The 72,089-nt window shown below is 31.7% G+C and overlaps 7 protein-coding genes across 11 annotated transcripts in view; 2 read left to right on the top strand and 5 right to left on the bottom strand.

Moving 5' to 3' along the window:
- Positions 1–4,356, bottom strand: part of LOC130809053 (UDP-galactose/UDP-glucose transporter 3-like) — a 4,658-nt gene extending 302 nt beyond the window's left edge. Inside the window, exons 1-7 of the mRNA XM_057674666.1 lie at positions 4,089–4,356; positions 3,877–3,974; positions 3,638–3,771; positions 3,492–3,522; positions 2,112–2,215; positions 1,840–1,961; positions 1–306 (exon numbers count right to left, since the gene is read on the bottom strand). The exon at positions 1–306 is cut by the window's left edge and continues 302 nt beyond it. Coding sequence (XP_057530649.1) covers positions 1–306; positions 1,840–1,961; positions 2,112–2,215; positions 3,492–3,522; positions 3,638–3,771; positions 3,877–3,974; positions 4,089–4,192 — 899 coding nt within the window. The 5' untranslated portion in view covers positions 4,193–4,356. The remainder of the gene's footprint in view (positions 307–1,839; positions 1,962–2,111; positions 2,216–3,491; positions 3,523–3,637; positions 3,772–3,876; positions 3,975–4,088) is intronic.
- Positions 4,357–14,927: 10,571 nt separating this feature from the next.
- LOC130809051 (probable serine/threonine-protein kinase PBL3) lies at positions 14,928–20,852 on the top strand. Its single transcript, XM_057674658.1, has 6 exons — positions 14,928–15,510; positions 17,196–17,548; positions 17,634–17,769; positions 18,478–18,614; positions 18,699–18,822; positions 19,421–20,852. The coding sequence occupies exons 1-6, from the start codon at positions 15,450–15,452 to the stop codon at positions 19,870–19,872; spliced, it is 1,263 nt and encodes a 420-aa protein (XP_057530641.1). The 5' UTR covers positions 14,928–15,449; the 3' UTR covers positions 19,873–20,852.
- A 2,601-nt stretch (positions 20,853–23,453) lies between these two features.
- LOC130809049 (endochitinase A-like) lies at positions 23,454–25,890 on the bottom strand. The gene is made up of 2 exons (XM_057674657.1): positions 24,998–25,890; positions 23,454–24,004 (listed from the first exon to the last, which is right to left on the bottom strand). Exons 1-2 carry the CDS (start codon positions 25,422–25,424, stop codon positions 23,604–23,606), a joined length of 828 nt encoding a protein of 275 aa, XP_057530640.1. The 5' UTR covers positions 25,425–25,890; the 3' UTR covers positions 23,454–23,603.
- Positions 25,891–30,880: 4,990 nt separating this feature from the next.
- Positions 30,881–31,822, bottom strand: LOC130809048 (chitinase 4-like). Its single transcript, XM_057674656.1, has 2 exons — positions 31,390–31,822; positions 30,881–31,338 (listed from the first exon to the last, which is right to left on the bottom strand). Exons 1-2 carry the CDS (start codon positions 31,805–31,807, stop codon positions 30,896–30,898), a joined length of 861 nt encoding a protein of 286 aa, XP_057530639.1. The 5' UTR covers positions 31,808–31,822; the 3' UTR covers positions 30,881–30,895.
- A 16,585-nt stretch (positions 31,823–48,407) lies between these two features.
- LOC130809047 (ubiquitin-conjugating enzyme E2 2-like) lies at positions 48,408–53,398 on the top strand. 4 transcript variants are annotated; one of them, XM_057674655.1, is made up of 6 exons: positions 48,408–48,592; positions 49,426–49,550; positions 49,664–49,689; positions 50,510–50,599; positions 51,505–51,593; positions 53,014–53,398. In XM_057674655.1, the coding sequence occupies exons 2-6, from the start codon at positions 49,426–49,428 to the stop codon at positions 53,140–53,142; spliced, it is 459 nt and encodes a 152-aa protein (XP_057530638.1). In that variant the 5' UTR covers positions 48,408–48,592; the 3' UTR covers positions 53,143–53,398. The 4 variants fall into 4 exon arrangements, with proteins under 4 accessions (XP_057530638.1, XP_057530637.1, XP_057530636.1 ...); XM_057674654.1 differs by having other exon boundaries at positions 48,408–48,617; XM_057674653.1 differs by having other exon boundaries at positions 48,409–48,617; positions 49,417–49,550.
- A 496-nt stretch (positions 53,399–53,894) lies between these two features.
- LOC130809046 (probable LRR receptor-like serine/threonine-protein kinase At1g14390) lies at positions 53,895–58,785 on the bottom strand. The gene is made up of 6 exons (XM_057674651.1): positions 56,792–58,785; positions 56,140–56,273; positions 55,679–55,919; positions 55,391–55,584; positions 54,465–54,608; positions 53,895–54,346 (listed from the first exon to the last, which is right to left on the bottom strand). Exons 1-6 carry the CDS (start codon positions 58,053–58,055, stop codon positions 54,092–54,094), a joined length of 2,232 nt encoding a protein of 743 aa, XP_057530634.1. The 5' UTR covers positions 58,056–58,785; the 3' UTR covers positions 53,895–54,091.
- Positions 58,786–70,157: 11,372 nt separating this feature from the next.
- LOC130809045 (SNF1-related protein kinase regulatory subunit gamma-1-like) overlaps positions 70,158–72,089 on the bottom strand; it is a 5,243-nt gene continuing 3,311 nt past the window's right edge. For both annotated transcript variants that reach the window (XM_057674648.1, XM_057674650.1), the window contains exons 5-6: positions 71,165–71,337; positions 70,158–70,769 (exon numbers count right to left, since the gene is read on the bottom strand). In XM_057674648.1, coding sequence (XP_057530631.1) covers positions 70,487–70,769; positions 71,165–71,337 — 456 coding nt within the window. In that variant the 3' untranslated portion in view covers positions 70,158–70,486. The remainder of the gene's footprint in view (positions 70,770–71,164; positions 71,338–72,089) is intronic.

Here is a 72,089-nt window from a genome sequence, read left to right as displayed (position 1 = left end):
ATTGTTGACAGAGGATTGCCGCTCAGTAGAGAAGAGATAACAATGCTTACAAACTTGCGTGTGGTGGTGATAGTCGTGTTAGTAAGAGAACCAAATCGGCTGATTGTCAGAAAAATGAAATTTTGACCTACTGCACCACATAAGCAGTAGAAAAGAATATCCCATCCGGCCTCTGGGTGTTGCTGGCAGAATCGAATGGCCTCATAACCACTGGCTTGGGGCCAACCAAACATATACACCAAATTGTAAATGGTGCCCCAGAGATTCATTCCCAGCATTATATTCCATGCACTGGTTTTCGGGTACCTAAAAAAGTGTAGAACGGTATAAGTCCCCGACAATCAAATTTGCAAATCCATATTGAATATCATCACTCATCAGTCATCAGCCATGCCCTTATTTGTTGTCAGATTGGAAAGGACGGAATGCTACTAAAATGTAATGCAAGGCTGCATTCTCAGCACTTCATCAAAAACTTTTGCACATCATACGCCATCTCCACCAACGCCAACACCAGTCACCAAATAAATGGAAAAATACACACATGACGTGAGAATATACTACTCTGGAGACAGAAATATAGGCTTATGACTTCTGACTTATGAGTATATTATTTAGACAGCAAGATGTATCCTAATATCAAAATTTTGGTCAAACAATAATGGATTTATGTAATGATACCAGAAATGTAGGTTCACCAATAGTCCAGTACCATCATTACACTCTGCTAATTATTCTTTCTTAAATAGGGTCGTGTTTTGGTGTAATAGTTCAAGTGACAGTAGTTTAGTGTGGCTAAAACACTGCTATATAGGAAATGTCATTGTTAAATAAAATTTCAGTTTAATTTGTATTTATCGGTGCAAATATTTATTTTCAAAACGTTACGACCTGGAGCATTCCAAAATCAAAAGTATACATTTTTTCAACAAAATATATTTCAATAGCTACCATAATTTCTACTTTTATGGAACATTATTAATTTATACAGTAATTCGATAGCTAAATATCTGACAGCTACCCACAATTACATCAACCCATAGCTATATCTACTTAAACGGTTAACACCTAGCTATTTTGCGTGGAAGAGGCTCTAGAGTTGATCTTATCTCAGTTGAACTGCTCTTTGGTTCCTTTATACAGTTCTCACTTCTCAGCCCACTTCTAGTATATCAACTAATTTAGACAAAGTAAGAGTATCCAAAGCAAGAGGAAAAAATATTGAAAAAGTATGCAGTAGTGCACATGAAGAGTTTAGATGATCAAACTTTTCTCCTAAGAGGCAGGATCATCTAAACTAGTGTTTTTCCTAGGTTTTAGAGCTTGTGTATTGTTTGGTGACTTGTGGTTCTCTGTACTCATTAATATATTTTGGTAATTATTTAGCCCAAATGCAAAGCGGCTCCCGCCTAGTTCGGGATTGAAAGGTCGAAAATCACAATCTTACCCTTGTAATAACAAAGGTTAAAGACGTAATTCTAGATTTAACTCTTGCTTGTAAACATCATAATCACATGGATTGGTCAATGTAATTATTATCATGCAAGGCTACTTGACCAAGACACCAAGTTACCCGAATGATCTTATTTCCTAAAAATTACATCATTGAAGCCCTTTGACATAGAAGATGATAGTTACTGTTTTCCAGACGAGTTAACTACATACGAAGTTTGTAAAAGTTGAGATAATGCACTCCGACATCACCATAAAACAGATACGAGAACATCTTAACTGACAGCATATGCAAGATATTAATACCAATTCACTGTAAAGCATGCAGCATTCAAACTTGCATACAGATGCACTAGCATACTAAAGGGGAGAATATTGCAGAATTACCTTGCTGTAATTGAATCCTGTGTAGCATTGGTAAACCCGTCAAAAGCAAGGTTCAAGAAACAAAGCCCATATCCAAGAGGTGCATTAGGACTTGCCAGCTTATTAATGGTCTTTGCACTCGTCTATTGAGCAAAATTCCAGGTTAGAATTTATCAAATTTTAAAAATGTATCATAAAAATTAATAATATTTGCACAAACCCACCAAGAAGACCAAATTCAATAGAGAGAGATATGATATTGACAACAATTAGAAGTTTGGTGTAATTCTCACCTTAGAGAGTGCAAAAATCGACACACCTCCAGCAACAAGAAGTGTGCACAAATATTCCGAGAATGAGTATCTGATGCCATATACCAGAGTTCCCATAAGCATCACTGTAAATTTAAAAGTAGAAAACAATTAACATGTGATTTCAGAATCAACATTGCCAAATAAAAGATATTCATAAAAAAGTGCACAAGAATTGGGAAAGCTTGAAATCATCATTTCAATGATCAGGTTTCTAGGCCATGTTTAAAAACATCCTTCCACAACCCCTTCCCCTTCCCAGTTTGCACACAAGAGAGCGACCACAAGAGGACAAAAAGTAGGTATATGAAGAGTAGCTGCTGAGTATAAAACATCCAGCAATGCACGAAATAGTTACAGCCTACAGGCTGTAATCTCTTAATGAAATATCTTTAGATTAGCTAACACCACAAAGAGTAAGGATGATAGATTCCTTAACACCTTGTTTGGACAAAAGGAATTGGAGGAAGTGAAGGAGAGTGATTTGAAAGGAATTTAGTTTGCTTTGTTTGGATACCATTTTGGAGACGAGGGATTTGAAGGGATTAACTCCCTTCGTTTTGTAATATGCAAATCTATCCAAATGTAGAAAGACTTGGGGGTTGCTTAGATTGAAGAAAATATTTAAGGAGAGAAAAAAGTCAAATTAATATAACAAAGGTAATTAAAGATACAAATGAAGTTATTAAAATAATTGTGATAGAGGAAGAATGAGATAATTAAAAAAAGATGAATAAAAAAAGGTTGATTTCCCACATTTGGAGTTAAAGAATTTCACCACCCTCCCCTAGGGTAAATTTATACCCGAAAATTAAGGAACTAATTATTATTTTCTCCATTTTTCATTACTTTTTGATTAATTCTTCCACCTCTATTACAATCAAATTCTTTTAATCATCCATCCAACTAACTTTGTTTTGCTAGTTTGACTTTTATTTACCCCGTAGATATTTGCCCCCAATTCAAGCGACCCCTTACTAAGAAAATTTCCCTACCTTCCCTTCCTTCCATAGAAGAGGGGCAAGTGAAGAATAAGGTGTTGTCCTCTTAAATCTTATTCATTTTGAACAAAATTTGTACAAAATGCAAAGAAATTATCTCCTCTCATTCATTCCCCTCCCCTCACTTTTAATACCCAAATGACGGAAATATTATCCCTCCATTTTTCTCCTCTTCCTCTCCCTCTATTTCCTCCCATCCAAATATACCATAACTCTAAACAAAATTATGACACTATGTTCTCATCACATTCCACAAAGCTCATTCACACAACTTGTTTGATACCAAAATCTTTCTATCAAAGTAAACTAATTTTCACATTCCAAAATCAACTAAACGCAAGGAAGAAGTTGTGAATCAAACCTGGGATCATTTTCGACGATTTTGCAAGGACCTACAAGAATCAAGTCCATAAAACAAATAAAACTTAACCATCATTACACTTAGACAACACAAACAATAAATGAAAATGTAAAGATCGTTGCTTAAAGGAACAAATTAGCTCATACCTGAGCAGGGTAACTAATATACTTTAAAGCTTGAATCCCCATAGCTGGACCAATAGTATTAGTAATACCCGCACTCCAATAACTCCACCATGGAGCTCCTCCTCCCTTGTTTCCTCTCGACCAAACATTAATCACTGCCAATCGATTTCCATGACAATCGCAAACAAATTCACAATCAGAATATTGCTGCATTACCCAGTTAAAAATTATATCAAATCATTGTAGAATTGGTCGCTTACTGATCAAAGACCAAATCAAGCAGACAACATTTTGGGCTAAATTCAAAAAAGCTAGATGTTCAAATCTCTTCTTGTCTTCTCCAAATCTCTTCGTCGACCTACAACATTTCAATTTGAATGAAAATCGAAATTTAGCAAAAGACCCATTAAAATTAAATTAAAAATATGAATACCCACAACAAAAAACGACTGATTAATTAATTTTGGCTTACAGATTTTCTTGAAGAACACCTTGAGATATGTAAGCAACCCAAATACCGGCAACACAGAAGCTTAACAAAAGCACACGGCCAAGTCCCGACGCATGAGCTTCCATTTCCGGCGCTTCTTTTTTCTCCGGTGAATCAAGTGTCAAAATTTTTGCGACGATGAATGCGGATCAAATAAATTCGATTAAAATATGGAAAAATTTGCTTATATTTATTTACTCGTTTGAATTGTGAAGTGAAATTTGGTGTATTGATTGTGTGTGAATAAAGGGAGAAAAAAACAGAAATAGAAAAAAAAGACAAAAATGTGAATTTCATATATTTGTCCACGCTGACGTAAAAGTAATACGTGGCAAGTTATGATTGGCAGAGTGTAAAAAAGGATGTAATTCTATTGGTTAGTTGAACGTAGAGCGTAGGGAAGGAAGTTCAAGAAAGATATCGAAGTGTGTGGGTCATATGTATGGCCCACTCTTGAGGTGTGATTTAAGACATGGATTTTTTGGTGTGTTCTAAATTGTACTACATCCGTTTTCATTATTTAGAGCCCAAATTATATGATTAAATACTAATGAACCTTTTTATGGACTTTTGTAAGAACATAAACATTGGTAACCATTTTGATCATGAAATGATTTTTTTGAAATGAAAAAAATAATTAGTCCACAAAAAAAATTATTTTATGGATAAATGGTTATCTCAAATCACGTGAAAGAGAATAGTCTACGAGATTCTTAATCCACATAAAACACTTCTATGGTTTCTTAATCTGAAGCTAGTTGCGGTTTGTCTTGTTTGGCTTCGAACCTTGGGTTGCTTATGTTAGCTTTTTTTTGGCTACGTTTGCTTGGATGAGTAGGACGTTGAATATATTGAGTCAGCTTTGTTGGCAGTGAAAGAGATGTCAAAACGAGTAACGCTAAGTTATTAAAGACTTTCAAATATGGTTAAGGTGTGATATTCAGTGGCATTCTCTGAGAGTTTATCATGAATGCTTGGTGGCGGTTGATTTGAAAAACGGGTGGCAAGAGGTTTAGAGTCTTCCATATTGGCTTTGGTTAGTAGGTCATAGATATAGCAATTTTTACTTAGAAAGATACCCTTAAGATGAAAGTTAATTTCGACACTGACTAAGTAGGTAAAAAGATAGATAATGGTCTCATCGTTTTAGAAAATGAACAATGACGAATCAGAGATGGCATTTCAAAAGTCCATATCAAGAAGATGTTGTTTGAGTTCGTTATACCATGCTTTTGGAGCTTGCTTAAGAATGTGCATAGTTTTTTTAAGTTTACAAATATATGAGGGTTTATGAGGATCAACAAACCAGGCGGTCGTATAGTATACACATTCTCCGCTTGAATTTTCTTTGTAGAAAGACATTATTGATATCCAATTGGCGCAATGATCTTTTAGTTAGGGTGGAAAGATAGGAGCGTCGTGGGTGATACTGTGGGCAAGAACTGTAGAAATAGAGATATCAAGGAATGCTGTGGGTGCTAAAAAAGTGGCTTCAGGAGCAGTGGAGTTGATTGTAGATGGGGATACCGCACAACATGAATATCTTTATTGATTCGTCCTTAGAATAAATTACTTTTCAATAGATATTTCTTTTTATACAAAACAAATCATTAGAAATTATTATTAAAAGTTGATTATCTTTGCAAAATTGAAAAATAGAAATAATATTTTTGTTAAAGTAGAAGTTTGAGTTTAGAAATATACAATGTAAAAATATGAGTGAATTTAAGCTCGCACTTCTTTCTCCTTTTAGTATTGCTTATGATGGCCTGAGCAAATAATGCAATGCCATGTAAGAAAAATAGACCAAGCAACATAACACGTAGGACGGTTATGTTTAAACGGCGAGAAAAGTTGATTATTTCATTTCATACAAATGAACAAATATGGATTATGGAGTACTTTAACTGCAAGTGTGTGGCCGTTGTGCGACTTTAAGGTCAATTCAATCATTTCGTTGAAAACTTGGGTCCAATTTTCTTGTATTCTTTTTCAACAATTTATAAAAATAGAACTATACTTCCTACTCTAATTTCTCCTATTTAAATTACTTGTATTATTAAAAATATTGCACTATTTAATTATCATTTTTAATTCATAATTATTTTTTAATTTATAAATTAAAACATAATCAAGTGAAATCTTGTTTGATTCGTCTCAGTGCAAAGATTATTAATATCAAAATTTTATATATGTTTATTATATATAATTAGAAATAATAAAAATTAAATTCGTCTCAGTATAAAGATTATTAATTACAAGTATTTTGTAATTAGAGATAATATTTTTTCATTTCTATCCAATTGTTGTTTGTTTACTTGTTGGTTTGTTGCTCACTAATAGGAGCACTAATGTCTTGCAAATTCAGGCTAGAGGCTCAAACAAAAAAACACTTATTTTATGAAATATTTTCTCCCTTAATTGGCTTACTATAAAGGTTACAAGTCGTAAAATCGAATTTCAATAAGCACTCCTAGAACACTATATAAAAATAACTTGAATAAAATATCTTTAAAAAATATTTCGCCCAAGAATCTAAAAGTTGTGTTCTAAATAATAAATAATGTAACAGTTTCAAAGGAGTTAAATAATAATAGGCAGTGAAATAATCTTACTATAAGACTGTTTTATTTAAATAATCTCTTTATAAGATCGTTTTATTTAAGAATTTGTGTAAATATTATCATCCCCTCGTCCCATGAATTATCATCATAATGTATTATCATCATTTTAGATGGTGAATATATTATTTTATTAAATAATAAAATTATTGGAGAAAAAGTGGATAACATAAGTATCAAAAAATATTTAAATAAAGTTATTGGAAAAAATATAGGGAGCAAAATTATTAGAAAAATATCTAATTAAAATTACTGGAAAATATGTGAGAACTATAAGCGACATAAAAATGTTAAAATGAAGTTAATAAAAAATATATGCAAATCATAAGCTTTAATAAAATATTAAGATAAAAAAAATAAAGTTAATCATATCTAAAATTTATAATATAAATTTAAACATTACGATAATATATAACAAATAAATTGACCCAAATAGCATATATGTATGAACCGGACAAAGCTAGTTTATTCTTAGTTTCAGGCCGGTGTTAAAAAAGTCAAAATTTGTTCATGTTTGTTTGACATTTGTATTTGTAAAGTAGAGTTTAGTGCTTTATTTTTCGAGTCAAAAAAAATTTATATTGGACGATGATTAAGATTTAAGAGTCAATCGATGATAGTATCATCATGGATGGATTAAATGGTAATTACAGTGTTACTAGCTTACTAATCCTACATATAGAAATAAGATATATTACATCTATTCTAAATTACTTGCAACATTAAATATATTGCACTATTTACTTATTATCTTTAATTTATAATTAATTTTTAATTTATAAGTAAAATTATAGTCAAGTGAGATTTTTTTTGATTCGTTCTAATGCAAAGATTATTAATTTTAAAATTTTATAATTTTTTATTATACATAATTATAGATATTAAAGATTAACTTAAAGCATTGGACTACGTAAAAAAAATTATAAGTATTACTGATAAATTTTTTTTTTTATACTTTATACTTCAACTCACATTAAGAATCATAATTGATGGGTATATAATAAAAATAAATATATTCGCATATGTTGCATTTATTCGTTTATTTTATCTTTTTAATTGTATGTTATGTAATTGTGATATTAAATTAATAGTCAATAATATGGAGTATTATTATAATTAATATTAATAAATGCTACTCAAAAAATTAAAATTAATCAATGAAGTCTCATTCATTGCTTTGCATTGACGGATTCTTTAAAATTACGTGGTAGGACTTCCTAATGGCAGGGGCAAATAATATGCCATGTAAGTTGAATAAAATTTCAAAGGAACGACCGTAAGTCCGTAACACGTACTAAAGACGGTAGGAGTGATTTAAAAATTATTTTTAAGTGCCACAAAAGTTGATATTGACACAAATATAAAATTAACAGCATGTGTGTGGCCGTGGTACGATTATAAAGTCAATCTTCATATGATAAACTTATTCGCTTTAAATGTTTCATTTTATTTTGTATATTTAATATTTTTTGTTTTTATTTCTTTTTATTTATTTTTTTTATAGTTTTCAAAATAATTTTTAAATTTTAATATCTTTAAATACGCATTGTAAAAAATTATAAAAATATGTTGAATATTTAGAGTATATAGACCTAGATTTATATATACTATATACTTAGTATAGTAGTAGGACTAAATAAATATATTATAAGTCCAATTAAATGCCTCAAAGAATTTGATGAATCATTACTTTGATTTATAAGTTTTGTTTGATGAATCATTACTTTGATTCGTATGCTTTGCTTGGTGAAACATTACTTTGGTTCATAAGCTTTGCTTGGTGAAACATTACTTTGATTCATAAGCTTTGCTTGGTGAAACACTTTCGTTTCAAAATGAAGTATTGTTTGATGCATAGCTCTATAAATAGAGGTTGCATGCCCAGGCACATTTCATTCCAATTTCATATCATTTATGATTTCTCTCTTAAAGAATACTCTCATTCTTGTTCTTCCTTTCATGAGATAATATTGCGAAAGTAATTCACTCTCAATATCATTAAAGTTCATAATTAGACTACAACACTTGTATTTACTATTGCAATTTTCTTATGTTAAGATTTTGTTGTGTAGATTGTATCTCATTGTGAATTCATTTTATCATCCCAAGCACCTTTTGTGGGAGAAATATCACAATAGGAAAGTGCATGAACGCCTTCTACTCATATCAAGTTTCCGAGCGACTACTCTGATTGTCGCAACCTTATTTTCATGGTGTCCATTTGGTGATTTACAAAGCAATGAATTCCATTGCCAACCACACAAGGGAAATACAAATCGGTTTGTTTATTTGTATTTGCATTATATTTCCAATAACCTATTGTGATAATTTTTCAAAGATACCAAGCGTTAAGGATCTCGTTAAAATTTTCATCAAGTTGGACAATTATTTCGGCATGAAGTTCTGATGATGGCAAATGATATATTTATTTTCATGGGTATCTTTAGTAAGAAGAAGTATTTTGGAAAACAAGTAACTTTTTCTTGAGATTTAATAATCATAAATTATATTTGATATTTTGTGTTTAAATTTGTGAAAAAGTTTTTATATACATTTAAATCTTCTTTTGGATGATCATATACATGTGTTCAAATTTTATTTTGAAGTAAAGCATGTGGGTAATAGTATTTTACAAAGATATGATCTAGAGAAGTAGGTATATGTTATTTTGATGATAAAAATTTATGATGGAAATCATAAAGTGTTATTTTTCTTAATAATTAATTAAGAAAAGAGAATAGAAATCTATTCATGTGATCATCATGGTTAATAGGGCAATGAAATTTTGTAGTATGGAATAAAAGTACTACAATGATAGGATTTATATATTTATATATAAATTAAAATTGCCAAGTAAACATTAAGTATGTGTTTTATCGGATATTGATTGATTAAAATATGATTATGTTCTATACTTGGTGGAATTAATTCTTCATGAGGCATGTTTAAAGAAAGTGATTAATTTTGTTTTATCATGTTGATAATTGATGTATGTCGTGTAGCATCAAAACTAAAGGTATGATAATTTTGTTTAGCATACTTTTTGATTAATCTCAGTTTATTGATTTGTAATTGTTTTAATTTATAATTAATTATGAAATAAAGTATCAATTTTATTGATTTAACCATTTTTGTGGTTAGTTATGGTAGTTATTTGTAAATAACTACTAAAAAGTAAATAATAAACTTATTGATTTTTGTCAAGTATCTCATGATGAGACGAAATCAAAGTGACATATTTTTTTTTATTACCCAAGTCAAGTCAATCTAGTTATATTATAACGAAGATTAAGGGGTTTAAATCTAAATTTAATACGGTTGGTCCATTATTATAATAATTACATTTTAATTATTATGTATAATTCAACAATGTTGAAATTATAAGTAAGTGGTTGTTTTTATCATTACTTATGAAAATAGTTATGAAATAAATGTTATTCTATATAAGAGAATAAATTAATTTGCATAGATTTTGCAAATTATGTTTTATGATGATTAAAATTCCATAATATTTTTAAATTAAATTATTATTACTAATTTGTAATATAATCATTTTTAACTTTTTTTTTTTTTTGCATTTTGTTGTTTTCACAAAGTCTTTATTTTGTTCAAACTTTTTAAAATTGTTTTCAAACTACTTTCAACGTCAAAATCACCATTCACCACCACCAATCTTTACATCAAAATTCTTGAGCACTTTGGGGCTTCATTTTCTTCATTTATAGTGGTAAAAAATACGCATATCATCAATTTATTCTTGAAGTTACTTTTAACTTACATTTGTACTCACAAATTTTTTAGTAAAAAATAATTGAATTAATTTTGAGAATATTACCTATATAGGATGGATTATTTTGAGTTCAACAATACTTAAGTTTATTTCAAATGTGGATTATTAATATTAAATTTGTGCCAGGTCCCAAACCCAAAACCCACGTGCATTCAAAGCCCATGCATTTCTTATTTTTGGATTTGCATTTTATTTAATTATCTGTTAATTAATATGTATAATTAAGTATGATTATTCCTCTTCGGTTAATTCTATAATCAAAACATACATAAATTATTAAATATGTTAGTGTGTGAGGAGTAAATACGTTCTTTTAATGTCATCTATAAATTATAATTTTCTTTTGATTTCAACTATATAATTCAATATAAATTTTCATTATTTATTATTAAATATCAATATTTTTCTAAAAAACAAATATGTAAAATGACTCAATTGCCCATAGTTAAACATATCGTTTTCTCAAAGATCTTGCAAACTTTTATTATTAATCTAACTTGGCAGAATTTAATAGGAGTAGGCAGCAGTTTTCTATTTTGTACAATGTTCAAAAGATTACAACTTTACAATACAATAAACTAATTTTTCAACTATATAATAATCTTTTCGGGACCAACTAAACTCCGTCCAGTTAACATCAAACATTTTTATTTTTAATTATTCATCAAATACAACTGAAAACTCCTAGTTTATATTTTATTTTTAATTTGTAAATAAAAAAATTTATTTATTAATGTTAATGTTTAATTATATTCCTAAATTGCACAGATTTATTAAAAGATAGAAGTATGTATTGTATTACTCTTTTCGTTTCCTAATATTCTTCCCGTTTTTAAGGTATATATAGATGATAATATATATTCATGTGAGATCTCGTTGGATTGATTTTGATATAAACTTTTTTACCATATATTTTATTAGAAATATAATGCAAATACAAATAAACAAATCCGATTTGTATTTCCTTTGTGTGGATGGTAAAAGAACTCCCTTGCTTTGTAAATCACCAAATGATCACCATGAAGATAAGGTTGTGACAATCAGAATAGTCGCTCGGAGACTTGATATGAGTAGAAGGTGTTCATTGTATTTACTATTGCAATTTTCTTGTGCTAGGATTTTGTTGTGTAGATTGTATCTCATTGTGAATTTCATTTTATCATCCCAAGCACCTTTTGTGAGAAAAATATCATAACAGAAAAGTGCAAGTGTTGTCACTCAATATTATCTTATTAAAGGAAGAACAAGAATAAGAGTATTCTTTAAAAGAGAAAATCATAAATGATATAAAATTGGGATGAAAATCCCAGGAAATGCAACCTCTATTTATAGAGCTATGCCTAATAATACCTCAGTTTGAAACAAGTGTTTCACCAAGCAAAGCTTATGAATCAAAGAAATATTTCACCAAGCAAACCTTATCAAACCTTACAAATCAAGGAATGATTCACCAAACAAAATTTATGAAACAAAGTAATGATTCATCAAATTCTTTACGTTAATGTCCCTACGTACGCATTAAATTAACGCCTAGTATAAAACACTTTACAAGCGATTGAACTAGAATAATGTCCCTACGAATTGAATCAACTAGCCCATCCAACCACTTGAAGGTTATATACACACAAAACCAATAGCACATTGTCATTTACCTTGACACATTATATAAGGTCGTGTCCATATCTATTTATAAGTTTATCATAATCGGATATGCCAATCTTGACTACTTGAAGCGGCCAAAACTTCAAACTTATATAGGTAGGTTCTCACTACGTAAAACATATCCCCGTGATAAGATACCACCAAGAGCTCTTCAACCCTTGGCCTTGAGAACTTAAGCGACTACCTTGTCATCACAGTCTAAAGCAACTATGGGTCATTCATCCTTGTTGCTTTCAAAGACTTTAAAGGACTTTACCACATTGAATTTAAGACACAATGCTACTTGTGTCTGAATTGGGACTTTCACTTAAATTTACATAAACAGATCTCAATTAATGCTTGTTCAATTGACACCTTACTTATGGTTAATAAACCAATTAGAACATACATAATCAAAAATTATGACCCCTTTAACAATAAATCCTTACAGTAGGCTATGCCTATGAGCAATTTGTCCTGATCTTATCGTTATACACTTAATTATAACTTCTACCCAAAATCGTTGCGCAATCTTATGAATTTCCACCAATGTTATTGGCTTTGGCAACAAGATTATCTCAAACATGAGATTTTTTAATTAATTTGCTTCATTCACTGCTTAAGCAAGCACTATGAATTTTGCGAACATAGGGGAATTTGCTATGCACGTTCGTTTCTTGGAAGCCCATAAAATGGCACCTCCCCCATAAACAAACACCCAACCACTAGTTGAAGAATTTTTCTATTCATTAGTGATCCAACTAGCATCAAAATAACCATCCAAAACAGGAGGTTCACCACTATAAGTTATACCATAATGCATGGTACTCTTTTACTCGTCATAACATACATCAAATGTCCAACAACCTAATGATGGTTGTCCTTGCAACGGGTGCATATGTATCGAAGGGACCGATACCCTGCTTTTGTCTAAAGATTTGTGCCACTAAACGGGCCTTGAACTTATCAATAGTTCATCAATCTTCATTTTCTAGATTGCATTACTAGAACTCAATGAGTCACTTTTCGCATTTTAATAAATATGCAACACTAAAAGCAATTTTATTCTAGTATATTTGACCAAAAAACATATTCATCAAATTTCTTAGTGCGCATTTTTTCTTAAAAATAACTTTTTATCAAACATCTCAAACAAGAGATAATTTAATCTCTAACATTCAATCACAAATAGAAATGACAATTCTTTATGATTCAATTCAAAATTGAATTTCATACATATAATTATGTATAACTTGAGAAAATTTCTTACATTATTACAAACTAGTAATAATAAATAAATTAAACATTATGGAATTTATTTGCCATAATATACATTTTATGCTTAAGGCATAAAATATATTATCATACCACTTGATAATTCACATGTCTTAAAGGACACAATTTTATAAGTAGATACTTATAAATAGTAATTACTTTATAGTCATTAAAATAAATTAACTTGTCACATATAATTTATGAATAAATTATACACCATGTATTTACTTATAGCCATACTATCAAAAAAGTAATGACAAATATCACGTTGAAACTAAAGATGGGTAGTATACATTATCATAGTACTATCTAAATAAATAGAATTTTAAAAATTATCCACGGTAAAATAAATAAATACTGCATAGGTAAAACATGATTTGATATTGACGTTAAATATAAACTCCTCGATAAATTTTCTATAATTTAGTTTAGTTTAATTCGAACTTTAAAAGATCATCCACTAATTCGGACTGTCGGTGATTATTCATGGAGACTGTAGATTGGCCTCACGGACCAACACAAGTCTTTCCAGCGCACTTTGGCCTCACTCGTGCACGTCCGGAAAAACTTCCAAGAAGGTCACTCATCTTAAGATTGCTTTCCACCAAGCACGCTTAGCTGTGAAGTTCTTAGCAAATGGACTCCTATGAAAAAAAATACACCTTATTGATAAGAATAGTCTATCAATTCATTTTCAAGCTAAAACTGAGGTATTACAATTTAACAAAGATCTCTAAACAAACACATGTTGAACATGAGTATGTGGACTTGCCAGCCTAATTCACACAGGTCAAGGAAGGCATATTTTATACAACCTTATCACCAATTTGACTACCAACAGAACAGACCAAACACTTTGCAAAGTTACACGCCGTTTATTTTTGGGCTCTAGGAGTAAAAAATAAAAGGGTCTTTAAAAATTTAAAGCATAATAAATAATATGATATTCGTTTTGTTTTGTAATGTTGATATTTAACTATTTTATATAAAAATCCTAATAACTCATACTCTTACATAATTTTTTTATTAGTTTCATTTACTTTTGGGTTACTATTTATAATTTTTAATTAAGGATAATTAGAGATATTAAAGGTTAAAATATTGCCTCGCTAGATAAGAAAAAAATAAATGGGACTAATAAGTTGAATAAGAATATATATTAGTTAAAAAAAATTATACTTAAATTAATTTAATTTAATATTTCTTTAGCCCTTACAAAATCTGAAGCCCTGGACGATAGCTTACTTTGCCCTTACTAATTGACAGCCATGATAAGTCAGGATCAAAATAAGTATATAGTAAATCTTATAGGAGAGATTAACATGAAAAATATAAAAAAACCCATAAACGCAATAATACAAAAAACACTTATTTTTATATGTGACAGTTTCATATTTAGATTAATAATATAGACATGAGCTTCTTATTTTGAGCACAGTGTGAACAAGATACGTTCTCAAAATACTTCTAGTAGTTACACACACGGAATATCTTCACCTAATTACAAGTTAATTCCATTCCTGTCTAAAAAAATACTCAGTGTGAGCATTCATCAAAAACTGAACAAAAAACCAAACAATTTCTCAAAAGAGAGAGAAAGATTGTTTTTATTAAAATAACAAACAAAAAGAAGACTTTTATAATTTGTTTGTTTAGAATTAGATTGAGAGATTTAAGGTGCTTGGTGACTTCCAGGCACTCTCTAAAGACTTTCCTCTTTATCCTTTTGTTTCTCTTCCTTTTTTAAAATAACTACTAGTAATATCCCTATTAATCATGTGCTAATTGAAATTTGAAATTATTTTATTTATTTTCTTCTTTCTAGGAAATTTAAGAAATACCCATTTAAGATTTAAGAAAAGAGAGATTTAGGAGTAATTCCCTGTTTTGATTCCTGTTTCTTGTTTTATATATTCCTTTCACACTCAAATTTGGGAAATTTTTGATTATATTAGTTAATAGGTCTGTGATTCCTTCCATTTTGGGTGGTGGTAGTGGTGTTATTGGGTTGATACTATGGGCAATTGCTTGGGTTCTTCTGCACAAGTAGACACTTTCAATTCTAATCCTACTTCTGGTATGATCTTTATTTTGATTAGTTATGGCTTTTCTATTAATGGGTTTTTATGTAATTATGTTAAAGTTAGAATCTTTGATTGTTTTTAGTAATTTTTTGTGTGACATTAATTGTTTTATGAATTTTAATTGGCTTCTGTAGATGTGTTTTTACATGGGTGATTATGGAATGTCTGGAAAAAAATGTTTGATTGACATATTTTGGATTTTTTTTCTTGAAAAAAAAGTAATTTTTGGTGAAATGGTACTATATTAATTTTGGATTAAATTTAATTGGCCAGATTCAAGAAGATAGTTGTAGTTTTCTCATCTGATCTTCTTTCAATTTTAATTAATCTTCTTCATTTGAAAGTTCTCATAGAAATCTTATACTCTGAGATGGTATTCACTTTTTGTGAATTATGGATGATTGTTTCTGGTCTCGTTGACTATTTTGATTTCCTAGAGTTTCACGTATTTTGCACCCCAATAGTCTCTCCATTTCTGTTTTTTTTTCTCCATACAAATTGTTCAATTATACTTTTTTATTGATTCGGGGTAGTTTAGAGAATTTCTACCAGCACTCGTGAAAGAAAATTAAACCTTAGTGTATGTGGTGAGAATCGAATTCTGTCACAAAGGTAGAAGGGAAAGCCGTCAACGAACTCAAGATTCTCAATTGTTCAATTTTCCTTAAAAGAACTTCAAGTATAATATGATACCATATATAATGTTGGAGATAATAATGCTTGAAAATTTAGAAGTTTCACAATAGAAGTCAAAACTATATGAACAAGAATTAGAGGGAGTAGTTGTTTGATGCTTTAAAGCATGTTTTCTATATCCAATTTGGACTAAAATCATTTGGTCAAAAGTATTTCTAATTGAATATTAAAGTTTTGTTGGTGTTTCCACTGATTCACTGAATTGGGGCATCAATTCCTTTTGAATAATTTATGAGGTTATCGCGACACACTACTGACTCTGTTGGATTATCTTTTAGGTTTCCCCTCAAAGAGAATGTATGTTATAGCCTTGTCTTTTGTATTGGTTTGATTATGTGGAGGATGATCAGCGTTTTCATTGTTGTTGAACAATTCGTCAATAAGTTGCTTCAATACTTTAAGTTGGCTTTTCAGCTTATTAAACACCATTTACCAAGTCAGTATACTATTTTGTTGTTTGACCACATTAGTACAATAAAGGCATATGAAAAAGATTAGCCAGTTGCTGGTAGCCGTTTAAGCAAACGAAGTTAGTGATGATTGAAGGTGTAACTTCATAGTTACTGAATTCTGTTTTAAGGTTTGGCTACCAATCTGCATAAACTTTATAAGGTGTAGTATATGTGATCCAGATTTTGGACTTAAGAGAAATTCTTGTTTTAAGTCGGTGATAACATAACACCGATGCCTACTTAACTTGATAACTTTCAATGTTAGTATTGTATGTCTGTATCAATGTAACATAATTCGCTTGCTAATTCAGTTTTTGAATTCGCGATTCGCGATTCGGAAAGAGATTAGCGAAAAACGTGACACTAGTCTGTATCAATAAGTATTGTTAGAGTAAAAAAAGCTAATTTCTTAAGTATGTATCAAATGTGCGCAAATTATCTTTGATCTCTTAATTCATCATTATGGTTCAAACTACCTTAAACATATTTTTGCTTACCTGCATAAAAGCTTAAAATTTCTTCGTTATCAGCTTCAGGAGTATCAAAAGTTGCCAGCGTTGGAAAGATAGGCCACTCCTCAAATTTGTCTAATCCAACTGTCTCAAGCTCAAGCGTCAAAAGTAGCAATCTTAGTCTTCCTACTCCAAGATCTGAAGATGAAATTTTGTCATCTTCTGGTTTGAAGGCCTTTTCCTTTAATGATCTTAGGACTGCCACCAGAAACTTTCGTCCTGATAGTCTTATCGGAGAAGGTGGCTTTGGTTATGTTTACAAGGGGTGGATTGACGAGAATACACTTTCTCCGTCAAGACCCGGATCCGGAATGGTTGTTGCCGTTAAGAGACTTAAACCTGAAGGTTTTCAGGGCCACAAGGAGTGGCTGGTAAGTGCTCCCCGGCCTTCTCTATGTGTTCACTTTTTATTGAGATTCGGCCTTAGCCTGTTTACTAATAGTCGAATTGTTGCAGACAGAAGTAAACTATCTCGGCCAACTACATCATCCCAACTTAGTGAAGCTTATTGGATACTGTCTTGAAGGTGAAAATCGACTTTTAGTATACGAGTTCATGCCCAAGGGAAGCCTTGAGAATCATTTATTCAGACGTAAGTAGCTTACATGAATTTTTTAAATTATTTTGTTTATTTAGTGATAAATTGAACAGCCTTGAAAATGAACTTGTATATGTTGGTATTGCAATCCCCTTAAAATTGACTTGGTTGCATACTTTGTTCTATATTATTTCGGCAGTTTAGAGTATTCATCTCGCATTTATTTTTGAGTTTATACATGTGTGTTGAATTTGAATGCATTTGTGGCATTAAAATCTAGCAAACGCTGTAAATCTTTCAGATTTTTTTTTTCATTTAAGATCAACAATCTACCTGATTTTTTTGTTCTGTATCTTATTTGACGTTACCGTTGGAGGTTGGTTGGGCTATATTTTGGTCCTGCGATTTTGGTATAGTTTTTTTTTTTTTTTTTTTTTTTTTTTTTATCATGTTGCCATTTATTTTGAAAACCGGGGGACTTAAAAAGAGGGCGAGGAAAGTGCTGGAGTGAAAAACAATATAAAGGATTTACACTTGATTTTTGTGATGGTAAAAAGTGAAATGAATGAAGAATAAGAATTCACGTGGACGACAACTGGAAATGATGCATTGGTTCACGTAGCCGAGCCCAATATTTTAGGATTAAGCCTTTAGCATTATTATTGTTGTGTTTGTTCTGGATCAATTATGTTACCATCTAATTTGCGTATCTGTTTTGCTGCGTTTGATTTTTCATTATTTTACAAAAATAATTTCTTGCAGGGGGGCCGCAACCTGTCTCCTGGGCAACAAGGATTAAAGTTGCAATTGGTGCAGCCAAAGGACTCTCTTTCCTGCATGACGCTGAATCACAAGTCATCTATCGTGATTTCAAGGCTTCCAATATCTTGCTAGATGCAGTACGTTTGGAGTTCAGCTTCTAGACATAGTGTTGTCTCCTTCGATGCCTTGCAGTTTCCTGATACCTCTTCTCATGCTTGCAGGAGTTTAATTCCAAGCTATCCGATTTTGGTTTGGCAAAGGCAGGGCCCACAGGCGATCGTACTCATGTGTCAACTCAGGTCATGGGCACTCAGGGCTATGCAGCACCAGAGTATGTAGCTACAGGTACAGCAATTGCCTATATGATCACATTGTCATTTCTTTATTGTCTATATGTCAAATTTTTTAAGTTATCCGGACTACGTCTTTGCGACTTTGGACAACTTGCCCCTTGTGAGCTCTTTGTTAACGATCAATTTTAATTTAAATTTTGGTGTTTGATGATTGTGAAATGGCCAAATGGGGATCTATTTTGAGATTACTACTTCTAGCTGTTAAATGTCTCGTAAGGACAAAAATAGTACTCCCTCGTGTCCGAAAGTTTGTCATTATTTCATTAAAGGAGACATAAACTTGAACATGTTTTTACATGGATATATATGAGTTGAAATATATCCATGTGGGGTATTGTTGGTTTCATCTTAATGTATAGAGTTTTAAAATAACTTTTTTTAATTTTCTATAAAACGTATTTATAAATATTGAGGCTTGAATATGTGCTTTGAAAACTGTGCAAAAAGTAAATGGAACAATTTTTTATAAACTGAGCTAGTAGATTAGCGTATTAAAGTAGGGAAAGATGGGATACAAAAGAATGTTGGTGTTGGGTTGTACAATTTATATATATTTAGCTCGATACTAATTAATCAACAATTTTTGCCAGGTCGCCTTTCAGCTAAGAGTGATGTCTATAGTTACGGGGTTGTATTACTAGAACTATTAACTGGACGACGTGCACTTGACAAATCAAGAGTTATCGTAGAGCAGAGCCTGGTAGACTGGGCAAAACCATATTTGGGAGACCGAAGAAAGGTATTCAGAATAATGGATACCAAACTGGAAGGCCAATATCCCCAAAAAGCCGCATTCACAGTTGCTACACTTGCTTTACAGTGTCTTAATCCCGAACCGAGATCAAGGCCTAAAATGTCCGAGGTATTGGAGGAACTCGAGAAGCTGCAAGACCATAAAAACTCTAATAAAAGCTCCCATGGAGGCTTAAAGAGCGTATCGAGCCCCATGAGATCTCCAATAAGAAACCACCATATACCAATGCATTTGACTCCCTCGGCATCCCCATTGTCATCTCACAGGCAATCTCCTCGTGTTCGTTGACTACAGAGAGCCTTTTTCAATGTTTGTCGATGTATCCTCAGCTTGTGAAATCTATTGCTTAATGTATATAATGGTAGTGCATCCCCAGTCGAAAATGGCCCTGTGGCTTCAACCTTAGCTAGGCAAGAAGTATAATTACCGTGCCCTGTCCGTTTTTCTCTGAAATCGATCTCGAGAAGTGAAGTGAATGTAGAAGTATTGTGTTATTAATATAAATAATTTTTAGGGTGTGAAGATCAAGTTTTTGGGATGTGGTGATTATTTTTGTTGCTTGTATCTGTAAAATATGCCCTTTTTAGAGCTTACAATGCTCTTAGAATGCATCTGTTGTATCATTAATTAATCATCTCTTAGGTGTATTATTTTATTTGTGAACAAGTTTATGCATTGTTTTCATTTTACACATGCATTACAGAAAAACTTTAAATTAGAAGTAATTGTATAAATATTCGATTAAGGATGGCGCACATATTGTGAATGATGAATGCTCTATATCAGGATGAGAATCCATGCGGGCGTAGTCGGATTTTATATCGTTCCAAATGATCTTCCTTCTTGTACTGCAGGATGGTCCTGCAATTGATCTTACATGCAAGCCAATTAGCCAAAAACGTGAGACCAAAAACTTTAAACTTGGGGAAAACTTGAGGTTTCATTGTTGCATTCTTGGTGTTCTTTGAAAATCAATACTGCAACGTCGTAATGCTGTTGTCTATGCATGCTCATTGCATTATTCATGCACTTGGACTAGATTTTTCATGGTTCTCTTACCCTTAAATATTATCATATGTGCCAAAGAGTTCCCCCAAACGCTTCAGTAGGAACAAGAAGTTCGTCCTAATGAAGACATGATGTTTCAAAGTCGTGTTCCTAATATCTTATGAGTTGCAATTCTGCAGTTATTCTCTTTACCCTTGTCGCATTTTTACATATAGCTGAGCTTAATTCTGCATGGTTTTCTTACCCTTGAACATTATCAAATGAGCCCAGGAGTTCCCCCAAACACTTCAGTAGGAATACAAAGTTTTTCCTAATGAAGTGCTCGGAGGAACTCTTAGGAACATTTGATGTATTTAGGTAAGTAACTAATAATGCATTAAACTACATCCTTGATCATCATAATTCACACAATCAAATGAGTTCGGGAGTTCCCCCAAACGCTTCAGTAAGACAAAAAATTTCGTTCTTAATGAAGTGCTCGGAGGAACTCTAGGAAACATCTGATACTTCCAGTTACTAAAATTACTAGCTAATGCTTGCTGATAAAGGGATATATGTTGGTATTGCTATATATAGCAAGCAAATTCAGGTACTGAGTATTGGTGTGTATGTAAAGTTTAATGCATAGAACCTAGACGTGTTTGTGGGCTAGGTTAGACATACTCATTCTTAGAGTAACATACTTCCTCCGTTTCAAATTAGTCGCAATATTGACAAAACTGGCACTATTCATTTATCACTCTTAATTTGTGATTAGTTTTTAATCTATAGGTTAAAATATAGTCAAGTGACATCTTATTTGATTCGTCTCATTCCAAAGATTATTAATATCAAATTTTTATAATTTTTTATTATTCATAATTAGAGATATTAAGGATTAAATTAGTGTATTAAACTGCGTAAAAAAGCAAATATTACAGCTAAATTGAAACTGAAAAAGTATAACATATCTACTCTATTAGGTGGTGAACATACCATATTCTATGACTTATATGTCTTTTTCATTTTTATTACTTATAATTTAAATGTAAAGTTCTCTCAAAGGTTGAAGTTTTTTCATTTTCTTTCACATGGTCTTTATAACACATGCTTCAAAAATTGCTTTTTTCTGTCTGACTATACTCTTCTATCGTTTTAGTCTCTACTCTTCTATCGTTTTAGTCTCTTTGGTGAAATTTGCTACATTTTCTTACCTAACTATGACTTTATACGCTATATTAAAATTTAGTCCACGCATATAATAAGTTTTTATCTCATTCACGCGTCTTATATATTTCTTTTTTTCTTATTAAAATCAAACAATAAAATTAATAAAGTCACTAAGACTATTATATTTTAAGAATTTCAAATATTTGTTTTATTTCAGCATAAAGATTACTCTCTTTATTGCTCTCAATTTGTATTATTTTTATTTTGAGTTATTCTATGATTTTGATACTAGTAAGTTTCAACTTTTAAGCATTCTATTCATACATAAATTCTTGAGCAATATGATCCTCATGATCTGAGAATCTTAGTTGTGCTTATAGCTTTGAAGTCTGAACCTGGCTGCAACTATGCACTAAATTAAGTGTATGCCTTTACTTTTACAGTTTTATGTACCATTACATTTTTCCAACTCTTTTTTGTATGAATCACAGTGTTGGCCTTAGGAATGGGAGGGCTCGCCGGCTTGGTGAGAATCGAACCTATAATCTTATTTGAATAAATGGTACTTACTCCTTAATCGGCAAATTTCGATTATGTTTTTATGTGTTTGTTTGCTCATTTTCTACTTCAAAGCTATGAAATCTTGCTCTGTAATTGTGGATGTTTATAAACAAAATGTTGTGAAATTTGTAGCAATTTATTTAGGCCACAAGGCACTGGCTTTCATAAGATTTGAGTACATTATATATTATCATCCGACGCTTCATGTCTTTCAAAAGTACTTATTTTGCCCACTTTAAAACATTTTGAGCTCTTATGCTAGTTGAAGGCTGGGCCTTCTGTTCTCATTTGTTCTCCATTAGAAGATAAAAATTAACTACATTCACTACTCTCTCAAATGTAGAAAATTTTGTTAGAATTTAGAAAACACGCGTAAACAATCCAAAGGAGGTTTACTATTAAAATAAATTGATTATAATAGATGTTATTCATCAAGTTTATTAATTTAAGGCCTTTAACCAGTAGCAAGATTACATGCCCTGTCATAAAGGTTTAATAACAAAATAAGCTCTGATACCATGTTAAAATTTAGAAACTGTGTTTGAACAATCCAAATAAGGATGAGAAGAGATAACCCACATTCTACCCAAATAAGGTTCACAATTAAAATCAAATTGGTAGTAATAGAAGTTACTCCTGAAGATTATAAAGTGACATATCCTCTTCTCTTTCTTTAATGACAAACAACTCATATATAAATAATAATGAACACTTTAACGAAATATCATTTAATATAGTACAGTGTTGATTTTTGAATTGCGATTTTCCAACCATAAAATAGTCTATTTAGATATTCATAGCTCATATCACACTATATCCATCGTATCGAGCCGTATAGCTGGCGCGGTTCATATGCGTTTGAAGTTGTAGCCATAGTTGTTCTTGCTAAATTTGCTCAAGCACTCCTAGCAAACACTAATAGCCCATTTGGTAGTAGTTATTTTAATAGAAAATTTTCTTAACAAGTTAATTTTTTTCACAAAATTTATCCCAATGCATTATCATTTTTTTCGCAAAATTGATTTTAATGTGTTATCATACGAAAATGTGGTATTAGATAAAAAAGTTATAAACAAACAAACTTTTTTATGATCAAAGTTTCATTACCATGACAATAACATGATACATTTCATGAAAATTTACACTACAAAGGTCAACAACGAAGCCGTAATATTATTTAAATTATTATTATATTATACAGCTTAATAAATAGTAATACTAGGAGTATTACTTATTTAGTTTTCAAAGACTGAAAACTCGAATATAGCTAGCAAGACATTTGATTGAGTAATGAGTAGCATCTAGCAATAAAGATTAGGGCCGGGAGAAACACCAAATTGGCTACAATACTGCTGATAATATCTCACACGAGCATTAACAGCAGGGGAATTACCACCATTACATTCGATTCCATTTACAGCCCGAATGGTGGCCCCGAATCCTTGGCCCGAGACAATGAGATTGTGGCAATTGTTCATCCAAAACCAGAAGGCTGTCTTAAAGGATAAAACAGGATCGTTTGCAACTCTTTCTGGTGAATTTATACCATCGAAATTAAGACTTTTACCAGCTGCTCCGTAGTTATAGTTCCATGTTAGTTGAATTGGTCCTCGTCCGTAGTATTGCTTATTCGGGTTGCATGGCCATTGTGCGCTTGCTTCACAATATGTTGATTTTGCAATCTCTTCTATGTAGCAAAAATCTACAAGTAATTTCTATTCATTAGTTTGTTGTATATAGTTTTCTTTGAAAATTTACATACAAAAATAATGTCAAATTAAGCTAGATTTATTGTGAATATCAGCATATTAATGAGGAAAAACGAAATACACACACTTCATAAGCCAAGGAGATCTATACCATCTCAAAACCATATAACAATGGGAGGAAGGTCTCCAATACCTTATAAAGTGTGCACACCATCTTTTGATTTGTCGGTGTGGGATTAATAATCCCAACAAATAATATTCAAATTCGTAATTCGATTTGCATATGCAATAATATTAGCGGTCTGTTCGGTTGTTGTTCAATGCATGGTAATAATTAGGATGAGTTAATCTGTTAATTTTTATTAAATGCTCCCGCCCATTCACTTCATATGTTTACATTGATAAGGAGCAAACAAAATCTTAAATTCACTATATTTCAAATTATAGATTAAGTGATTGGTGAATAGTACACGCAAAATCACAGATGGAATATATAAAATGAATACGAATATTATGTCATTCTAATGGTAGTATTGTTTTCTTAAACAATTTTTTAAAATTTTCAATAGTTTAATGCCACATTATTAAATTGTAATGAAAAATTTTAAGCTAAGTAAGTTAAAAAGGATTAGAATAGAACAAGCATAATTATAAACTTTGTCAAACATTTTTCTAATGATAATATATTTTGATCAGTCTAATAAGGGTAAGGGCGGCCTGTGCCCCAAGCCCATCCAAATATATTAGAAAAACATGCTTTAATAGTTAGGGGCCCATATATTAATGTATATTTAATAGTTATTAAGGACCTATGATTAATAATTTGCCCAAGCCTCTCAAATCTCAAAGTCATCCCAAATATAACTAAGTACTACATTTTCATAAACCATTTAAAACCAACAATCAAACATCATAAATGTCTACTTGTGACCGATTTTTGAACAAAAATTAGAATTGCAAATGTATGATTGAACGACAGCACTTACGTCCAGTTTCATGAGTGACATGGGCAAAAAAAGCAGCAACTTCACGCTTGGTAACATCAGAAGAGCCTCCCTTACCAAACTGAGGATAGGAATTCAAGGCATTCAAGAAAGCAGACCTTGTGTAGAAGTTGGTACCCGCACAGCCAGATCCTCCTTGATTTTTAATCCCATTAAAGAAGGCATCAGTCACTAAACTTGGGACTGAAACTGTAGTAGTGCCGCCCCCAGTAGGGGTGGGTGTAGATGAATAACAAGGTCCTTGTTTGCATCCTTCACCGCAGTAGGCAGCTGTGTTTCCGCAGTACCCGAATTTGCTACAGCAAAAACCAGCAGCACACCCACAATTTTGGCCCGTTACTAAGGTGCTTGAAAGACAAGCAACCATTATGAGCACCACTGAAACTTGTAGTTGTAGGGTTGAAGGCATTTTAGGATGAGGAGTTGTTTGGAAGTGGGGATTATGCGGAAACAAGACTGCTAAAAGGCGGATTTATATAGAGAATTTTGGGTTAATTCAGTGGTTGAGAGATTTTCTTTTATTTTTGTGTGATAATAGGGGTTGTCGGTTGCATTTTCGCTATGTAGGACAATAATTTTTGTCCTCCGATTCTTAGCTAGTTGTAGAAGTATTCATTAGAATTACCGAGTCAGGTGTTTCAGATCGGTTCAAGAGTGGGTCTTGTGTCGATGTTTATATGATTGTAAATTTATTTTTATGTCGGATTAAATCGGGTCAGTTATAAGATGAAGTGAATATCAGATCGTTGAAATACTCATAGCTAGTTGTCTAGTTGCCTTCTAATTGTGAAAGTGTTGGTGGATCGTCCGATCCAGCAAATCTACTAGAAGATCTAAGATTTCCCTACGATCTCTCAAAACATGGAGTTGTAATCATATGCTTGTAGGTTTCGATTTTTGTTTATTTTGATGCAAAACTAAAAATTTTTATTAGTAATTTTTGACACTTTTCTCATTAAATAAAAACTAAACAATTTTTTTTTTCAATATCGATTCAAACCAAATTTTTATTGAATATAATCAAAACAACTGAATTATGCTTCGAAAAGTCAATTAAAATCGTAAAAGAAAAAAATTAAAAGTTCAATCATTATCAAGAGAAAATCAAATGCAAGTCACTTAATAATAACATTAGAGTAACGAAATGTTGTTGTTATTGACACATGTTCTTATTCATAACCATTCAAAATTCAGTTCCGTCGTTTTTTTTGGTTTTTCTACTGAAAATCAAATGCGAACAAAAATCCAATATACTTTCAATCTAAAATAAACTGAGTTAGAATAAAGCCAAACTTAATTATTAATTTGATTTGATTTGATTTGATTTTTGATTATCTTCAAATAACTAATTAATTGATACATACACCCCTAATTAGTGATTTTGATCTATTTGACAACGTCTAGCTTGTACTACATCCGTTCTAAAATACTTGTTACATAAGTATTATTGATAATATTTGTTATTCAAACTTATTTTATACATTGCGATTGATGTGTAAGAAAAAAATATAGTCAAGTGAATTCTTGTAAAATCGTTTACTCGCGTTATTAGTCACGTATTGTCACAACATTAAATTTTTATGATTGAACTCAAGATATAAATAATCAAAATTAACATATTGAATTGCATAATAAAATAAAATGTAGCTAATATAATAAAACAATAACATTTAGTGATTAGGAAATTTCAATTTAATGAATGTTAATTGGAACTGTGAAATTTCTAACATATTTTCATTCCAACTGTGTTTATTTTATTTTAAATTTAAGCCCAATTTATACCATATTAGCACAATTTATTTTTTAAGTTATCTAGTTCTTTATTGAGGTCGTTTAATTGTGAGACGACTTCAGTTGAGTCACCCAAACTATTTAAAAAATTTGCGTCCTATACAAGTATGAACAAATTTTATTGTTTTTTTAATGTTTTTTATATTAATGGACCTTGTGTATGGACTCGTCTCAAAAAAGACGATCTCATAAAAAAATTGTTTTTAATTAATTATTTTTTGGTACAATCTAGAAGATACAACAAATTCCTTGGGCATTCGTCATCTCTAATTCCTTAGTAGCGTCACACACTTATTTTGATTTTGCTATATTTTACTTCCTTTATTTTACAATTTGATTATGTTTTTTTTCTTAGTTTTTATATTTATATTTATATTTATATGTATACATTATACATTTAGAAAAAACTAGCAAAATTTCACATAAATATATATATAAACTTCTTTATATCCATAAAAAAGTCATGTTAAAGCATTCTTAATTCATGTACGGAATATAATTCTAAACATAACCAACAATATGAGATAAATGGACCAGGACTATATTTATATTTTTTATACTGGTTTCACATTTTCTGATCTTTTTATGATTCACATTCATTCATTCCAGAGGTGTTTATTTGGATTATCATTCAAGTCAATTTAGCTTCAGGTGATACGAATTGGTTCAAAATCGAGTCTTGTATTTATATTAGTTTTTACATGGTTTTAATTCATTTTGAAGTCGAATTAAAATCGGATTTAATTATAAGGTCGAATAAATACCAGATCGTTAAATTTAATTTGTATAGTTTTATTTCATTCTATCAATCACATTCACATGTTTTTTCCCACAACTTTTTTATCTTGTTAATTCTTCCACTAGAAATTAAGAAAATAATATAATTCTTTTAATTATAGCAAAATCAAAAAAAATAAGATTTCATTTTTAGCATGCGTTAAAATGGAAATTTATATAAAACAAAAATATCTTTAACTCTACTTCATAGTTTACACAGAGAAAATCTTAGTAAATAACGGTTATTTGTGAGGTTAATAAATAACCTTTGTGTGGTAGGATGTGATAGGGTGAAAATTTTGTTATTTTAATTTATCTTTTTTGATTTTTTTATTTTAATATTATTCTTTTTGTCTTTTTGTAGTGATTTATAAATAATAGTTATTGATTGAAAATTTTTGGTTAATTCATATAGCATTTATTGCCGATTGGATTAAATGTAATTGGTTAGCAGACATTAATTTGACATTAAGTGGCTTCAACGTAATTGGTTCACTGTTTGAAATTTCTTCACTCGTAGCCCATTACGTTATCTTAATTGGTTCACTGTTTGAAATTTCTTCACTCGTAGCCCATTACGTTATCTTACCTGTAGTCTAGTACGTCATATTTTCACGAGAACAAATACATACTCTGTAGTCCTATGTATATCATTAACATTACTAAGTAATACTCTCTACGTTTCTTTTTGTTTATCCACTTTATTTTTTTTTATGTATTTTAATGTAAATTTTGAGTCTCAATATTTCACAGTACGCATAACAAAAAATTATAAAAATTATATATTAAAATTCTTTGCATCAAGATGAATCTAACAAAATTACACATGAATATATTTTGTCTTGAATATATATTTTAAAACTCAAATTTAAATTTCTCCCTTATAAAGTGAAAAAACTTAAAGTGGACAAACAAAAAAAAAGGGAGAAAGTAGTACAATTTGACTAAAAATGCTTATAAAAAAGCATCATAAAAACCTGCCCTATTAATTTTTAATATTGACCCAACCTATTAAAAATTTAACCCTTTTAAAAAATTAACGAGACTTTTAGTGAGGCAGCAACTTATTAAGCATCTCTAATCAATATTAAAACCTTATTAGAACACATACACACATACACATACACATACACATACACACTAAACCTTTAAGAATGGATATGGGTCATGTCTAGATAGACACAGATCTAAACCCTATTTTTATTATCAGACCCATATCAAGACTCAAGTCTATGATCGGGTCTAAAACTTATATTTTCTGAAAAATATAAAATTTTTTATTATGCAATTTTAGTTCATTTGTATAAAACTAATTAATTATATTTAATTAATAAGAATTTTCTAATAACTTAAATTAATTGAGAGACTTATAAATATTAGAAAAAATTAAAAAAACCTTATATGATATTTTTGTTTTTAAAAGACTACTACTTGACGAAATCCATCAATTGACCGTAAAATGAGACGTTGACTTTACATGTGAGCACTGAGCACGTGACTTCGTTAAATATAGCTCTCTCCATTGTCTTTCTTATTTCCCCTTCAATTTCCTAATTTCCCCCTATACACTGCATATATACACTGCTAGGCAGTGGACATTTCATTTCATTCATTTGTTTCTTTTTCTTTTCTTTCTTTTTATTGTAGTTTCATTAATCACTTCACTTATACCATTGTGGGAGAGATTCTAAATGGAACTTAACATAAGTAATTATAATAGAACAAGGAAGATATCAATATACAAGTAACCAAAATGTAATTAGAAAATGGTAAATAAAAGAAAAGATTATTTAGAATCAGATTAGAGAAAAAAATGGATATATTCCCTTAAGAGTCAAGATATAGAAGGTCAAGATTATTTTCTTTTCTTTTTCATTCAAAAATCAATAGGGAATGTTGCTGGCCTTTCGAACTGAAACTCCGATGGTAACGATTGGCGGGGAGTAGAATAGACCGGGCGACGCAGCACGAGGCTGATGTTGCTGGCCAGAAAATCTGCTGTTGTTCGCCATAAAACCAGGGAAGATGAAGGACTAATGTTCTTTCGAAAAAAAATCAAGGAATGAAAATGATTGCAGTTGGGCTTCGAAATTAAGAGGGATTGACGGGGATAAGAGCTTGAACAATTAAAAGAGGTGAGGGAGCTTGTTTTCGTTTTTCAGACCAAATATAGGGTTTTGGGGAAAGAGAATTGAAGGAGAAGATGAATAGTGGTATGCGAGGCAACATTGATTTTAAAAGAAAGAAATAAAAGAAAACATATTAAAGATAATTAAAGAAATTGTTGTTTTAATTACCCTAAGGTCCAAAATAATTCTATTCTTAATATTTACATTAAATTTCCCAATTTTAAAAATATAAATTCCTCAAACTAAAAATGAAATTGTTACTTTAGTGAGTTTAATCTATGTCACATGTCTCTCACATGCAAGTCAACACCCCACTTGACGGTCAACTGACGGTTTTCGTCAAGTGTTAGCATTTTGAAAACAAAAATATCATATATAAGGTAATTTTTTGCAAAAAAAAATTAGATTAGGTTGTTTTTTGCAAAAAAGTGCTATAAATTAGACATTTTTTTTGTAATTTTCTCGAAATATTATATGAAGTTTTCCTACATTTAAGTTCTTGCAAGGAAATATTAATTAGTTATTTCGATTTTAAAGTACAAATAAAACAATTATATTTCAAATTACATTCGCCGACAAAGTTCCAAATTAAACAAAAAATATACATAAAACTCGAACCTAGACCCTAAGATCATGGATCCAAACCCTTAAATTAGAATTGGATCGGGTCTACCATTAGGTTCTAAGATTCATGTCCATCTTTACTTCAATACTCCAAATTATATAATGCCATATTTGACAACGATGATTTTATTTGAAAATTTGAAATTGGCTTAAATTTATTGTTTTGACAAATCAAAAATTTTTAAATTTGAATTTGGATAAAATTCCACCATTATACTACTACTACTTAAAATTGACAATTTGAAAATGACTATCTAAACCTTGTCATTCTTAAATTCTTTATTATGATTTCATAATTGAAATCGATAATTTAAATTGAAATACTTATTTCCAAACATTACATAATAGAATTATACATAACATATTTTAAAGTTTGAATTAGTTTAAGTTGACCGTTGAAGCCATCAGATAATTTATAAAGGCCTTATAAAGGCCTCAGATATTATAGATACTCTATCAAAGTGCACAACAACTTTAAGTACACAATTTATTTTCCATTCAAACAACCTACGGTTACAGGTTATCATTATGGGTTATGACTTAATGACTTATGACCCTTTCATAGACTGATAATAAGTAGAATAGCAAGCCATTTGATTGACTTGCAATAAAGATTAGGGCCGGGAGAAACACCAAATTGGCTACAATACTGCTGATAATATCTCACACGAGCATTAACAGCAGGGGAATTACCACCATTACATTCGATTCCATTTACAGCCCGAATGGTGGCCCCGAATCCTTGGCCCGAGACAATGAGATTGTGGCAATTGTTCATCCAAAACCAGAAGGCTGTCTTAAAGGATAAAACAGGATCGTTTGCAACTCTTTCTGGTGAATTTATACCATCGAAATTAAGACTTTTACCAGCTGCTCCGTAGTTATAGTTCCATGTTAGTTGAATTGGTCCTCGTCCGTAGTATTGCTTATTCGGGTTGCATGGCCATTGTGCGCTTGCTTCACAATATGTTGATTTTGCAATCTCTTCTATGTAGCAAAAATCTACAAGTAATTTCTATTCATTAGTTTGTTGTATATGTGATTAAGACATACGTCCAGTTTCATGAGTAACATGAGCAAAGAAAGCAGCAACTTCACGCTTAGTAACGTCAGAGGATCCACCCGTACCAAAATTAGAATAAGCATTGAGGGCACTCAAGAAAGCCGACCTTGTGTAGAATTTTGTACCTGCACATCCCGAACCTCCTTGGCTTTTAATATCATTAATAAAAGCATCAGTCACCAAACTTGGGACTGAAACAGTACTACCGCTCCCACTTGGGGATGGTGTAGACGAATAACAATGCCCTTGTTGGCATCCTGCCCCGCAGTAGAGTGCTGTGGTTCCGCAATATCCATATTGGCTACAGCAATAACCAGCACCACACCCACAATTTTGAGCCATTACTAGGGTGCTTGATATACAAGCAACCATTATGACCAACAATGAAATTGGTTTAAGTTGAGACATGTTAGAATCAAGAGTAGTTTTTTTGGAAGTACTAATTGATTGTAGGAAACAAGACATGTAAAAATTGGGTTTATATAGAAATTTTGTTTAAGAGGTAGGTAGATGTTTTACGGGGAGTTTAGTGTTCGTTCCTAGTTGCCTACTACGCAGGAATATAGTATGTTACAACTTATAAGTGGATCGTCCACCATTATCCACTAGAATATCTAAGGTGTACTACTTTTAAAAAACATGCATGGACTTAGCTCGTATATAATTGTAATTAATGACATGGTCTTATATAGAATATAATGGGTGTACGGATCAATAGACATAAACACGGGTTATGCCATATTGGTCGTAAGCGATGTTGCCCTATGCTTGATCTTGGACGAGTTTTGTGTCATATTGTATTCTCCCATAGACCCATGGCATGGAATGATAATATGTTGATCCAACGTGTCGTGGTGATCATTGAGTTATTCTTTATTTAATTTAGTAACTTTGAAAATAATTAATTAATTTTAAATAACTTTGGTATTTCAGATAATCGATTGAATTTGCATGACGAACTTATAAAATTTAAATTAGTATTTTTATTTGGTGTGACAATATCGAAAATTACAAGATACAAAGAAATTTATTTTATTTTGGCACTTTAAAAGCTTATTATAGCACTTTCACTAGGTATTTTTATGTAAAGTAGAAATTTATTGTTTATTTAGTTGTATAATCTAAAATACTACTCCTTTGACTATTTTTTATTTTATAGAATACTAACATATCGTTGCTATGTGTCTCTTGAATTTGTTCCCTTTGACAAATTTTTGTGACAGTTTTTCTTATTATCAATTGAGGTAAATTTTAAGAGACAGAGAAAATAATAATATATCTTAGATGTGAATTAAATATGAAAAATATATTTTTTATACACTAAACTAAACGATTGTGATTATAGCTATTTAGAGACCAATTTATATAATACAACAATTCAAACAAATAAGCACAAGGGCTTTAGAATTTTTGAGACCACCATAAACCCATCATAACTATACTAAGCCAGTCAAATATAGAAGCTATCAAGCTATTATATAGTCTCATTGGACATTCATTATTTACAATTGCTCAATGGCATCACACTCTCTTATCTTTGTTTCTTATTAATTGAAATTTTAACTTATCTTCTCATTCATAAAAGTATTGTGTTAATTAAACATAGCAATCAAACTCTATTTATAAGTTGTAACATGGGCTATAGCCTAATTCTTTATAGGGATAATAAAATAATATGTCGCTTTTATTCCTCTAATTTTAAGAGGTCTCGATTAAATATAAATTTAATAAGCTTTCATATTTAATATATATAAAAAATAAAGGTTATTTATTTTTTTAAAATATTTTTTTAAAAAATTAGACAAATAACTGAAAATATAAATTTATAAATTTAATCTTTAATAATCTGATATGCATATTACATACAATATAAGTAGGATATTCAAAATGACTTCCCTCGATTAAGACATTATGGTCTACCAATATCACAATCTTCATAAATTAATTCTACAATTCCTGGATGCCATGGCTCATGGGTTGGGGGCCGGGGGGGGGGGGGGGGGGTGGTGGGGGACCGCTGGACCTGAGTTAAGTGATCGTAAGAAGTTCTTAACAAAGAGCTATGTCTCTATCTCAATGCAACATATCTTTTATACAGTTCTTCCATTGAAAACTTATTTATATAATAATTTTAGACACAAAAAAAAAAAGGGAGGGAAAGGAAAGAGAGGAGAAATGGGAGGGAAATAGCTCTTATTTGTATAGGAGAGAATAGAAGGGAAAAAAAGAAAGATGAGAGTTAAACTTTTAAATCTTTTCAACTTTAGAGAGATTAGAATCTTAACAAAAGTATCCATTAAATTTTTTCAATTTCCTCGTCTCCAAATCTCTTCCCTCTTATTTTACTATTTAAATAAGAGATTTTTTCTCCCTCTGAGTTCCTCCTTTTCCTTTTCCTAATTTTCTATCTATAAAGTATACAGCCAAAAGTATTCTTGTCTTAAATTACTGATGTCTTCTTAGTTTACCTTTTAGTGTCCTTAACCTCTTACTTTTATCGTTTTCTTTCTATTAGTTTTTTGTTTTCTTTTGTAGTGGTTATACTTTTATTTAGTGTCCTTAAATAAATATCTATGAACAATCCAAATTGATTGTTCATCCTAATGGGTTCTTAAGTAATGGGCCTTAATATACTTGTTTTTTATTCCACATTTTTACATTTTAAAGGTAGTTAAGTCTATAAATCAACTAAAAGTCTAATATGGGTTCAAATAAATTACAAATAGATCTAAAATAACTGTAAAATAAAATATAAGCTAAATTATGGATCGGATCTTGGGTGAATTTTGGTCGAAACCGAGTCTATAACTACTCTACAATAAAGTTGGATCTGAAAATCTAAGACTCAAATTCAAATCCATTAATATTAAGTTAGGACTAAAAATGCAAGCCGTCACCAAAGCATAATTTCTTCCTTAATATACATACTACTCTTGATCATTCAAATAAAAAAAAAAATTATCAAGCAGTAATTAAAAACTAAAGCCATAATACCATACTAATTGATTATATAAGCTTTTGATTAATTGCTTGTTAAATCATACACTTATCTATGTGACACCCCCAATAAGCCATTCCTCTTAAAACCAGATATTGCTGCTTACATTTGATCATTGTTTGCCATATACCCACCAAATGATCAAATGTAAGCAGCAATATGAAACACCAAAATAAAATCCATCAGAGCATAACCAGTTAATGATGGGCGAAATACCCACCAAAATTTTCATCTAATGATCATCCATTATCATTCCTGATATTTTATGTGTCCTACACAAGATGACTTGGCAAAAGAAAAGAAACGGACCCTTATATATTATAATTATCATTATAAATATAGGCTCATCATATACTTCTTAATTGATAAAAGAATTAACCTGATAAAAAATGCATGCTCAGTTGAGGACTTGAGGTATTGGTCTAGAGTAAAGTTAAATTTTTACAAACATTGTTTTACGTCATACATGACAACATTGCTGAGTTGAGATATTCAATTCATTTCTAATTATGAATCCTAGATAAATATTTGCATAGTGCCATAATATGTAACCATGATTTATTTTTATTTTACTATTTGGTGAGCATTTTGCTCACTATTGGCATAGCTCTCATATTATATACAAATATAAAGGACAATTTTAATTTAAGAGATTTACCTAACCTTTTGGCACAAATTACAGCCGTTGGATAAGAAATTTCCAACCTTCCCAACTCATTTAAAACTTGATGAACTACAGAAACAATCATTTGTGGCGAGCAAGAGATCATCTGCATCCCAAGGTTCACAGTATGGAGAGTAATTCATACAGAGATGAGCCTCAGGATGCAGATTATCCATTTCTAGCCATACTTTTATTTCTTTGAAGAAGAACTACAGAAGAGCAAAGCATATGTATAATCATCAGTACTAGTAGAGCTGTATTAATGATTTTTGGTAGTACTCAACAAACCAGATATGTTGTTGGTTTATTAGTATAAGTGACTATATCTATATATACTAGTCTAATTTGTACTGACCGAAATGCAAAATTACTTTCACTAAACATTCTATTACCCCATCGATTGTAATTGGCTCCCACTTTGGCATAATTTGGGGTTGAATACACGCAACTTTTATTTAAGTTATTTGTGAATAATTCTTGGTAACAAAAATCATTAGCAACTTCACGTAAATAAAAAGTGTATATTATTGAGTTGTTTTGATTTACAACTTAAACTTTTGGTTGAGTTGGTTCTTTGACATGATATCAGAATCCAACGTGACAAGAGCTCATGGGTTCGAATCTCAACCACCCCTCATTTAAAGTGGAATATAGAGCGTCAGGTATGAAGATGGTCTGTGTTGCATCCACACTTTAACCCAAAAGGCTCTCGTGTGAGGGGGCGTGTCAGAGTATATAACATATCCTTGGGCTTCAACCATAAACTTAAGCTTTTGGTTTAGTTGATTTCTTGACAGTAATAGATTATACAATATACATCTATAGTTATCAGTTTAAATTTTTAGTTGAGTTAAAAACATTATAAATAATTTGAACCCTTGATAATAAGGCATAATTGTAAACTTAGTTTGAAATGCTGATGAGAGTGAAAAAGTAAGACGCACAAAGTGTAGATGCTAAAGAGCTGAGTTTCTGATCAGTCTTTCAGAAGACAAGGATATTCTAGAGCATTTCTAGTGGGATACTAATTTAGAAAAACTCGAACAGGAAGTTTACATGTAATGAGATACTAACAGCATCATCTTTAAGCTTTACCAATCAATTGTGAGGAATCTAATCATTTGTACTATATTGTTTATCTTCTCTTTGAAGGACACTCGAATTTTTCAATCAGACAATGACTGTAATTCATGTTCAAAAGACTGTAACACTTGTGTTCTTTATAGGATTACATGGCTCTTTTCCTGATCACTAACAACATTTCGTTACCTCAATGCCAGTAATTAAATAACCTTGTTTAGGTGGGATTTGAAGACGGATATAGACAATCTTAATCTAATATTCTTGCAACAAGAAAGTGATTGTTTGATTGATCGATGATCGGCAACATACTGCAAATATCTACAACTTTACGTAAATAATATGCATATGATGTATTGATATATCTTTACCTACAACAATCACCACCGTCAAATATTCAATTTCCTTCTGATGATGTATATTTTTTCTGTTTTCTAATAAAAAATTGCATAAGTTGTACATCAAATTTTGTATGACACAGTTTCATCATAAGATGAGTCCATATAATTAGCCTATTCTGTAATTTATAACTTTATATTATACGTGATCACTTTAAGATTATAAGTAATCACTCTAAAACTATAAAAAGTAATCACCTTAAAATTCGTTAACATCACTTAAATCCAACATAAATATATACTAAATAAGTTGGTTAGCGTATTATGTTCTACGCAACCAAAATTCTTAAACTATTAAGCGCGTTTTATATATATATATTTTTTTTTTCGTTTTGAACTTTTGACCCACCCAATAATACCCCTAATAATAAACCTAAAACCCTCGTCCCAGAATAGCAGTCCCAAACCCTGCTGTCGCCTGTCTACCTGTGTCGCCAGTAGATGATGTGTAGGCACCATTGCTGCACTGCCGTCTGCCGCACCAACCACCAGATGCACTGCCGTCCGCTGCACCAGCCACCGGCGATCTTCTACTCTTCTCTTCAATCTCTATCATTAATTGAAATATTCCTCTTCTTCTTTAAGGTTATTTTTTCTTTTTTCGGTTGCAATTTATTGTCATTTGATCTTGATGTAGAAATTAATCATATTAATTTGTAGTAATTCATTTTTAAGGTTGGAATGATGTATTATTTTATGGTGCTAATTACTCGATTAGGGTTGTAAATTTTGGGATGAACCGGGTAAATTTGTTGGCATGTATTAGGTTTTCAAATGTGAATTTGATGTTGAAATCAGGATTATTGAAATTAGGATTATTAATATTGACATTATTTGATGGTTATAAGTAATCATTTGAGAATCAGCGTCAGTTATAACTTACAACTTTTACGTATGCAAACACTACATTTCACTTTTTAATATCCTATCAAGTCCTTTTCCTCGAGCTTCAAGCCTTCAAATAAGGATTTTCACTGCATGAACACTATCCTGATATCCTTTATGATCGTTAAAACTTTCTGTTCTACAGAAGTAATACTCCCACCAATTTAGAGTAAATGCTCCATTTTTTTTTTGTCGACCAATACTATTCATCGATCATTCTTACTCTACATTTTGTTCTTATTAAAACTTAATCAACTGAGATCTTAGTTGATCGTTCTAACCTAAATTTGATAATATTAATTTTTTTTTTATCATTTTTAGTCATGCCCAATTAGAAATACTTATAAATAAATAATACGTGCACGTGAGCACAAAAGCACAAAAGCTATGATGTACTCCTATTTAATCAATGACAACTACAATAATATCAAAGTCTTAATTCCAACCTATAAATTATAAATTCGGCTATATGCCTATATGAGACAAAACAAATTAGAGTGAGAGATGAACTACCCACAACAATCAAGGCAAGTGAATATGAAAAGTAAATGAGGGGTGTTGACTGTTGAGTGTAAGAATTCATTGATGGAATAGATTTAGTATGTATAATGATATCTTGTATATAACATTCTTTGGAACTATAATCATAACCTTAAGCTTCGGTTGAGGTGGTAATATGACTAATATCATTAGCTAATGTCAGGAAAGACTACGTACTCAAATCCCATCGATATCTCATTTTAAGTGGAATATTTACCATTAAGTATTGTGTGGAGAGCTTATGATGTATGCACACTTATAGTTCGAGGGGCTCTCATACGAGAGGGTGCGATGAGTATTAAGTATGTAACATATATATCTAGAAACTACAACTATCAATTTAAGCGTTTCAAAATTCAATATAAGAAGTATCTGCTGTTTTGCTGACAAGTGACAACTTGTTATCTGAATGAAATTCAGTCCTGAATGAATATATATAGTTGTATTGTGTAATTGTGTTCGTTGTGATTGATGGCATATTTTAACACAGAAGACCGAATTTCAAAGATTTGCACATTTTACTAGATTTTGGAATTTTTCACTCATTTTCAACCGGTCTTAGGGCCTGTTTGACAAATGGTTATTGACTGGAGATATTGGTTAGAGCTGTTGGTTGACTTGATTAGATAGGAATATTGACTCATCATCATCATACCAATATTGAGTGATAAGCATAAACTAGTTGTTTAAGTCAACTGTTATTGAAACTACCTAAAACCTTGCCTAATTAGGAGTCATGGAATGACATTAAGGTAACACTATAATGTTGATTTTACTTGTTAGGTAGTAAGAATTGAAGACCTTAAATCCATTGATCAAATGCACACCAAAACATTCAGACCAATGGTGGAATATTTAGGATTAGGAAATAAGTAGGAATTTGGTGTGTGATAAGTGAAACAATTTTTAAAGCTTTAAAAATTTGCATACTCCCTTCCCCCTATTGAGTATGCCTCAGTTTGACTCCCATTTACTTTCCCGTGTGAGATATGGTGCAAACTCAATAGGAAGGTGTCATGAAGGGGGTTTTGGGTTAAGTAATTAATTAAGGGTATTATAGTAATTACCAGTTAATTGTTAGCTTGAGGAGCAAGCTACTTGAGGGAGGGGTTTTTAGTATAAATAAAGATAGAGGGAAAGGGGAGATGGTATCCTGAAATCAGTATACACTTTGTATTGGGTTTTACACTCATTTAGGAGATGGCAAGCTTCTCGAATTGCTTGTAACTATTGTTTATAATTTTCCTTTAATTTCATTCAAATCTTTCCATATACATTTACATTTTTATATAATTCATTACATTTATATACATTTCTCTACTGTCATTAGTAAAATCAATCTTTTGGCTAAGTCAATCCATGACAGAAGGAGTAAAAGGAGGTTGTAATTATATTAGGCTTAAAGATGCTGCTTGATATTTTATCAAATTGTGTATCCACATTTCAAGAAATCAATAAAACGAAAAGGGAACTTCAATCCAAATTCCAATTTTTAGATAGCTGTTATGATTTACTCTTTATCTAATTTATTAATGGAGCAGTCTTATTCATATCAGGTGTAAGTGCACATCCAGGACAAAGATAAATTCTACCTGGAAACAAACAGTACATGTTCTTAGCTATCACAAGAAGGATATAGTTAAGAGTCCCTAAAGAAATGGCCAAAGGAATTATAGAGGCCATCATATTGCATGTATTCTCAATAGAATATAAATTCACAAGAAAAATAATGCTTATTTGTGTCTAAGTTTTTAGCTGACAGAAAGACAACATTCTAGAGAATATGTAAAAACACAGAATCTGGAATCTGGAATAGTTGCAGTTTCATTCTTGAACCTAGTCAGTAATATGGCTTTAATGCAAGCTAGTTAAAAAAGACTAAGGCCTTTATTCCATCCTGCAGCATATTCTGCCTTTTAGTTTAAGGGTCCCTTTAGTTTTGGCTCTAGGTGCCAGACAAAGGATCTAGTAACTGGTGTGTGCCTGTGTACATTAAGACGCTCAACTGAGCGCTCACCTTAAGAACCTAGGCTTATTAATTAACGCACCCAACCCCATGCCCCCCCGCCAACCCCTAAAGTCGCTTGTCATAGACGCGTCTAGGTATGCTTTTTAAAAAAAAGACGTGAGGCGGGACTGCGGGAGCTGCCTCTTTAAAATGAACACATTACTGTGATAATTGATGATGTTGTCATGTTGACAACTTCGATGTATGGTAAAACAGTAGAACAAAAACACTAGTATCAGAATGTTTGTAGAGACAATAGGACCTAGAATCCTAGATGATCTATCCCTCTTTTGACAATCTTAAACAAATCTTCTATGAAAGATACACCTACACTAAGACAACATCTAGGTTACTATGAAATTATAAAAGAAAGCCAAAGAAAAAATATTCAGCATTCTAACTTGAATATTCATATAGCCGATCTCTTGGGATTGAGGCTTTGACATAGATGTTGTTGATGCTAGCTTGAATGAAAATGTGTGTGTGTGTCTACTTTATAAACAATTATATGAAGTTTTTCTGCATAACAAAATGGATATGCATCACTCTTCAAGGTCTTTTGATTGATTCCCTACAATGTCATTGTGTCAAGCACCACCTGGAGTTCCCCCAAACACTTCAGCAGACAAAAGCCCCCTATCAAAGGCTTAAGAGTATGTCCATTGAAGTGTTCAAGGGAACTCTAGAGAGCACCTGACCGTTTTGCTTGCCAACAATAAGAGCTCTCAACTCTAAATTTATAAGGTCGATTTTTTGGATTATTCTTGGACTGTACTGATATGATGACTCATTAAATCATTTGCATTTCTTATTTACATGAAGCTCCGGATGATATTTTCTACTAAGGGTTAATCGGAACCAATCTCTTTGCTACCATAACATAACAAGGGTCATGTTACGTACATCCGACCCTTCAAACCCTCTTGCATAGGTGGTAGCCACTTAAAGACATCAGGGTAATGGAATGTTGTATTTTTGGATATATATTCTTGTTCTTTGAGTGATGAAACTAGACAAAGTTCATTTTCAGAACGTGAACCTAACCAGGAATCAAGTTTTGGTGAAGGCTGGATGTGCAAGTGAAAAATATAATGCTAATGGTGTACCTTAACCACCTTTTGTGTCTCCATTCACTCTCCTACTTTGCTTTGAATGGATACCTGATCCCTTCTTGAATATATGCAATTTCTACTGTAAGTCAAAACTACTAGTAATTCTGTTATATGAATATCCTATGAGGATAAAGGTGGGATTTTCACATAAACCCTGATTTCTTAACCCAATTCATAGCCAAAGAAGAAGAAAAAAAGAAATAAAACAAAAGGAAAAAGACCCTATAAGAGGAATATGTATAATTTGAGCCTTTTTATTAGTCAGATTCTGTGGAAATCCAACTTTTATTTCCAACTATAAATATATGAGAGAAGCATTTATTTTGGGAAATAGAACTGAAGTCATCTATTTCATCAAGTGCCCCCTAGAACTCCCTCAAATGCTTCAATAGAACATCATTCAAACTCAAATAAGAAGAGATATTTGTGTCTTACTGAAGTGTTTGGGGGAACTCAGGCATCACTGATATGATCCATCTTGCTGCTTTTGCTCATTGATATATGTCATTTCTTTTATGTGAAGTTGCAGATGATGTTTGCTATTAAGAACCAATCGAAAACAATCTCTTTGTCATCTGGGTAAGGTTGCGTACATCCAGGCTTCAAATCTCACCTAGGTGAGAGCGACTTTATGGCATTGAGATAACAGAATGTTGTTGTCGATTTAGCTCATTGATCACGTAATCATTTTCTTTGCCAGTTTTTTCTTTGAAACTCATTAAGCATTGTTAATTGTCAATAACTTCTTCTCCTTGGTTACAAAAAAAGTTTTGCATGGCAAAGTTAAAGGGAATCTGTAATGTCCCACTAGGATAGATTTCTGCATATGCATGAACAAATAGCTTGCCTCTGCATGAATTTATGTAGCTGTGATAACATGTTATCAAAAAGAACACTGAGTTAAACATTTCATTATCCCAATGTAATTAATTGATTTTCATCTAGGCTTACATCTAAACAGGAATTGCGATGCACTAACTTTATTCTTATAATAACAAAGAATGTTTCAATGACCAGCAACCCTTAATAACTAAAGAAATTTATTACGTTTTTCTAGCCTTTCGGCAAGCATCAGTTTTTTCATGTAGTGAACTGTCGACTTGCATTTCATGTTTGATACCACTAGTAGTTCTTCCCCGGTTTGGAGGAGAATGTTCCTCATCTTTGTTTCTCGGTTATATTGTAATTGTTTATAGGGGAAACGAAAATGAAAACTGAAATGCAAAATGTTAAATGAGTTAGAAATATAATTGGGTCCTTTTTCTTGAAAAGTTATCTAGAATATCTAACCCTTTTCCCATCTGTATTTCCGAAAAAAGAAAAGTAATAAAAAAAGGAGAAAAGCATAATATGAATGAGCAGATCCTTTCTAGGTCGGAGCTCTTGGATATCCAACCCTTTTTGACATCAATAAATTAAGAGCTCCGTCGAACTCATTTAGTCTCAAGAATCGTATATTTGATAGAAGAAGAAGATTCCATTACACATTTCAATATACTAACGTCATTAAGTAGCGTCCATCTAGGCTTCACCTAGACTGGGTTGAGGGAGATGGATGTATACAATTATACCCTTATAACTACAAAGAGTTTGTTTTCGACTAACCTTAAGCTCAAGAAACTTTTGTTGCATATTTCTAGTCTTTTGGAAAGCAGGATAATTGTGCTGGAAAACATAGACAATGAAGTTCCCATTTCATTACCGTAGGAACTATAATTACCACATAAAGGAATCAAAAGCTCATCCCTTGAGTTTCATTAGGTTTCATTTCCAGAAAAAGAAGAGCAGGTTGCTGGTACACAACTTTACTAATAATATACACAATACCAACCTTATGTTTGAAATCCAAAACTCTTAGGTATATTAATCATGCCTCCAAGTTGAATAAAAAATTAATGCATGCCTCCAAGTTGAAGTTGATTTGCCAAAAAATTAAGTTGATTAGGTAATGTACCTAATCTAAAGAATTAGGCATTTAGAGGAATTTAAGGATGATTGAGGTGGCTGTATGATGGTAGGCCGAAAACCATGAAATTTAAGCAAAATAACACCAAGAACCCCAGGATATACCCCAAACAGTGCCTCTATCGCCCAGTTAAGTATCAAAATTAATACTCCTTATATCCTATTCTGACAAGTAGAATGCAGCACAACACAAAAGACAGTAACATCTGCCAAATCCTGAGCTAACAAGCTCTATATGTAGCTAACAGATTTAACATCAGTATGATCAAGAAGCTTAAAGTAAATCCAACGAGTTCCATCCAAAAACTTGTGAGAAGTAGAAACATTAATACAAGGCATGGGAAAGGCTCTTAAATTTATTCCTTTCATTGTTATCTTCGCCATTGCAAGTGGTAAACCTAACGCTTCTGTGCCCCCTCCCTATTAGGATAATGGTTTATCCCAAATTGATGAATTAAAGATGATGTGCACACTTTATAAGTCATTGGAGCCCTCCTCCCATTATCATATAGTTTTGGGATGATATCTCCTTGGCTTATAGAGTGTTTGCACCGTGTGTTTCCCCGATGATATGTTACATTCATAATAAGTCCAGCCTAATTTAATACTCTCCACCAAAAAGCATCAGTGTTTTGTTTGTTGTTTCTTCCCTAGATAATCTATTTTTAGCACATACTTAAAGAGACCGTGTATCTAGCTAACTAACTATAAAAAATTAAATGTACATAGTTCAGTCCAATGGACATAATTTCATTATGAGACTATCTCATTTAAGAATTTATGCTAACCATTTACCGACTAACAATTGATAGTGTTTTGTGAATCTTACTAGCAGGCATAGCAGACTCTGAAGAAAATCTATATCAGTGTAGAAGCCCATACGACTGCATAATGTTAGGCTGCCCTTGTGTGAAGGGAATATGTCAATGTCGCCGAGCCAGTGTGGCGGGAGCAGCTTATTCTAAGGCGTCTCTGCAGAAAAATGAGAAGGTCGTCGGACATCAATGTAATGGAGACTGAAAATGCATGGATACCAAAGTTGGAACACAAGCCCATCTGCCATGATCACGCAAGAGATTAGAAATGTCATATGCAAATAAAAACGACTATAGATCAAGGTATCATGTCAAGGTCTTTAAATAATCCTTATGTATAAGACAAGATTACCAATTATGGTTAGTGATAAAAAAAACTCTATGCTTAGAGAAATTTAAAACTTAGAAGCATAATTTATTCTCAGTTTACAATTGACTAAAAGGGCTTGTGAAATAATTTACATTACGTTTATGTGAAGTTACACATGATATTTGTTATCTAGAATTAATCAGACAATTTGTTTGGTTTGAAAAGTATCATTATTGTTCTCGTTTCAGAATGTACAATGAAAAACGTAGATACTCAACACTACTTCTTTGATATTGGCGTCACATGTCATTCCACATGGTTGTTTCTCTCTTATAAAAAATATGGCAAGAAAAGTCTCTATCGTGGAAGAATGTCTTCTTTTAAATCATGCCCTACTCCGGTAAATACCACACCTAGACTAAGTATACTCTGTTCTTCTCCATTTGAAGATCCTATTCTCTATTGTAACTTTGTTGGTGTCTTGCATTACTTATTATATTTTTACTAATTAAACTAGACATCTCCTATGCTTTTCAATAACTATTCGTTGATGCACAACTGTATGACTTCCCTCATATGCACACTCTTCGTCGCAGTGTAAAATATATTCATGGAACACTTTTATCAGGGTCTATATCTTTATACTTCATCTACCGCCACTCTTATTTTATACACTTGATGTTGATTGGGTCGGCGCCCAGATATACATTGTCCTACTTTTGGGTACTATATGCCTTCTTGAGTTAATCCTCAAAACGATAAACTACTTTGTCTTGTTGTTAATGTAGACTTTGACATCGCAGTCGTCTATCCAAGCTCCATTGTCCTATTCATAAGGCTACTTTGGTGTATTGTGATATATTAGTGGCATTCTTGTTCAATATAAAAGAACCAAACACATTGAGATTGATATTTATTTTATTCGTGAAAAAGTTGCTCATAGTCATGTTTATGTATTTTATGTTTATGTATTTAAATGTCTTCTGCTTATTTTGTTCCTAAATTTTAGGGAAATCTCAACGTTCGTAAACATCTCATTTCCACTAGTAGTGTATTAGAATAATAATATCTCAATGATACTATCTATTCTTGCATACATTGTAAATATTTTATTCTAGAAATATTTATTATTATGTAGTAATATTTAGTTTCCTAAAGTAATCATTGTACACTTTATATGTATTTGAATGTAATACAAAGAAACATTCAAGACATATTATCTTGTAATTGATTTAAGAAATAGGAAAAATTGTCTAGAATAATCTAATCTTTTTATTTTTCTACAATAATCCCAACTTTTAATTAAACATGAATAATTTCAATTGTAAGGTCACTTACTCAAAAACATTATCTCCCAAACGGTGACATGTTTTTACTAGTTAATTGCTATTAAAAAAAAGGAAAAAAAGAAAAAAAATCAAAATTTTAAAAATTAAAAGTTAAAATCAAAGGATAAACCTATTTGATTTCTATTTTAAATTTTTAAATTTTTTTCAATTTTTTATTATTAAATTTTGCATTTATTTATTTATTTATTTATTTTGCAAAATGATTTGTTATATAGGTAAGAGGTTATCTTGGTCTATTCTTAGCAAGCAACCTTTATAGTTGGATTATTATAGAAAAATCAGTAAAAGATTAGATTATTCTGGACAATTTTTTCCTAATAAATATTAGCAAAAATATTATTCATATCTTTCTCTATTGTCCTATGTATTTTTTAGCATTTTTATCAGTTACTTCTAATTGTAATTTATTCTGAATTCATAGACTATAAGTTAAAAAGTTAAAACAGTTAAGTGGAATCTAGTTAGATTATTTTTAATGTAACTTTATGAATATCAATTTTTTAAATTTTAACCAAATACTTCTAATATAATTAGACATATTTAGAATTAAAATAATATATTACTTTATCCATTCCTTTTTGTTTATCCACTTTATCTTTTGTACGCATTTTTTAGCAAATTTTAAGCTTTAATATTTTTAAGTACGCATCATAAAATAATATAAAATTTATATATTAAAAAATTTTACATCAAGATAAATTTAACAAGATTTTACGTGAATATATTTTATATTTTAATACATACTTTAAAAATTTAATTTAAATTTCTCTATCTTTAAAATAGCAAAATAGCAAAATAGCAAATATGTAAATTTAAATAGACATTTAATTAAAAATATTCGATAAAATTCGTGGGTTAGAGGTGCAGACGATTGAAAATAGTTGATTTGATAGCATAAAAGATTTTGCGTGAATTGTAAGCAGGAACTAAATTGAATGAATGTGGACATATATAAATTAAATATACCGTACGTACGTGGGTCATATATGGCAGTACTTCAGTAGCCAGTGAAAATAGATACCAGTATCAAAATACCCCGTATAGAAGTATAGAACTACGTAATTGACTAATTTCATATCTGCACAATAATTACCTCGTTTCAAATTAGTCGCAATATTTACTTTTTCACTCAATTTAATATATTAATTTAATTTTTAATATCTTAACATATATTAAATAAATAATTATAAAAATTTAATATTAATAAAAAATAGAAAAAATTATAAAAAACCACCTAATCTATATGTCTATTTGCAAAAAACTACCTTATGTATTTTTTTTTCAAAAAAACTACCTAATATAATATTTGTCGAAACAAGTACTTATTCGCCTATTTTCCGATACGTAAACGAAAAAAGATATTTAACGTCATTTTTACCAATTATAACGATTTTATTAAAAAAAGGACGTCGCGATTATCTTTATGGGATAACTCTTTTGAAAATCCGGTCGAAATAAGTACTTATGCGCCTATTTCCCGACACATAAACTGAAAAAGAAATTTAATGTCATTTTTACCCATCATAACGATGATTTTTCAAAAAACCGATGTCGCAATTACCCTTATGAGATAACTATTTCGAAAATCCGGTGGGAACACCCTTATGGGTAATCACGAATATGCTGCTTCGAAAAATTAAATAGGAGAATAAGTACTTGTTTCGACCAGATTTTCGAAAGAGTTATCCTATAAAAATAATCGCAACGTCCGATTTTTGAAAAATTTGTCATTATGATGGGTAAAAATGACATTAAATATCTTTTTCGATTTACGTATCGAAAAATAGACAAATAAGTATTTGTTTCAGTCGAATTTTCGAAAGAGTTACCCTATAAGGGTAATTACGACGTCCGTTTTTTAGAAAAAATCGTTATGATGGGTAAAAATAACATTAAATATCTTTTAATTTTATTTTGTTAAATTATGTGTTTTAATTTTAATTATTTAAAAAATGAGAACCAATGAGATATTGCCACATAAACAACTCAACCTCTCAAATTGGTCAAACCCTCAAACTTAACGGTCAACTAAAATTTTCCGTTAAGTGGTAATCATTTGGAGAGAATTGTATTCGATTAGATAGTTTTTTGCAAAAAAAAATAAAAATATATAAGGCAGTTTTTTGCAAATAGAGTTATAAATTATATAGTTTTATATAATTTTTCCTAAAAATAAGATGCCATTTGACTATATTTTAACTTATAGATTAATAACAAATTACAAATTAACTCTATGTTGCAAGTGATTAGAAAAAGATGAAGTAATTACAATTAAGATGAGAATTGAGTTAGATAATGATACAAAAACGTGTATAATAGAATAAATAGTTGAAATAGAGATAAAATTTGTGAATAAAACTATAAAAGAGAGCTGATCACTACCAAAACATACATAAAATCAGTTAAACAAATTAAATAAAAAAGTACTTCATCCCTTCTAATACTTACACTTATTATCTGCTTTGATTGTTCCATAATCATCTTTAGCAAAAAGCAAGCAACACAATAGTTCTATATTTTGTCCTTACTTTATTGTCGGATGTTTTGACAAATTAACTTATTAAGCAATTTTAGCTTATTTTGATATAAATAGAGGGTTGGGTGGTCAAACCAGCTTATTAATATGAATAAATTAGTTTTGAACAAACTATTCAAATGAACCACTAGTCAAATGAACCACTATAATCAGTTATCAACGACTAACTATTTGCCAAACACTCTTTATTTTTTGCCTATCTTTCATAAAATAGACATAAATACATTAAAAGTGAATTTTCTTAACTATCATACCATCATCTAAAGGTGCAATTAATTCAAGACCAAGGAATTATTTAGTAAAATTAAAATGAAAAAAGCTAAGTGGATAGGTAATAGATGTTTGTTTGGCTGGAATTTGAAAAAGAATGTATTCACATCGCATAAAGAGAGAACAATGGATACCGCTGACTTCAATTTCTCTCTCCGAATCTAATCGATCAAATTTACTTCCAACTCCGCCTTCTCTCCACTTCTTTCTCCATCTTCCTCACTCCTGATTCAACAATTTCTCCGTCATCTGCAGATTCTGAGGTTTTTCTCCGCGTTTTCTTCCTAGGTTTAGTGAATTTTCTTGATTTTATCATTTGTTTTTTCTTTCTGTAATTTACTGATAATATTGTTGATTATCTATATTTATGTCGATTTTAATGATCTCTTCTTGTTTCCTGCTAGTTTTTACGTAACTTTTTCCATCTATACCTAGCAGTGTATTCTCTGTTTGATTTTAAGGTTTTATTTTTCTTATACATTTTGAGGTTTCTTGGTGAACTTTCATTCTTTTCTCGCGGTGTTTTCTTTCTAGGTATATCAAATTTCGTCAATTTTGATGTTTGTTTTTGGTTGTCTTGCTTGTAATTCACTGATCTTTTGGTTGATTATCTATATCTTTGTCGGTTTTAATTTGACTTGTTTCGTGCTAGTTCTTAGCTAGTGATGTGTTTTGTGTTGTGTATTGAATTAAGCGTTATGTAGATCTTTTTCTCTCTAGTGTGATTTTAGTTTAGGTAATTATCGTCACAAACAAGATTTTTTGGCATGAATATTGTGACTCTGAGTCATCTAATGGTGACCTAAAGCTGGAAACATTGTCATTAATTGTTATTTTTTAGTTTGTGTTGAGGCTTTAGTTTGATTTGATTGGAACTGTTACTCAAAAGAAGGAGCCAGATTTCAATCAATGCTAAATGTCACCGTTATCTATTAGATTCCTTATAATTGAATTCTTGAATTATGTAATGTTCTCGTCTTTCTTAGTTATAAGTTATAACTTATAACAAAAGAGTTGATTTTTTTTCTCATGGAAGTGTCTTTACACATTTTGTTGTGCTTAGCTCGTTTTTATTAATTTATTTTAGGAAACACAGATGTCCACTCCAGCAAGAAAGAGGTTGATGAGAGATTTCAAACGCCTTTCACAAGACCCTCCTGCTGGGATCAGTGGTGCTCCTCAAGATAGTAACATTATGCTCTGGAATGCTGTTATCTTTGGGTAGGCGGTTAATTTTTAAGATTTGATTACGTGGTTTAACTTTCTAAAATTTTGATGATACATCCATTCTTATTACTTATGTGCCTAATTGTATTCTTTTGGTCTGAATGCAGTCCGGATGACACCCCTTGGGATGGAGGTAATCAGAAACTCCTGAGCTAATTCAATCAAGTTGGATTATTTATGGCCTAGTTTGGTTATAATTCTTTGTTTTTTGGTTGGATTTTTCCCTTGGCCTGTGGTGTATACATTGATTTTGATATTACAGATGTTTTCTTTCATTTGCTTATATTATCTGTTTTGACATGTATTCGGTTATGTCAGAACTATGTTCATACTCCTCTTTTATAATATTAAAACACATCATAAAATCTCTTATTCCCACTCATTGTTTCTTTAATCATTTTTTGATGTGGCCATTGGATATACCCTAATTATCGCTTTCAGTTTTCTGTCATTGTGCACCGCAAACCACCATGATTAATTTACAGTCTGATGTTGATCTGTTGATGTGTAACAAAGCTGCATTTGGTGCAGTCCTAAAAGAAATCCTTTTTCATGAAAATGATTGTGTGGAAAATCTATGTTCAAGACCGTCCTAAATAAATCTTATCTTGTGAAAATGATCTTCCACGTATGAGCTTGCTTCTCACGCTTAGTTCATGAAGTTTTGATATAGACCCTGTACAGTACCAGTCTCCTGAATTTGACTTGCTGAAGGAGCATAGTCTTCCCTGTTTTCTTGCTGAATTCTACATGATGGTGTTCCTTTTTATTACTGGTTATATATGATGCCATTTTCCAATAATAATAGTTTGCCCTAGTTTTAGAGCATTGCACAAGTGTTCTTTTGAGGGGAGCTTTGCTAATCTACCATATGGGTTCTTGGTTGGCCATTCACGCAATTGTATTCTACTATGCTTTTGACTTATTTCTGTTATTTATTTTGAGTTTGTCAGGCACGTTCAAGTTGACACTTCAGTTCACTGAGGATTACCCAAATAAGCCTCCCACGGTTCGCTTTGTATCTAGGATGTTCCATCCAAACAGTAAGTTGCTAAAAATATTTCATTGGTTTATTCCAGCATTTTGGTTTTCAGATTTCAGTTGCAATAATAGCTCTTGCTGCTTTTGGTGATTGGTTCTAGTTAACTACTTCAGTGCTAATTTTTTACTGTGTCTTGTGTTTTGGTTTGTTATAAATCCATGAAACCTAAATAAAAAATTATCCATCTATGCGGAATAATGTTTGATATGTATCAATATATACATACTTTAATGTTTTTTTTAAGTGGTTTGATCATACATCCTCACAAGGTTAATTCCATGGAGTTCGTGGTCTTCTAGGCGCGGAGCATGTTTTTAGGATGTCCTATCGTTAATAAGCTTTGTGATTGTGATGCTTGCTTCAGTGATGGTGTTTGATTTATAATGCCTATTTTACTATGATCTTTCATAGAGCAAGTCATTGTTGAAAATTCAGTTAAATTCTTTAGTGAAGGACAATAATTGTGTTTGGTTATTATATGTGGATAATGCCTGCAAGATATTGAATATTTGGTTAAGTTTGTTGCTGTGGCTTGAGTTTCCTGTAGGATTGTGCATTAAAAATTTTCTTACAAATTTGTTTATACAATTAGTCTTATACAAATAGATTGCTTGGCTATCATGTGTTTGCAGTCCATTTTTCTGTGATATTTCTAAGCAATGAAATCTGATTCTAGGCGCAACAATCAGTCAATCACAAATCCATTTATTATTTACTGCTTTAGTTGCTTTCAACTTGTACATGGTTATCTGCAACTCTGGTTGTCAACAATCACAAATTTATTTTTGCTTTTGACTTGTACATGGCTATCTGCAACTGTAGTCGTTACATAAGTGACTAGAGCTACCAATTTATTATTCTAACATTGTAGATGTGTGCTTTTTTTCTTTTGTTGGTTTTGTTCAGTTTATGCAGATGGAAGCATATGTCTTGATATCTTACAAAACCAATGGAGCCCTATCTATGATGTTGCTGCTATCTTGACCTCAATTCAGGTAATGAGTTTCTAGGAGTTCTAGTGATCGACTTGGGTGTTTGTTCTCATTAATTTTGAGTAGTTAGCTTATGCCTCTTTGCCACTGATTTATTACTCGCTTGCTATGGCAATTTGGGAGACACTTCATTCCTGCTTCCTGCTTGTAATGCTTTTGTTTTTGTGGATCATCAGCTTATCTGAGAGCACACAGCATACTTATGTGTGCTGTGCAAATTCATTTATGCTTTAAAATTAATTCCTTATGGTTGCCTCTTTGTAGTGTGTCTGTTATGCCTTTTTTTGTTGGCTTTCATACTACTTGATGTCTGTCCATTAGAATCTAGAATGATACAAGAGAAATATTGGGTAAAAAACCATTGTCTAAAAACACTTGTAAGATCTTGGTGTTGCCACAATAAGGTGTATAAAAGATGCCAAATGTAACAGTTTACACTTGTAAGAATGTTAATTTTATGTTTTAATGTATCTCCAACGAACCCTAAATACTCCTTTGAATGAGGCCGACATTCCAAGTTGCCAATCTTAGCATAGATACACCTCTTTGGTCTCTTCTCCGTAAATATAATAATCTTCGTCCATTTGACACCTTATTTGAGAGATGTGGCACAACAATGCTTTTAGAGGACGACCTAGCAATCACTGCATACTTAAGACTACACTTGGGTCTCGGAGGTGAAGCGTAAAGTCGAGGCTCATTTGCAACCATGGGCAATGTGGCACACCGCTTATGAGTGACAACCAAGTAATCCTTACATATATATCACTACACGCGAGTTTACTGCTGCAGCGCTTCGTTGAGTGGAGACACTTTGCATCAAATAAGATTGGCTGATGATGCAAGATGTGTAGATGCTTTTGGCTTGTTGTTGCTAATGTACCCCATCCCTTCTTTTTGACCTGGACACAAGCTTGGCAATGAATGCAGGTTAACTCATATGGGGAATTCCGGTATGCAAACAATTGAGTAGAATGTAGGACCAAGAAACCTCAATTCTTTCTATTGAAAAACTTGTTCTTTGATTACTTAATCTCAAGGAACCTTGTGCCTTTGACTGGAGTTGCTTTGAGAAGAGCTTTCTAGTATTTGGTTTTTGAATGATACGGGTTATTGTTCCATCTGCCTTCTCCTAGAGATAGAAGATAATTTTCTCATACATTTTGTGGTTAGGTGTGTTAATGAGCGGGAGACTCTATGTGTACAAGGTTTAGAACATTTTTAATGCTTGAATCTGGTTGCGTTGCATATTTGTGGTTCTTACCTTCTTGCATTTATAAGTAGACTTCTGTCTTTTTAACCTCAATAACATGTGAAACAGCTACTACTTTGGTCAGTGTGTGTGTAGTGGTAGTATTAGCTGCTTTAATCCTTTGGGTTCCATTCTTTAAAACTCACTTATTTTGGCTATACTTTCTTACAGTCTTTGCTATGTGACCCAAACCCAAACTCGCCTGCAAATTCAGAAGCTGCAAGGATGTTCAGTGATAACAAGCGTGAATACAATAGGAGAGTACGTGAGATTGTGGAGCAGAGTTGGACTGCTGATTAATCCTGTACTTGGAATGTACATCCCAAGATAGTCCAGTAACCCCATCTGAATGTACATCTGAAAGGGACAGAGAGGGAGGAGGGATTTGGGAGAGTGGGGGAACAAAAACATTTTGCCCTTCAACTGTCTTATTGTATCATTATATCTGAAGTACTCAGCTTGATCAGATTGGGATACTCGATTGTTGTGTCAACGTATGTTGAATGTAACATTGCACGTTATGCGAGTTGTGCCTTAGATTGCATTTAATTGCTCTCATCTCAATTTCACAATCTGAATTTTTAGTCAGTTACATTTTCTTATATAAGAGTAATATTTTAAAATGACTTATGAAGTGCTAAATGTGGCAATTATGGATGCTAGATGATTATGTGGTTGCTTCTGCTCTCTCGTAATGTAATGTAAGAGTAAGACGATGGTGCAGTGTGCAGTATGCGGCTTCTGCTAGATGATTATGAAGAATTGATGAAGCACTGTTGAAAGATAGGCACCCTAGAATGTTTTCCTGTTCACCTGCTTTGTGATGATTACATATGCAAAATGGAGTAATGCTTAAAGATGACCTTGATCGATTACCTGAATGATCAGCTTTCCTTCTCCTATCTAGCTTAAACTTTAGTGAGACGTAATCTATACCTCCCTTCAGCATTGAAAGAGCCATTTCTAATATTTTAGGGGCTTTGAGAGGATATTTGAAATATTTACTTTCAAAAAATATTAGCGGAAATTCGACTACAATTTCTATATTTTAATTGTTGACAAAATGAACATATATTTAGAACCCATTTTATTACAGTTAATAACAAAAACAAGTATAGTAATATTCACTTTTTGAACAAGGTTTTTTCCTTTTTTAAACCAGATGGGGGAAGAGAATAAAGAGTTGCTATATTACAGGGGTTTGTGCAATAGAAATCGACAAAGAACCGCCACATTTCTATACAGAAGATCACTTATTGAGCCCTTGGTTCCCACTGTGGAGTGCAAGATTTCCGCTACTAGTCCACGTCTGTTGAGCCTGAATCGAGTACTGCAAATGCCATACAACGTCTTCCATAGGAGGCCGTCTACTGGGTTCGTTGCTTAAGCAATTGAGGGCAAGTTCAACAGCAGTTTTAATGGATTGGTACGCGTAAGTACCCCTCATCGACAGGTCCACTGCATGCTGTAATGCGGATGCTGATTCTGCTAAACTCCTTTCCAGCTGCAATTTTAAAGATGCCCACCAAAAGAGATGGAAAAATAAAGTAAGTGGGTTATACAGCTTATAATTGGAAGTATTTGGAAAGGAGGGTAGTGAGTTTTGGTGGGGTTTAAAGTACCTCTAGCTTTAGCTCCTCTACTTGCTTGTCGGATGTGATTTGTCTGCCTGTAAGCAACTCAAGCAGAATCACACCCAGATTGTAAATGTCATCCTTGTCTGGGTTTGATGAATTTTTTGCGTTTTGATCATTTGAGGTCACTACCTGTAAGGGCAAAAAGTAATTAGCATTAGGTGGCCCTGATTTAATATAGTTAGTAAAATGAATGTAATTAATCGATCACACTAATTCTCTATTCAAAGTTGGGATAGCAAAATAGGCGGATAGGTGTAAGTATCCTCAACCCCTTATCCATACCCATGAGTACAATTTTCATACCCATGTTTTCCTAAATGGGTATACATTCAAAATCCTTCTCAATATATATTTCACCATATTAGTGCAAACATGCAGTAACAGTTGCAATCACGTTAATAACACGATAAAGCGATAACGAGAGAGATTTGGTTATCATAACTAGATATTGATTGAAAGCATGACATATCATATCCATGTCCGCCCAACGTCGTCATCATCATATCTAGTATATCCCACTTATAGAAGCTATGATCAGGATCTAGGATGGGTTAGATGTTGGCACACATACCCTAATCAAAAGAAATCAGAAGGTTGCAGCCAATGAGACCCTCGACTCGACCCATGTTTGCACAAATGATTATATATTCGAAATCATCCTTATCAACTATCTAATTGGATACCCATCACGGTTATATCAAAATAGGCAGATGAATGGAGGAACATTGCTTTGAGGATAACCACAAGATATAGATTTTTCTTGTAGCCGACCCCATCTGATGGAATTAAGGCATTGCCATATATGGTTTTATTTCTTTCCTAACTACTAAATTTTGAACATAATACTTTTAACTCTACTTGAAGATGTGACAGGATTTTCCACAATATTAACATAAAGTAGCCATGATTACCTTGTAGGGCAAGGGAATCCTATAGTTGCTGACTTTTGGAGTAAGGCTTTCATCCAACAAAACATTCTCAATCTTTATTTCATTTCCAAAAACTCCTGGTACCATTCCTGTGTGCAGGAATTGAACTCCTTTTGCAATTCCCATAGAGATGGTCATTCTTTGCGGCCATTTTAGCCGATCTTTTCTTCTCCAATCTGTCAATAAAGTTCCATTCTAATCTGTCACAATTACTTGAGAAAAACATGAATTCTGATGTAAAAATGGGAAAAAAAATTCAGTAAATTTAACCTGTCAAATGTTCTCGTAACGAACCATTTGTGACATGCTCGAAAACAACAAAGATCGTACTTCCCTGATGACGTTCCTTATAAGTAACAACACAGTGTCCCAAAACACAGACCAAATTTTGATGCCTTAGTTGTGATATAGCTTCCATATGCTGTTTTAAAGTCTTGGATGAATGCTTGTCTTTCACTTTTATACACCTGATTAGAACTGCTGAGCCACTTTGTAGCAAACCTCTGTAAAGCTGTAAACATATAGAAGGATACTTTTTAATTGATCATTTTATTTTGCATACGAAATCTCATCTCTGCATGTATACTGGACTAACTCGACTGCTTTTTTTTATGTGTTAATAGGTTATAGAGTTTAATATTAATGGATTTTTAATCAAATGACTCATGCTATGACTTGGGCAGGGCGGCGCATAAATTCTCCCATTATACGAATATTTAAAAGCAATTTACCTGTCCCTGTGATCCTTCTTCAATCAAGTTTACTTGGTCAAAATGGTTTGTTGCTTCTTCTACTTCTTCTAAGGTAAAGGATTGGTAGGATGGAAGACCCAAGTTTGGCATCCTCATTGATTTTGGCCCATATTCTGAAAACAAAAATCATGCACATCAATTAGCAGCTAATAACATAAGATAACTAAAGGCTTGATTCCGACAATATGGGGCTGCACTCCTCAATGACATTAGCACACATGAGCCCACATAGAGTAAACCCGTGCTCGAGTGTCGTTCATTAAGGCAAGAAAAAGTGATTTATGCAAGAAAAGCTTCTATTTAGATGTTGTTTTAGTTACCTAAAGTGTCTCTCTTGTAGGGTCATGTTGTAAAACAATGAGTTTTGCCCATGGCCAACCAAAATCATGTTTATGAAACTACCTTTCTATATTTATGTTACTATTAGTTTAGGCCATCTTGAAACATACAATAAACTATATCAAAATGACTATTAAATCATATGTACTTCTGATTCGTTTGAAGTTGCAAATAATGTTTGACAAGGGTAAGATCGTGTAAATCTGACCCCTCAAACCCCCATAAACTCGAGACTTGGGAGTCATTTAATGACATTAGGGTAATGAAATGTTGATTAAAGACGAAGTCTTACTTGAATCAACGATAGGCGAAGGACGGGTAGAGAGCTTCCCACCAACAGATTTATCATACTTGATATGATTTTCTGCATTTCCTGAATGTTTCCTCTTGTAAATCAACCAGATCAAAGAAACAAGTGTACCAGCAAACAATATAGTCCCACCAATAATACCAAATATCATTCCAAATTTGATCCCAGAACTCTTTTGGGTTCCTGCAATTTGCTTAGCTGGTGGAATCACAGCAAGAGCTTCTCTTTGACAAAACGAAACTGGGTGTTGAAATCTCGAACCCGAAAGACAGTTCCACACACTTAAAACTTTTCTATACTTGTAAGATTCAGTACCAATACAGCTTGGAAGCTGTCCAACCAACAAGTTTCGAGATATGTCGACGAACCATAGCCTCTTACCACAGATTGTGCTCTTAGGAAGTTCTCCTGTGAGCTGATTTTCTGCCAAATTTAGGTACCATAATGCAGGAATAGAGAAAACAAAAGATGGTAATGGCCCAATAAGGTTATTTGCTGATGCATCAAACCTTTGAAGTTGGTTTAAGTTCTTGATTTGGGATGGAATTTGAGACCTTAAAGAGTTATTTCTCAATATAATGCTCACTAAATTGGTTCCTAGTGAAGGGAATTTTGGGCCTATTTGGTTATTGCTTAAGTCTAGTTCTTGAAGATCTTGTAAGGTACTCAAATCAGGAAATTTTCCAGTGATCAAATTATCAGCCAAATTAAGACTTTTAAGGGTTTTTAAGGATGAAATATGAGATGGGATTTCTCCATAAATGAAATTTGAGCTAATATTGAGCAATTCTAGGGCATGAAATCTGCTGATTTTTGAAGGTAAAGGCCCCCAAATACCCAATGAAACAAGGGAAAGTTTCTTTAAAGATGTGAGCTTTGTAAGAACAGTGAATAATGAATCAATGGAGAATTTTTTTGATAAAGTTTGTTGAGAAACAACAAATTTACCATCTTTTAAAGAAGTAGAAGAATGTGATGGTGAAGTTTTGTTACCAATGACAGTTAATTCTGTTATATGCCCATTAGAACAAACTATAGTAACAGAAGATGAAGGTGGAAGAAAACAGAAATCAGTCCATTTTCCCCATGATTGAAGAACATTTGGATATTCAAAATACTTTTGAAGTTGAAATAAAATTCTTGATTCTGCAGAATTAATTTGTGCATTTGATCTTGGAATAAACCCAACAAGGATTAAACTACCCAAACAAAAACTAAAACAAACCCAGAAATTTAAACTCTTCATTTTATGTTTTTTTTCTGGGTTTTTTTGTTCACACAAAATAAAGCTCAAATCTCCATTAAAATGGGAAAAATTTGATTAAAAAACAATTTTAAAATTAGAGAAAAAAAAAAAAAGAACGTCACCTTCAAGAGCTTTAAAAATCTGGAAATGTTAGTTCTGGGTATTGCTTCAAAAATTCCCACACTAATCTTTGATCAGAAGTTTGTCACAAATATTCAGAGAAAAAAAATGAGTAAAGAAGAGCTAAGGGAGTAAATGAACCAACCAACTTTTGCTGATGTACTTACATAAACATTTATTATTTTGAGCCAACTAACCAAGTTTATTTCCCTAGAAAATTATGAATAAATAATATTGTAAATAATTGTTTGGAGGAAATTTTCTCAAAGTTCAAAAACAGAGCAGAAAACAGAGGTAGTATTATAAACTTTACACTTAATAGAAACCCAGAAGAATTTTTTAAAAAGAATTAAAATATGCATCATCATGGCGAATTCAAAATACTAGTATAAAATGATCCGAAAATTACTATGTTGACTGTTTTCGTGCTATATGAGTATGGCCTAGGCAAATCTAAGCTCGTATTCTTAAATGCATCGGCAGACTTATTAATGATTTTAAGAGTGCTCATACCTTACCGTAAATTATATATTTATAATGATTTCTCTCAAAAAGATTGTAATAAATGTAAAATATATAATATATTTTGTAAGTTAATATATTCTTGCCTCTAATTATTTTTAATTATTTTTGCTTAGTTACTATAATTAATTTTAAGGTATCCCATATTTAAAATCTTGGGTGGGTACTAGTGGGTTGTTTTGCCAATCTGTAAATGCACTAAAAGAACAGGCAGTAGAGCAGTAGCTAGAAGTCTAGAACTGATTCAGTGTATCGCAGACTACTCTAAGAAACATGGTTATGGCCTAAGGGATCTTAATCACCGTTGATTTCTGGTAACCGACCAAGTCAAAAATTGATAGATCTTAAAGGGGTTTGACTAAGAGTACTATTGATAGATTATGAAGGTGGAGGCATATGGAACCACGTGACATGATCATGCAAGTTTCATAATAGTAAAATAATTAGAGAGGTCATTATTTAATAACATTAATTGCTAATTATTCAGTGTTGACTCCTAACTTGAAAGAGTTAAGCTAAAGATCCAACACCCATTAAACAATCCAGGTTCGAATATGAGTATGAAAATTTTATATCGTTAAGATTTAATTTGGAGTTTATAAAAATTTAATGAATTTGAATTTAAATTTAGTCGGATTTAACCTTTGATCTTCCTTGATGAAAGATATTTAAATTTTTCTTCTCATCAATGGAGAAATTAATTTAACCCAAACAAACTAAATAAATGATCACATTAAAAGTAATAAAAAAAATTAATTTAGTGTTTAAGTTTTAACAAGTAGTATTTGATATATTGAGAATCATTAATTTGTCTAATAGTTAAATTTTCATTTCAAAATAATTAAAGGCTTATATTCTCTCCTTTATAAATACGGGTTTAATTTTAACAGTTTTTTTTGTTTGTAAGAGATTATTCTGATTTGAATCTTTTTTTAAAAAATATTTGATGTAATTTATTTGATTATTGAAATTGAATATTGCATGATAACAAATCCACTTTTATTATCATAAATTCATATTGGTAAAATGACGATAAAGTTGATGAATGATAATGGAATTTCTTGGAAATTTGATTAAGACATCTTCAAATTATTGTCAAGTAGTACAAAAAGATGTCATTTCATCTCTGTGCTCCAAAATCACGTCCTCCATATTCTATAAATTACTTTTTTTTATTGCGTGAATAATTAAATTATTTAATTCAATTTTTTATTTCATTCATACATTTCTCTTATTTTTTTCATAAAACATGATATTTTTTCTTTTTTTTTCTTAATTTTTCATAACACATAACATGCACTTCTTATAGACAGATTTAAACCATTCAACCGGTTGTTGATAGATTAAGAATTTTTTTTGGGTTGGCTATGCAATTCATACTATTAATGAGAGAAAAGGATGATCACAATCAAACCTCTATCATAAAAATTTTTAAAAACTTCCAACCATTAAATTAACACAAGATCCTAGAAAAAGGAATTCAAAAGGCCCAACAATACGATATCGAGTTGATTTAGGTTGACACTTCGCAATTCAAAATCAATTGAATTATCCAACCCTGAATGGACTCGAAAATCGTCATTAATCTTAATTGGACTTTGAAACAACAACATTTCAACATCAAATAGGTTCAAATTTATCATGTTTAACTTTAAGTCTGAACTGATCCGATCTAACCCGAATATCCATCAAATTTAAATCAAATATTTTAATGATCCGACCAAACTCCTAAATTGACACTAGAGGTTCAAGTCTCAAGTACCTCCTATTACTTCATTTATGAGAATTTCTGCTTTAAAATAAAGGATATGTGATATGTTTTAGACATTCCCTTAAGAAACATGACATACTTCAACTTGCCACTGATCTCCACCTCCAAAATTCAATGACGCATTACTTTTTTATTCACTCTTTGTCGAGAAAAGTGATAATATAAGAAACATTTTCTGCCTACATGAATAAACACGACCAGTCTAATCAAACAAACAATAATAATCCTACAATTAAGCACAATAAAGTAAAAATGCGGAAAGTAAAATACACAAGATATTTTTACGTAGAAACTCAATGCGGAAAAAAACCACGGGACCATAAGTGATACCAAACTCTTCCACTAATTACCAATAAAATTAATGGGTACAACCAAAATCCTCTCTAGACAATACTAGAGGCAACACAAACACCAAACAACCCTAAAACTTCACTCAAAAGTAGTAAAATAACAATTAGGGTAAATTAGGGCAAAATACAAATTACCCACTTACAATGCACAAAACGACAATCCGATCGTTGAATATGTAGGTCGGGTACACAGGAACACCATGTCAAAATTTGACACAAAACAGAGTACAAATGACCTTCGATTGGATCGATACAAAGTCACGCGTCGTACCTTTCTTCTTCTCTGCCATCACTCACTGTATCTTTGTTTTTGTTTTGTGCGTGTAGTGTGTTATGCGCAATTACCAATGTTGCTGCCTTATTTTGATATTTATAATTTCCTTTTTTTTGGTTTTATTTTATTATTATTATTAATATTATATTAGCCCAACTAATAATAAAAGCCCATAATTAAAATACTAATTAGGCTCTTCCTCCAAATCGGAGGGAATAACCCAACAAATCTCCCCCTCATTCCAACTTGGAGGGTCTGACAAGCCCCACTTTCGAACAACACACCTCTAATTTTTCCCTTGATAGGATCTTAGTCAACATATCCGATCCATTTTCATGAGTACTGATCTTCACAAGCTCAAAAGTTTTTTTCTTCTATCTGATCTCGAATCCAATGATACCTCCTCCGTATATGTCTCATTCGACCATGATAGGTAGCATTTTTAGCTAGGTGAATGTCACTCTGACAATCACAATGTAACAAATAATTGTCTTGCTCTATGTCCAACTGTTCAAGGAAGTCTATCATCCACACTAACTCTTTACCAGCTTCAACAGCTGCCACATACTCTGACTTAGTAATCAATAAAGCAACACATTTTTGCAATTTAGATTGCCAAGAAACAGCTCCCCCTGCAAGCGTCATCAAGTAACCAGAAGTAGACTTACTAGTTACAATATCACCTGACATATCAGCATCTGTGAAACTATCTAACACAGGTTTGCCAAGGCCGAAACATAAACTAACTTTAGAAGTACCCCTGAGATACCTTAGAATCCACTTAATTGTTGTCCGATGCTTCTTTCTAGGATTAGACATGAACCTGCTAACTACCCCAACAACATGAGCTATGTTCGGCCTAGTACATACCATAGTATACATCAAACTACATACGACGGATAAATATGGCACATTTCATCGTCTTCTTATCTTCATCTGTTGTAAGACATTTTTCAGAATTCAATTTCATATGCACTGGCAGTGGAGAACTCACAGGCTTAGCATTGTTCATATTGAACCTTTTCAGCACCTTTTCAATGTATTTCTCTTGTGATATCCACAATTTCTTATTTTTCCTATCATGAGAAATACGCATGCCTAGAATTTACTTCGCAGGGCCAAGGTCCTTCATAGCAAAGAACTTGCTCAAACTAGCCTTCAAGTTGGTAATCTTATTGGAATCACGACCAACAATCAACATATCATCAACATATAACAAGAGAATGAAAAAATCACCTTCAGCAAAATTCTTCACAAACACGCAATGATCGGCATGTATCTTGTGAAAGTCATTACCAAGGATGGATGACTCAAATTTCTTGTACCATTGCCGAGGCGCTTCCTTAAGACCATACAAACTCTTATTTAAACGACACACAAGCTTCTCCTTTTCCTTGACCTTGAAACCTTCAGGTTGCTCTATGTAAATTTCCTCCTCTAGGTCACCATGGAGGGGAGCAGTCTTCACATAAAGTTGCTCAATATTCAAATTCATGCTCGCAACCAAACTAAGTACAACTCTGATTGAAGACATCTTCACCACTGGAGAGAAAATCTCATCAAAACCAATCCCTTTTTTTCTACTCATAGCCTCGCACAACAATCCTAGCCTTGAACCTAGATGGTTGAACATCTTCTTCGGGCTTCAACTTAAACATCCACTTATCTTTGAGTGCGCGTTTGCCGTTAGGCAACTTTACCAGATCATAAGTGTGATTCTCATGCAAAGAATTCATCTCATCTTGCATGGCAGTATACCACTCCTCACTTTTCTCATGTGACACAGCCTCCTGAAAATCTTCTAGCTCTCTCCCATCAATTAGTAACACAAACGCTGTAGTAGGATACCTCACAGAAGGATGTCGTCCTCTAGTAGATCTTCTCACATCATTAGGCTGTGGTTGCGGTTCAAAAACTGGTGGCTTAACCTCTAGTTAATCATCATGACCATCATCACCAACATTGTCATCATCATGCTGAATATCTCCTTCTTCAACTCTAGGAGTCATCTGTGGTGAGACTGGATCAAAAGTGATTGGAGTATGAGAGGATGTTTGTTGCTTTGGCTTGTCAATATCTTCAATAGTCTGATCTTTAAAGAACACAACATCTCTGCTTATGAGAACTTTCATGTCTATAGGATCCCATAACTTGTACCCAAGAGCATCTTCAGAGTACCCTAAAAATATGCACTGCTTTGTCTTCTTATCTAACCTGGATCTCTCATCTCTAGGAATGTGAACAAAAGCACGACATCCAAATACCCTCAAGTGCTTGTTCGAGACATCTTTACTGATCCAAACCTTCCGAGGAACATCACCATCAAGAGGATTTGAAGGTGAAAGGTTAATCAAGTACACAGTTGTAATCAATGCCTCTGCCCAAAAAGACTTGGATAACTTTGAATGAGAGAGCATACATCGAATTCTTTCTTTAATTGTTCTGTTCATCCTCTCTGCAACTCCATTCAATTGAAGTGTCTTTGAAATAGTTTTCTCAAGCTTGATACCTTGACTCTTGCAGTAGCTTTTAAATGGGCCTCTGTACTCACCATCATTATCAACTCTAACAACCTTGAGTTTTCTACCTGTTTCTCGCTCAACTCTCGCCTGAAATTCCTTGAAAGCAGAAAGTAATTGATCCTTGGTTTTCAAAACAGTAACCCACACTTTTCTAGAATAATCATCAATAAAAGAAACAAGTAAAGAGCACCACTATGGGATTTAGCATCCATAGAACATATATCAGTATGGACAAGGTCAAGAGGATACTTTCTCCTAAATGGGGCGCTAGAATGAAAAGCAACCCTATGTTGTTTACCAAGTAAACAATCAACACAGGATTTAAGAGACATACCTGAAACACCAGGGAGATATTGCTTCTTAGAGAGCATCTTCATACCTTTCTCACTCATATGACCAAGTCTATTATGCCATAATTCACAAGAGCAATCATCTGTAATATTTACCTCACCCGCGCAAACTTTAGTTTGCATCATATAAAGAGAACCTTGCTTCTTACCTTGGGCCGCTATAAGATTTCCCTTGAAGAGCTTGCATTTACCATCATTGAAGTGGCTGAAATAACCCTCTTCATCAAGCCTACCTATAGAAATAATTCAATCTGAAATCAGGAACGTGTCTGACATTTCTCAAAATCAGCTTGCAACTGGTGGAACTCTCCAAGTAAATAGTGCCTTTACCAACAACCTTGGATGACCCATTATTTTCCATTCTAACACTACCAAAATCACCACTAATGTAGGACGAGAAGTAGTCTTGATGCGGAGTAATTGTTATGAAGCACCCGAATCAATCACCCAATTGCAATCATCACCAGCTACATTCAAACACTCTTTATCACCAATGAAGAGCAAACCATCATCACTAATTGCTAAAGTTGTAGTATTTTTCTCTTTAGACTTCAACTAAGAGGAATCACCTGTTCTTTCTTTTGACTTGTCTCTTTTCATCTTTCTGCAAAACCTCTTAATATGACCCGGCTTGTCGCAGTATTGACAAATAATTCTACTCTTGGATTTAGACTTGTCTCTGGAATTGTCTCTACCTCGAGAAGCTCGAATTTTGTGCAACATAATGAGCTTCAGAACGATTGGAGGAACCCATCTCCTTTCTCCTAGTCTCTTCATTCAATAGACTAGCTTTGACACTGTCCGTTGTCAACTTACCATCAGGATCAGAATTGCTAAGTGATACAAATAGTGTGTTCCAACTCTCTGGCAATGAGGAAAGTAGCAAGAGTGCCTGCAACTCACCATCTAAAGACATTTTCACTGCAGACAACTGATTAATCAAACCTTGAAATTCATTCAAATGTACTACCATGCTATTACCATCGTGAAATTCTAACTTTACCAATTTTCTCATCAATGACGCTTTACTTAAGGCATTTTTCCTCTCATACCTAACCTCAAGTTTCATCCACAATTTATAAGCATTCATGTCATTGGCAATGTGTTGGAGCACACTAACATCAACAAATTGTTTAATAATTCCTACTGCTTTCCGATTCAAAATTTTCAATTTACTTTCATCTTGACCAGTGGGCATAGACTCATTTAAGATTGGTTCATACAAATCTTTCACATAAAGAACATCCTCCATCTTAGTTTTCCACACAGCATAATTAGTCGAGTCCAAATAAATCATATCATGCATACTAGTTTTATCATCCATCATAAACACAACACAAGAATGTCACCCAAGAAATATAAACCAAGTTCTGATACCACTATGTTGAGAAAAGTGACAATGTAACCCCTTTATGTTGTTACATGAACAAAAATGACCAATCCAATCAAACAAACAATAATAATCCCGCAATAAAGCACAATAAAGTAAAAATGCAAAAAGTAAAGTACACACAATATTTTTATGTGGAAACCCAATACAGGAAAAAACCACGGGACCATAAGTGGTACCAAACTCTTTCACTAATCACTAATAAAATTAATAAACACAACCAAAATCCTCTCTAAACAATACTAGAGGCAACACAAACACCAAAAATCCTAATACAAATTATCCACTTACAATGCACAAAACGACAATCCAATCGTTGAATATGTAGGTTGGGTAGATAGGAACACCATGTCAAAATTTGACACAAAAAGGAGTACAAATGACCTTCGATCGGATCGATACAAAGTCACGCGTCGTACCTTTCTTCTTCTCTGCCATCACTCACTATATCTTTGTTTTTGTTTTGTGCGTGTAGTGTGTTATGCGCAATTACCAATGTTGTTGCCTTATTTTGATGTTTATAGTTTCCTTTTTTTTTTTTGGTCTTATTTTATTATTATTATTAATATTATAATAGTCCAACTAATAATAAAAGTCCATAATTAAAATACTAATTGGGCTCTTCCTCCAAGTGAAAGGAAATAACCCAACAACTCTTAAACCTATAACATCTCTATTTTTCTAAGAAATTTTCATAAAACCAAATAAAATAAAATCCAATATTATTCACATTTTCCATCAATAAACTTCAATATCAAACCAATCATCCTTAAGTCACAAACTTTAAAAACATGTACAAGTTTGCATATATTGCAAGAAATTAAAGCTATGATACATAATGAGAAAATAATTGAAAAAAATATAAATACATCACTCCTAAAAGACATCCTTAACGATTATGCTAAGGTAATGAATATTCAAATAATATATGTGCATGATAATTGGGTATTGATTTCTTTCTCTCTTTAATTTACATTATATACTTAAATATGTGAGAAAATTTTCAATTAAATGTGCAAATTAAAAAAAATAAAATCAGTATAGAATAATTGGATATTAATGTCTTTGTCTTTTTAAATATTTTTATATAATTAAATATGTGATATTTTTTTTATATATAATGCAAATTTAAATAGACTGATAATTGATATAGAATAATTGTGATTAGGACTTAACTCCAACTATTGGCATGTAGTAGTAGTACAGAAGAATGTCATTTTTTTCATTTTGAAAATCATGGCTTAGATTGTGACTCTGGGAATTGGTGCTTTGTCGGTGCATGGTGGCCTGCTCTTTCTTTCTTTTTTTTTTTATATTTATATTATATATTATAAATTATTTATAATAATTACTTCAGTAATTGGCCAGCTGATTAGTTACTTAGCTTTGTCTCTAATAACGTGGTTTAATGATTTGTTAATAGTTATCCTGTTTCCTCTGAAATTTAGTTTAGAATTTGTATTGGGTGAGGAAACAGTAATCTCTATATTATGCTGTTCAAGTAGAATAACAAAAATTTCTAATTACTTCATTTGTAAACTATTATAAAAAGATAAAGAAATACGAATTCTTATATGAGACGGTCTCACTATGAGACATTTCTTATATTTGGATTGAATAGCATAATAATAAAAACTTTAAACTTATGAGCTTCTTGTTTTGAAGTCTTCTCACTGTGAGATGGTCTCATACATGACGGGCTACCCTTGTTATTGATAACACTAATAAAAAGAAAATTATAACTTCATATTAATAAGAAGTACACATGATTTATCTGATTTCCAATTAACCCCTAATAATAAACAACAATTATAACTTCATATTAATAAGAAGTACGCATGATTTATAAATCAATTATTTTAAGAGAAAATTATTAGAAACTATCTTAAATTTAGTTTTGTCAAAAACCACCTAAAACATTTTTTTTATCAAAAATTACATACAATTTTTTTTTGGCCAAAGAACCTATGGAGTAACGTTTTTCATCCAATTAAGATTTTATTTTCTGATTTACTTGGGGAAGAAACTTTGAAACCCTAATTAAAGAAATATTGAGTTTGTGAAAAGGAAAATTTGCATGTGATATTGTTAAAGGCAAAATATTTCTGATTGTGATTTTTTAAAGTTTAAATCTTGATTTACTTACGGATACTCAATAGTAACCGTTAACAGGTATCTTTAACAAAAAAACTAGCTTTTGACAACAAAATATTCTACATAATTCTTGACAAAAATAAGCTTTTTTTTAGGTAATTTATAACAATTTTCCTTTATTTTACTATAATAATAATAATAATAATAATAATAATAATAATAATAATAAAACACAATTTTCCTATAATAATACAATGATCCTATTCTCAAGGCCATCACCACATCTGATCTCCTGACAGATAAAAGTATAATTTTTTTGGCTTTGTATATTTAATAATGTTTTGGAGATTATTGAATAACTTTTTAATTTTTTTTATGTTTTTATTTTTCATTTTAGACAATTTTATTTATTGTTATTTAATTATTTATATCATATTTTTAGATATAATTAATCTTAATCACCTTAATTTTAATTTTTAATGCTTATTGTTCTCATAAATTTTTGATTAATTTATCTTAATATTTTTATAATATTCATGGTCCTTACATATTTATTATACTAATTTTATTTTAACAATTTTTTGTGGTCCTTATATTTTGTCACTATTATTTATATATAAAAGGTGAGATCAGTTGCAACAATTTATTTAAAAGTGAATGCCAAGTAAGACCGTAGTATTTTGTCTTACTAAATTTAATAGTATAGTAAATTAAACTTGGTTGTGTTAATATTCATTTTATAATAATATGGCGATACAAATTTTGTGTATTAGAAGAAGATGGATAATGTGTTGGCACTTGGAAATTATCTTAGCTTTAATTTTTACCCAACAATTTTTTTTAAAAATTTATATCATTCATGAAAATATGTTTTTTGGTTACATGACAGAGAAAACTATATGAGAATAGAACTCAGAATTTTATCTGAAAAATGTGATATGACCTAATTCTCCTAAAAATTACTTATGTCCATAGGTGTATATCTAATGTTTCTATGATGAGTTAAGAAGTTTGAAATAGATGATTTATCATGCTACTCCTATCTATTTGGATAGGAATTAGTTGTTTAAGTAGTTGTTAATGTAGTAAGTTGTAAATGTATATTTATACTTTTGTAACAGTTCGATACATAATTTTTAAGTAGTTGTATAAATTATTATTATTCGGTAAAAATATTTGATATGATAGCTATTAAAATATAATTTATTAATAAAATATATAAAAAGTTTCTCAATCAAATATTTCAACCGTTAGATTATTACATTGGATAAGCAATTCTCCATGGATCCTAACCAATTTTTTTATGTTCACATTGAGAAACGAGCATTCAAACATACATTTGATGCGTCACATTAAGTCAATCCCTACCATTAATATACCAAGACATCTTCTATACTCCTAAATTCTAATTCATATGAAGTATGATTAAATAATGGATCTAAATTCTAATAGATAGTTTCTTATTAGAAACCGTCTCACCATCTCTCAATTGTCTCATCGAAAGCCGATCTTTCATAAGATCACACTACTCATTAATTAACAAGAGTAACCCTAACTAAAAGTTGAACTAGCTATTATACATATATAGTAAGCTAGTTAATCACTCCCTTTGTGCCTAATAAATTGCAAAATTAAATTTTGCACAAAGACTAGGAAATAGTAGGACCAAAGGTTGTAACGAGTGCATAAAAAGAAATTATAGCAAACTAAAAGAGTTAAACTAAAAATAAAAGTATGACAATATGTTGTAATAGTACCTAATTTTTGTATTTTCTTATGATAGTTATTACTTTCTCCATTTTCATATGTTTTTCTCAAATATAATTTATGAATTTTAATGTTAAACTTTGACTAATTTCTCATCAATTTACATGAAAAACCTATTTATGTGGAATCTTGATAGATTCGTCTTAATATATATTTTCTAAATATCAACTTTTTAGAATTTTTAAAAACACACAAGTAAAATTAATTGACTTTTAAATTTACATTGAGATCTACTAAAAAGTGAATGGAGAGAAAAAAAATATTTTATAAAGTCAAAAACTTTTGAACCCTTTTAAAGCAAGGCTTGTCTTTATAGCATGGGAAAACCTTCATTTGTTAAGGTACTAACTAAGCCAGCTAAAATCTCACATGGTTGATGTAATCTAGCTAAATAACTGGAGCATCTTTATCTTATCTTATTATTATTATTATTATTGTTATATTAAAGTATTCAAGTATTCAAACTGCTGCTAAATTATGCTTTAAAAGAAAATTTTTTTTTTGAAAGGCTTTAAAAGAATAGTTTTGAGTTTTGACTTATATGTTCGAGATTCAATATTTCTTAATAAAATTTTATATGTCAAGATGAATCTAATAAGAAGATACACATTCATGTATTTTGTAATTTCATGAGAATATCAAAATTTAGAAAGTAATAGAGAAAATAGACAAGGAGTAAATGATAAAGAGTATATAAAGACATCGTTGAAAGAGGGGACATTGTTAAACTGGAAAGCGACCGGATAATGTGTCTTGGAAACTACGACGGGCGTTGTATGTACAAAGCAAAAAAGACAAATTCATTAAGATAGAATTATAATAACTAAATTTTTAGCATGTTATTATGTTGATGTTAATTAAAAAAATTATTTCAAAATATTAATTTATAGCTTAAGAAGACCATATTTCATGTTCACTATTTTTAATCATTATAATAACAGATATCTGTATTAATACAGATTAACTAATTCAATAAATATAAACATTTAACAGTACTTTTCTACAAAATAGTCTGAGCATGTTTTGTTAGTTCACTACCACACTGAAACTAGACATCAATAACTGAAGATATAAAGATATGATAATTAAAAAAATCGGTCTAAAACGCGTACTCTCACCCAAAAGTTTAAATTGACGAATGAGCCCGGCCTTTAACGACGATACACCTAACCATTCGACTATTCGAGGCCTCTCTTATAACGTAAAGAAAAAATAATACCCTTTGTTATATGTAGAAGTGTAAACATGTATCATTCGTCTCGAGAGACCTTTCACCTCTTGAGCAGTTCCTTTGCTGAAGAACCTAAGTAATTATCGAAGTAGTTTGGAGGTTCATAAATGAAGCAAGAAATGACATCTCTGAGCGTAATGACACCGACAACTTCATCTTCCTCCCCGGATACAACATAAATCCTGTGAACCGCCTTGGACGCCAAACTGTGCACAATATCGCCAAGGGTGGAGTTGGGCTTGCATGTTATCGGTGGGATGACTTTCCCGACTTCTGTGCTCGTTGAAGCTACTGTTTTAATGAAATCGTCGACAGTAAGATGCCTGGAATTATATAAGTAACTTGCAAGAATTAGCATCATATGCAAGATACAAATTAGACGAGAGAAACGCAGGGAAATGAGTGCTTCAACTACTCATATATAAGAACAAGATGACGTACAAATTAGACCCGAGATCTAGCTAGTAGAGGAGTCGGAAACGTATGACTAGAGAACTTCAAACTTACCAATTTAAAAAAGGTCCAACTTATAAGAAGCACGGTAAGGATTTTTTTTTTTTCTTTTTCCATTCAATCCATTAGGATAACGTAATGTTGCAATCTCAATGGGACAGATAAGAGTAATTAAAAATCTTGATGAACATTGAAAACAAAGAGACAGCATGATATCTATTATCTGCCATAAAATTCCAATTAAGCTTTTCGCTAAAGAAAATACCTGAAGTTGGAGAAAAGTTCGGGTTTTAGTAGCAAGTATCTGATGTCTCTCATGCTCAAATTGCCAACAATCTTCTTCTTTGGTCCCTCGACAACTGGAAGGCCACCGATTTGGTGGTCCTTCATCCGTTTAAATGCCTCCAAAATAAGCTCACTGCTGTCAATGCTTACAACCTGCAACAGCAGCCAAAAAAAATGATGAATAGAGGAAACAAATTCATTTCAAGGTTTAAGCCAGCAAATTAAGTTCGTTTCAACATTCATAACTCTCTGGTCAGTAATCTACAAAGCTATATTACTCGGCCTGCTGATTTCATCTCAAGTACCGAAGTTGAATCCTTGACACTCTGGACATAAGAATGGTCTGAAAATGAACATATAACACCTCAATTCGGACCAAAAAGCATGGTGAATTTCTATCAACAATCAGCGTAGCGAACAATGCCCCTTATTCGATGGAGCCAAAAATTTAAAGTTCTTTGGTTCGGATTATTGTCACATGATTCACTAATCTCTTTGCGAATCACAAATCAAAGAAAGCGAATTATGGTCAGTTTTAAGCTATTTAAGGGTCATTTTGAGCGAATTGCGAATCCAAAAAGCGAATTAACTAGCGAATCACGTTATACTATTTTGGATTAAACGGACTATATTAAAATGACTCATTAAATTGTGTGCATTTTTTTTATGTGAAGTTGTATGCATATGATGTTTGCTACTAGGGTCAGTCGAAAACAACCACTTTGCTAGGTTGCATACTTCCAAGGTCAGAGACATATAATGGCATTGGGTAATGGAATGATGAATCATCGTAGCTAACACTTAATCCAATACCCTTGTGTGAAATGTGTATCCAACTCCAAGGAACATATCAGCTCGGTATCTATTATCTAGTATTTAGACGATTACTTTTTACGTAGCAAAAG

Source organism: Amaranthus tricolor, chromosome 3 (genome assembly GCF_026212465.1).
Source record: "Amaranthus tricolor cultivar Red isolate AtriRed21 chromosome 3, ASM2621246v1, whole genome shotgun sequence".
Taxonomy (NCBI): domain Eukaryota; kingdom Viridiplantae; phylum Streptophyta; class Magnoliopsida; order Caryophyllales; family Amaranthaceae; genus Amaranthus; species Amaranthus tricolor.
The sequence above is the reverse complement of the archived record's forward strand: the minus strand, read 5'-3'. Positions and strand labels throughout refer to the sequence as shown.

Coding starts and splice junctions, on each gene's coding strand:
- LOC130809051 (XM_057674658.1), top strand. CDS start 15,450: ATGGGCAATTGCTTGGGTTCTTCTGCACAAGTAGACACTTTCAATTCT. Junction 17,770..18,477: donor TGAGAATCATTTATTCAGAC/GTAAGTAGCTTA, acceptor AATTTCTTGCAG/GGGGGCCGCAACCTGTCTCC. Junction 18,615..18,698: donor CCAATATCTTGCTAGATGCA/GTACGTTTGGAG, acceptor TCATGCTTGCAG/GAGTTTAATTCCAAGCTATC.
- LOC130809049 (XM_057674657.1), bottom strand. CDS start 25,424: ATGCCTTCAACCCTACAACTACAAGTTTCAGTGGTGCTCATAATGGTT. Junction 24,005..24,997: donor TGTCACTCATGAAACTGGAC/GTAAGTGCTGTC, acceptor AATTACTTGTAG/ATTTTTGCTACATAGAAGAG.
- LOC130809048 (XM_057674656.1), bottom strand. CDS start 31,807: ATGTCTCAACTTAAACCAATTTCATTGTTGGTCATAATGGTTGCTTGT. Junction 31,339..31,389: donor TGTTACTCATGAAACTGGAC/GTATGTCTTAAT, acceptor AATTACTTGTAG/ATTTTTGCTACATAGAAGAG.
- LOC130809047 (XM_057674655.1), top strand. CDS start 49,426: ATGTCCACTCCAGCAAGAAAGAGGTTGATGAGAGATTTCAAACGCCTT. Junction 49,690..50,509: donor TGACACCCCTTGGGATGGAG/GTAATCAGAAAC, acceptor TGAGTTTGTCAG/GCACGTTCAAGTTGACACTT. Junction 50,600..51,504: donor TAGGATGTTCCATCCAAACA/GTAAGTTGCTAA, acceptor GGTTTTGTTCAG/TTTATGCAGATGGAAGCATA.
- LOC130809046 (XM_057674651.1), bottom strand. CDS start 58,055: ATGAAGAGTTTAAATTTCTGGGTTTGTTTTAGTTTTTGTTTGGGTAGT. Junction 56,274..56,791: donor TTCGCCTATCGTTGATTCAA/GTAAGACTTCGT, acceptor TTTTGTTTTCAG/AATATGGGCCAAAATCAATG. Junction 55,920..56,139: donor AAGAAGGATCACAGGGACAG/GTAAATTGCTTT, acceptor ATATGTTTACAG/CTTTACAGAGGTTTGCTACA.